We start from the raw sequence: 72,089 nt of genomic DNA, 5'->3' as shown, positions 1-72,089 counted from the left end.
CATTGATCCGTCAGCTTGACCACCTCCGTTGTTGGGAGCGGTCTCTTGTTGTTGAGTATGTCCTTGAGATAACGGGCGTATGTTGGCACTTGCATAGCGTCCAACAATGGCACGTTGATGTGGATCTTCTGGATTACTTCAACAAAACGAGCGAATTGCTCGTCCACTAACGGTTTCCTACTCCGTTGGGGAAACGGCAGCAACCGTGTGTTGCAGTACTCCTACGGCATTGTCTTTTCTAGCTGAACATCCTTGTCAGCCGAGTCACTAGATGGTGCTTCCTTGGTTATCCCATTGGTTCCTGTAGGGTTAGGATACGGCGGATCACGAGTGGACTTACCTCCCCTCGTCGTGATTGCCATGACATTTTCAATGGAGGAGTCGGGTTGCCCCGGAATCCTCCCAGTTTCATTTGCAGGGACTAAGGATGCCAACTGAGCTAGCTGTGATTCTATCATTTTATTAAAGCTCAGCTGATTTTGAAAAGCAGAAGCAAAGCCATCTAACTTGACATTAATGTTCTCTAGGATATTGTCATTGGCAGCAAGCTTTTTGCTTAGCGCATCAGTGGTTTTAGCTTGCGCAAAAACGAGATCCTTCAAGGAGGACTGGTTAGAAAAGTTACCGTTGTTGTTACCTCCTTGATAATATGGGCGTGGTTGGTTCCACCCCTTACCTCCTTGTGGACGGTACCCATTGTTGCCCATGTACATCGCCTCCTCACGGGTTTTTCGGCAGTCATTCCCAGAATGACCCGTGCCGCCGCAGACCTCACACGTGACGTGTGAGTCCAAGGCCTTGACGGTGCATTTTGGCCGTTTCTCATGGTCGTCCAATCGCTTCATGAGATGGTCCAGCTTGGCAGCAAGTAACTCCGTCTCCTTGACGGTGTGCATGCCTCGCTGACGGGTCTGGAGTCGTTCCTCGCTCTAACCCATATTGGAGACCATCTTTTCTATTAGATCAACGGCTCCTTGAACCGTTTTAGAGAAGAAAGCTCCTCTAGCTGCCGCGTCCAGGTGATCACGGGACATCGGGGTGAGTCCATTATAAAAGTTCTGCAGGATCAGCCAGTCTTTCATCCCATGGTGAGGACAGGCGGCTACGTACTCCTGCAGTCGTTCCCATGCTTCTGGAATATACTCGTCCCTTGTCTGCTGGAAACTAGAAATCCTTCCACGAAGGGCATTGGTTTTGCCCATCGGGAAGAATTTCGAGAGGAATGCCGTAGAGCATTTATCCTAGGTATTGACAACATTACGGTTGGCATAGAACCACTGCTTTGCTCTCCCGAGGAGGGAGAACAGAAACAGTCGCAGCCTGACAGCGTTGGGACTGACGCCCTGGATGGTGTATGTGCTACAGATCTCCAGGAACTGTTGCAGATGAGCATTGGCATCCTCATTAGGCTTGCCACAGAACGGGCTAGCCCTACGCCATCGTGATGAGGCTAGACTTCAAGTCGAAATCCACGTCTCCCATGTTGATATGTGGCCCAATGGCCACATTGTCAGTAGAGGGAGCAGCAAACTCGCGGAGAGACTTGTTAGCCATAGTCTTGAAGGTCGGTGGCGCTGGTATAGCTGGTTTCTCAGTCCGTAGAGTTATCTGCGGAGCAGCGACTCGCGGCCTGACGCTCCGGAAGAAAGCTTCTGGATTTTCTTTGAAGTTTTCCGGCAAGTTGAAACCAGTCATGCACTACCCTGTTTTCACAACAAAAAAAAGTGAAAACAACCAAGGTTAGCCTGCAGAGGAAAATGATTATACAGAGGTAATAGTTCAGGTAATCTCTATTATGAATCATCCCTGGCAACGGCGCCAAAAATGCTTGTTGGTATTTCTTAACGAGATTACTAGAAATATAAATCCCAGCAATGGTGCCAGAAATACTTCTGGTATATTATGGTTACAGAGTTCATCCGCAAGCGCACAGATATACCATTGTAGCATTTCACCCGAGAGTATTTCATGGGTATCGTATTTATTTTATCCCGTGGGAAGATCATGTAGAGTGAACTTGACTAATAATTTATATAGTACTTGTGATAATCATAGTCTAAGCAGGGGTTAAGATAACCTAAGGGTAGAGTGACACACAAGTATTAACTACTCATTCTCATTATATATTATCTAAGTTAAGTGGACAGAAAAGAGAAAGAAAATCTATTCCTATACTTCTAATATACATAGTATACATACATTCTAGTTAACCGATATACTAGCTAATACTCTCTATCCGATGCCCTCCAGGTACTTCGAGAAGCCACCCCTGACTGCCGAGTTCCTTACGACAGCCCGTCATGACCATACAACCGGGGCTAAATACGGAGGAATACCCTCCCCAGGGAATTAACTTAGGATTATATACTAGCGCGGAGGAATACTCGTACTGAGCTGTCACCATCAGCGGCCCACCTTTCCTCCGCAATATATAACCCCAAATAATGATATCCCGTAATCTAGACACCACGTCTAAACTACCAGATACTACTCTAATATCATCGTCATGACATAGAGTAATTTCATATGCAAACATTATACCCACACCAAAGCATCTGCCAGATAAGCTAGCCGTATATTCAGTATAACATGAACATAATGTAAAGTAGGTACTCATATACTTGGAAAGTATTTTAATACCATAAATGTATTTAGAAGAGTATTCTAATAAAATTACAAAGCTTACAAAAGAGAAGAGAAAAGCTACTAGAGCCATACCCGAACTCTTCCGAAAGCTTCCGGACTCCTGATTTCTACTCTATTCCTATTCCACCAGCTAGATACTACTAAACTAAATTTGAGAGAAATGAGAGAGCTATTGCTTGAGGTGTGTGTGTGAAGTGAGAAGGTGAAGCCCTTTTATAGGCAGGTATGACCATTGTAACCGCTGCGAAATGTCTGAAGTACCCCGCAACCGCCATCAGGAGAAGATCTGGAGCGTCCTGCCAAACCCCACATCCAACGGTGGAGAAGGAGGTTCGGCTGAACCAGGGGCCAACCCAACCTAGCCCAAAATCAGCAGGTGGCCTCCTCCGTTGCTTCACTTCGTAGACTTGTGAATTTTGGCCCAATTAATGCATGTCTAATTCTCGATATTGTCCAATTGATTTATCGTCTGTGTTGATGTCGATTCTCCTCCACTTTAGTGTCATTCTCTGCAGAAGGTTAGTATACCTAATACTAGTGGAATATGATTATTCTAATAGATATATGCATTGCAAGCATCACTAGTTCTCCTCTATTTTAGTAATATTAACGGTCGAAACTAATCGATAACGACCGTCAACAAAGAGCAAGGAGAAGGGGGCACAGTGCTACAAGTGTCATGAGTTTTGACATATAAGGAGGAATTGCTCATTATTGAAGAAGAGGAAAACTGCGATTGCAAGTTTAGCAGCTCATGGTGATGATTCAGAGAGCACCAGTCATGAGATTCTCACAGTGTCTAACGAGAAGTCTGGAGAAGCGTGGATGTTGGACTCAGCTAGTTCCTATCATGTGGCATTGAAGCGGGAGTGGTTATCTTCATATAAATCTGGTGATTTTGGTGTTGTTTACTTGGGCGATGACATGAGTTATCGTGTTGTTGGAGTGGGCGATGTCAAGTTCAAGATGTATGATGGAAACGAGGTGCTACTTTCGGATGTGAGACACGTGCTGGGACTAAGGAAGAGTATGATTTCGCTTGAGAGCCTACATGAGACAGGTTGGTTCTATCAGGTGGATTTTGATAGGAGGACCATGAATATCATGAAGGAAGGCAAGATTGTTATGACTGGTGAGAGGACAAGCTCATGTTTGTACAAGTTACAAGGGAGTGCGCAGGTGGAGTCATGGAAGATGGGTATGCTAGTGTTGTTGTGCACAATCCTGAAGGCGGCGAGCCTGGTGGAGGCTCGTCGGGCGGCTCGGCGTGAGCGGCGGAAGAACCAACTCAATTCTTGGTACACGGAGATTCGAGCAAGTAACAGATTCAGGTTGGTGTGGCATATTCGCCAAGGTGGAGTTTGTTAGAGTTTGTGTCGAATATATGTACATAGTAGGTTACAGTTTAGGACTTGAGTTGTAATAGCGAGAGGGAGCGGCTACCGGCGGCGACCGGCCGTGAGTCATTGTAACTCTAATACGATGTATATGCTAGATCGGGGAGGAGCGCCCGTAATCAGTGTCCCGGAGATGTAGACCTCGGCTGAACTCCGTTATCAAATATCGTGCCTCGGTGTTGTCATCGTGTTTGGTTCTCCAATGGCGTTTCTTCCCCGTTTGGTTACCGATGTGATTTCTAGGCCTGTTTTCTAAAATTATCTTCCCGACGGTGTTTATCCCGTTATTGATGTGCACTAGGGTTCCCAATCTTCCGAAAGGTTCTGATAAACAACGATTTGGGCGGAGTCGCGACATAAATCGATCCGGCTTCTTGAACGCGCACGCTCTTGAGACCCGCAATCGCAGCACCACGTCTCATCTGGTTATCACCCGTGTCGAAACGCGGATGACCTCGCCGAGAAGGCTAATCCCTGTTTACCAATCGAAGAACACAAACAAGAATGAGATAGAAAACAACCAAAATTGCAAATGAATGATTAAGCTCACGAGTTGGGGTCTTACAAACCAATCTAGCGGCGAAATTGTTCTCTATAGATTAATCTAAGTAAAACCAAAAAAACCTAAAGATGGCGGCGGTATTGATATATAGAGTGTAGGGTCGTGCAACCCCTCTCGACGCAACCCTAATGGGTTCCAACACGATACACGGGCCAAAAGCACAAATATGGTGACGCAGCACCGGAACAGATTCTGGACGTTAAATTATTCGGTCAATTCCCATTGACTTGGAAAGAATATGTATGTGGGACCAAAACCATTGGAAAGATTATCTTCTTAGCTTTCCATCCATATAAAGAACGCCCCAATCCGAGCACGTAGGCGACCTGGGCGCCCGTTTTAGTGCAGACTGGTACTGGACTCCGAATTGCACCCGATGTCGACTTGGTTTGGGCCTCCACCTTGACTTGGACGTCCTCGATGATCCTCCATGGCTCTAAGTCCTTCTCCAAGTGTCTACTTGTCCCCTCCATTGTTCCTAATCACAATATGATCGTTAGGTAGCAATCTATTCTCGAATTCATACAAAGAAGAACATAGGAACGAGCTCACCTCTAAATTTAATTGTCGCGCACGACCTCTTGTTATCGGTCCTTGAATGACCGTTGGAGGATTGTTGTGTGTATCCGAGGTAGTGATGTCCGCATCAGTATGGCCTCGGGTCATGACAATACACCATCAAAAAGGGATGTTTAACAGGAATTGAATTCGATCTTTACTAACCGAAAAGAATAGGAAGATAGGACATCTTTTGTTCTTCACCAGCGGAGGAACAGCCTGAGGCCATGGAATACCGCGATTAATCAAGCAATCTATCCTGCAACCAAATTTGCAAACATCAAAACATATAGAGACTACAGAAGAACCTGTGTTTAGAAATTACCTGACGACTTAAGTATCCCCATCCCTGTTAGGAATAAGTCTAGCTGCTCATTGTAGTTAGTTGTTTGCTTTCCTATTTTCATATTAAGTCTAGCGCATGATCTGGTCTTCCGGGTTGTGCGGATTGTGGGCTTGACGCACGCTGCGTTCGTGCGGAGTCTGTTGGAGTCGTGCGCGGTATGCTCCAGTTCGTGGGATGGCGCGAAGTGGCAAGGGGTGTGACGCGTGCATTTAGGAGGCCACTATGGCCACATTTTCGTTCTTTCTTGTAATCTGCTATTTAAGCTTGAGTCTTAATCCAGAAAAGCTGCCAGTTAACGCAGCGCCAAAATACTCTGTGTTTGCTCTGCTTCCGCTTTGCCAGACTAGCTACAGTTTTCGTTTTGCCACTAACAATTGGTATCAGAGCCTGCAGCGATCGCCGGGGTTCCTGATGTCACTACCAACGCCGCGCGTCTCCCACTCACTGCCTTGTCATCGCTGGCGTTTGCCGTCTCCACGCCGTGGCCGTCATGGCGGCCGCGGTCAAGTCGTGGTGGATCGCGTCGTCCGCGAGGTGACCACGAGCAGTGTCGTCTACCCGACACTCACCCGCACAAATTACCATGACTGGGTGCTGGTAATGCGGGTGAACATGCAGGCCCAAGGTCTGTGGGGCGCGGTGGAGCCGGAGGGTGATGATCTTGTTGACTACCGGCAGGACCGGCAGGACCGGCAGGGGCTCACCGCGATACTTCGCGTCGTGCCCGCTGAGATTCTCGCCACGCTCGCTGTCAAGGAGACGATGCAGGAGGAGTGGGAAGCGATCAAGACTCGCCGTATCGGTGTGCAGCACGTGCGTGAGGCGAATGCACAGCAGCTGCGCCGAGAATTCGGTGATATCCTCTTCAAGGACGGTGAAACCGTCGACGACTTCTCGATGCGGATCGGCGTCCTCGCCAACAACCTTCGCACCTTAGGTGATAATATCACTGAAGCTGAGGTCGTTCAGAAATTGTTGCAGGTTGTCCCAGAACATCTCCAGCAAATAGCCATCTCGATTGAGACCTTGCTCGACGTCAATGAGCTATCTCTCGAGGAAGTTACTAGGCGTCTGCGCTCCGTCGAGCAACGCAAGCAGCGCAAGGCTGTGGCTGCATCGAGTCGGGTCGATGCATACGGCCGTCTCCTCTTCACCGAGGAAGAACGGCTGGCAAAATTCCGTAAGGCAGCCTCTCTCCAAGACACCGCTCACTCCTCCTTCGGCGGCAACAGCGACCGCCAGGGTCAAGGGCGTGGGAATTAGGACGATGGAGCCTCGAAGGAGACCCAGCCCAAGCCAGCCAACCCAGGAGGCCGTAACCTGGGAAATTGCAAGAATTGTGGCAAGAGGGGACATTGGGCTAAAGACTGTCGTAGCAAGCCCAAGGCTCAGCAGGCTTACGTGGCCCAGGAGGAGGACGACGAGCCTGCTCTGCTCCTGGCCAAGGTGGAGCTGGATCCACCGCGTCCTCGTGTCGTCGCACCGGCGAACCCCGTCTCGCCACCGAGCGCGCCAAGAACGTCGTCGCCGATAAGCGAGCTCGCTGTGGTCGAGGCAAAAGTCTTAACGCAGCTCGACGATGGTGGCGAGCACAATCCGGCGACGTGGATCCTGGATACCGGCGTAACTAACTATATGACCGGGTCCCGCTCCGCTTTCGCCGAGCTCGACATGGCGGTCACCGGCACAGTCAAGTTTGGCGACGGCTTGGTGGTTCACATCGAGGGTCACGGCACCGTCCTGTTCTCCTGCAGGTCCAGGGAACACTGCGGCATCACCGGGATCTACTACATCCCGTGGCTCACGGCGAACATTGTCAGCCTTGGACAGCTGGATCATTCCGGCAGCAAGGTACTGATTCACCACGACGTCCTACGCGTGTGGGATCCCTGAGGGCACCTGCTCGTCCGGGTCGGACGCTCCGACGACTGCCTCTACACCATCAAGCTGGACATCGACCGTCCGGTCTGTCTCGCGGCAAGGAGCGCCGAGCCGGCGTGGCGGTGGCACGCTAGGTACGGCCACCTCAACTTTCCTGCTCTCCGCAAGCTCGTGCAACAGGAAATGGTTCGTGGGCTGCCGCTGCTGCAACAAGTAACTCAAGTTTGCGACGACTGTCTGCTCGGGAAGCAGCGGCGAGCGGCGTTCCCGGCGCAGTCCAAGTACTGCGCCAACGAACACCTCGTGCTCGTCCACGGCGATCTCTGTAAGCTGATCGAACCTGCAACGCCGGCTGGTAATCGCTATTTTTTGTTGCTTGTTGATGACATGAGCCGCTATATGTGGCTAACCTTGATCAGGAGCAAGGATGAGGCCGCGAACGCAATCAAGCACTTTCAGGCCCGTGCAGAGGTGGAGACCGGGCGTAAACTCCATGCGCTGCGCATGGATCGTGGCGGCGAATTTACCTCAATCAAATTCGGGGAATACTACGCCAATCTTTGAGTTGGCCGGAAGTTGACGGCACCCTACTCTCCGCAGCAGAACGGAGTAGTGGAGTGTCGAAACCAAACCATCGTCGCCACTGCCCGCAGCATGATGAAGGCGAAGGGTGTTCCTGGGCGGTTCTAGGGTGAGGCCATGTCCACAACGGTCTTTCTCTTGAATCGTTCGCCAAAGAAAAGCTTGGACAACCAGATGACCTATGAGGCATGGTATGGCCAATGGCCTGCTGTGCATTTCCTGCGCACTTTCGGGTGCATGGGGCATGTCAAGATCACCAAGCCTGGGCTAAAGAAACTCGACGACCGGAGTGTGCCAATGGTGCTCCTCGGCTACGAGGAAGGCTCGAAGGCCTACCGGCTCTATGATCCGGTGAGCGAGCGCGTCCATGTGTCCAGGGACGTGGTGTTTGATGAAGACGCCGCCTAGGACTGGGGATCAGCAACGCCCGACGGTGCTTCCCAGCTCGAGCCATTCACTGTCGAACAGGTGGTGATGACCACCATTGGGATGGCACTCGCTTCGTTGCCGACTCTGCCCTCGCCACCATCGCCGGCCCCGCCAGACCCCACAACGCTAGCACCTCTGTCGCCTCCGTCGCCACCGCCGGAGGCGGTTGAGTTTGTCACGCCGCCTACCTAGGATTCCATCCTAGACGCCGACACAGATGACGACGTCGTGCCTCGCTACTGCCTGGTGGATAACCTGCTAGGGGATGCCTCGCTGCCCGGACACACTCCGCGGGTGCTGGAACAGCTCGAGCTCTATGCTGTGAGCGCCGACGAACCTGCCTCGCTGGCTGAGGCAGAGGCAGATCCAAACTGGCGTGGCGCCATGCAAGACGAGCTTGACGCAATCGTCGACAATGACACTTGGTCGCTGACTGACCTACCCCATGGCCACCGTGCAATCGGGCTAAAATGGGTCTACAAGCTGAAACGCGACGAACAGGGGGCGATCGTGCGCTACAAGGCGCGCCTCACCGCTAAGGGGTACGTCCAGCGACAAGAGGGTGGACTTCGACGAGGTCTTCACACCTGTCGCCCGGCTGGAATCGGTGCGCCTCCTTCTCGCCGTCGCCGCACACCAAGGGTGGCAAGTCGACCACATGGACGTCAAGTCAGCATTCCTCAACGGCAAGCTGCTCGAGGAAGTTTATGTCTCGCAGCCGCCGGGTTTCGTCGACGACAACCACAAGAACAAGGTGTATCGTCTGCACAAAGCTCTTTACGGCTTGCGCCAGGCGCCTCGCGCGTGGAATGCCAAACTTGATAGCTCCTTGCTGTCACTCGGCTTTCACTGCAGCAGCTCCGAGCATGGTGTGTACACACGCACCAGGGGAGGAAGACGACTGACCGTGGGCGTCTACGTCAACGACCTCATCATCACCGGCGATCACGACGACGAGATTCGTAGCTTCAAGGGAGAGATGATGAAACTCTTCAAGATGAGTGATTTGGGGGCACTCAGATACTACCTCGGCATCGGGGTTACCCAGGACAGTGATGGGATCACGCTGGGGCAAGCTGCATATGCCAGCAAGATTCTTGAGAGGGCAGGACTCAAGGACTACAATCCCTGTCAGACTCCCATGGAGGTACGTTTGAAATTGGGAAAGAATTCAGATTTTCCTCTCGTGGATGCTACACTCTATCGCAGCTTGGTTGGAAGTCTGTGGTATCTCGTCAACACACGGCCCGATATGGCATTCTCTATGGGGTATGTCAGTCGCTTCATGGAGTCACCCAGGGCGGATCATCTCGCTGCTGTTCGGCGCATACTGCGCTATGTGGCAGGCACTCGCTGCTGGGGGATTCGTTTTGGCCCAGGTGCACAGGGCACTTCACCAAAGCTGTTGTCTATTCTGACAGTGATTTGGCTGGTGATCTAGATGAGCGAAAGAGTACATCAAGCCAGATTTTCTTCGTCAATGGCGGGTCGGTCACTTGGCAATCTTCCAAGCAGAAGGTGGTGGCATTGTCCTCTTGCGAGGCAGAGTACATCACCGCAGCCGCCGCGACATGTCAAAGCGTATGGCTCGCGCGGCTGTTAGCGGAGGTGATGGGCGACGAGGTCGCCGCACCGCTGCTGAAGGTGGACAATCAGTCCACAATCTCATTGATCAAAAACCCAGTGCATCACGACCGGAGTAAGCATATCGATGTCAAATACCATTATATCCGGGAGTGTGCAGAAAAGAAGTTGATTGAGGTGATGTCCGTGGGAACTGCGGAGCAGCTTGGGGATATATTCACCAAATCTCTGGGCAGAACCAGGTTTCAGGAGCTTCGCTCGAAGATCGGTATGTGTTCTCTTGAATCGGGCAGTCAGACTTAAGGGGGTGATTTGTTAGGAATAAGTCTAGCTGCTCATTGTAGTTAGTTGTTTGCTTTCCTATTTTCATATTCAGTCTAGCGCATGATCTGGTCTTCCGGGTTGTACGGATTGTGGGCTTGACGCACGCCGCGTTCGTGCGGAGTCTGTTGGAGTCGTGCGTTGTATGCTCCAGTTCGTGGGATGGCACGAAGTGGCAAGGGGTGTGACGTGTGCATTTAGGAGGCCACTATGGCCATGTTTTCGTTCTTTCTTGTAATCTGCTATTTAAGCTTGAGTCTTAATCCAGAAAAGCTGCCAGTTAACACAGCGCCAAAATACTCCGTGTTTGCTCCGCTTCCGCTTTGCCGGATTAGCTACAATTTTCGTTTTGCCGCTAACAATCCCCAAGTGGCTTTGCTCTTCGCCAGCCTTGCCACAGAAACCCTGATTGCTTCTATCCTTCCATGATACATCTTCCTACCATCCATTATGCTTATGACAAGGACTGTGCAAGGAAGGAGGTGGAGAGGAGAGCGGAGAGCACTCGTGTCTGTTGCAACCAGTGTCCACATCCACCGGGATGGACGCGCCGCGATGGTGCACCAGCTGCGGGTACAAGTCACCGTACCTGACGAGGTAGCTCATCTTTATCACGTTGATGCCCAGCACATAATCAGCCTAGCAAAAACAAAACTCTGATCAGTGATCACATCTAATATTTACACATAAGATAAGGCATTAGAGTTGAGCGCATGACAGAAGCCTGAAGCCTCTACCCCGCAATAATCAATCCTTAAGATCTGCAAATTGGATGAGCTGAACAGTCAATCTGCTTGAGCATAATACAGGCATACAGCTCCAAGGTCGGACATGCATGAATTGGACTGGTTATACAGGAAAGCTCAGTTCATCAAAAATATGAAATCCACCAGAAGAATGTAATATATCACTAAACAGAATAACAACAGATAAATGTCTTAGATGGTTCGTTGGTTTAATTGGAAAGTCTTAAATCTGACACATATATGTTGAACCTGAATCGAACGACAAGAAAACAGAACATATATTCTAGAGCACCGTTTAACTAGTCAAAACACTGGGCAACTGTATTTCTGAAAATTTCTGTCACAAACTGACCATCATTTTCTGTCACAACCCGACCATATGCAAATACCATTAATATAATTATCATTAAGGTACACCACTTTCTTTTATACTCCCTCTGTCCCCTAATATAAGGGATTTTAATATTTTGCTTGCACTGTTTCATCACTCGTCTTATTAAAAAAATCGTGCAAATATAAAAAACGATAAGTTGTGCTTAAAGTACTTTGGATAATAAAGTAAGTCACAAATAAAATAAATAATAATTTCAAATTTTTTTCAATAAGACGAATGGTCAAAGAGTGCAAGCAAAATGTCAAAATCCCTTATATTAGAGGACGGAGGAATTACATAATTAACCAATCAACTCTAGACGGGGGCGGATCCAGAACAAGATTTAAAGGCGGAATCATCTCCTTCTTCCTTCTTCAGTCCCCCTACTCTTCATTTTCTCTGATGAAGACATAACTAGCTCGGATATAACCATGACTACCTTATATATTAATCAACCAAAGGTGCATATGTTCTATATTAGATTTACTTGTTATATATTTCAAAAAACGTTGCTACACAATGAGTTTTATGTGATTTCATTTGCAGAGGTACTTGATTGGGCGAAAGAAAAGAGGCCGAGCGTAAGGAATGCACGCATGATTAAATAAGTTGATTAGGGACCAAACCAAGACCTTCTCCAAGTCTACTTCTACCTCACCACGTCACTTTTGGTCCATAGAAGACAAATGATCAAGTTTCACACGTTTTGGATTCGGATTCGGGCCTCCTGATAGCATCAACTTCAAACAGACCTAGCCGCTGATCTAGAAGGAATTTCGGGGCCCATAAATACTTGTTGGAAAGGTTATGGAGTCTAATTTCAGATGGTTTTGGTCCCACATCAAAATTCCTACCGAGCTGCCGGGAATCTGCAAAACAAGCCACGTATCTTATCCAGTCCGAATCTGGTTTGGGTTTTGAGCCTTGTAATTGTATCGTGGGCTTAGCCTAAAAGGGTGTGCGCCCAAGGGCAACCTAGGATGTCCCTAATCATATTTATTCAGTAGCCGTCATCGTTTAGAGTCGGGTTTTGCTTAGATTAATCTGTCAAGAACAGTTTCGCCGCTAGATCGGTTTGTAGATCCCCAAATTTGAGTGCTTAATCATTCATATGCAATTGTATCGCAATCTATCTTGTTCTTGCTTGTGTTCTTCAATTCACATGTAGGGATTAGCCTTCTCGATGAGGTCAACCAGGTTTCGGCATGGTTGATAACCAGAGGAGACGTGGTGCTGCGATTGCGGGGCTCAGTAGCGTGTTCGTTCAAAATAGATCGAGTTGTGTCGCGACTCCGTCCAAATCGACTGTTTATCAAAACCTATCGGAAGATCGGGACCTAACATTCCTTATTATTCTCCCTATACATTCTTCCCTTTCATCTCCCCTTCTATCAATGAGGATCTAGCGGAGTAGGGGGGACTCGAGTCCCCCCAGCACCCACACTGGATCGTTACAATACAATACTGGGCGCATATGATACTTACAAGTAAGGAGATTACCTTGACCATGCTAATTAAAGAAATAAATACCTTCGGTTAATCCCAGGACAATCATTGTATGCCCATCCCATGAATCAGGTGACGGTGCTCGGGATCGGTGGCTTCGTGATGATGATGGGGATTGGGTGAAGGAGTGAGGGCGATGTAGATCTTCATGGCGTCGACCCTCGGGATTGGAGGCACTGGGGACCGGGAAGACATAGAGTTGGGCGGCGCGACGGGCGGAGGGTACCACAAGGAGGCATGATGGTTGGCTCGAGCAGCGCGACGGCGACGTGGCGGTGGTGAATCGGCGACGGCGTTCGGGATCGGCAGGGCCATGAGGATGCCTTCCCGAGCAGTGCTTGACGGAGTCCTTCATGACGGAGGAACAACGGCGACTCTTGAGACGGCTGGGTGGCGGCCCTTGTGGCGGTAGTGATTAGGGTTTGCCCGGGGGAGTGAGCGGCGCTTGTGGTGGCAGGGGATGGAGGAAGAGGTGACAGCGGCGATTCGGGTTTGCTTGGGGAGTGCGTACGACGGCGCCCTAAAGGTTGGGCGAATGAGGGGGCAAGCAGGCGATGGAAGGGATAGCGGCACCGCGGGCTGGAGCCTTGGGGGTGGGGCCAAGGAGGGGTCCAATTAAAATATTTGCTACTTTTACTGTAAGATACCGAAATTTTAGGATTAAGGAATTTCCATCAAAACTAGTTAAAAGGAAAGTTCTTCAATTTTGTGAACCATAAAATTTCATTTTTAACCTAGGTGTGGTCAAACTAACTTGAACTAAAATAAAATTTGAGAAAAAATTAAAACCTTTACATTTCTAACCTAGGATAAAAATGCAAACCCGATTGAAAGAATGCATACTCACTAGGGACATTGTATAACTTGAGTCATTTTTGTGCATTTTATTTTTTGTTGGCATTGCATAATAGGTCTCATGAACATGAATAAAAGCTAACTTCTCTAAGCAAAACCTAAATGAAAATAAATACACTTGGTTGTATGTGCATTTTAGTATCTTAGGTTTGTTTTTGGATATTTTTGGTGCATCTCATGATAGGTTTCATATTCATGTCATGCCTAAAGAAAATTCCTAAAAAGCAATTAAGAAACAATAAAATTCACCGAAATTCTCATAAATACTACACAACATCCTAAGTTCATAGTAATTTTAGCTTGAATTTATCACATCAAATGGTGGCTCAAATAATTCCTTCAACTCAGCTAGAAATCTGGAAAACAGCATATCACTTAGACTACTTTGCGCCTTCACCAAAATTTAATCATAACTCATCTAGCTAAACCACTTGGTCAGAATGTTAAACCTGTTGTACTCTACCATCAGTTGCAATGGCATAATTTAATTCGAAGAGAAACCACATGGAATATGTACTACAAGATGTATAAACAGTATTCCTGACTGCAGTCAATAGTGTAATTAGTCAACTTTACTAAATTACCATGGTAAATCAAAAAGTAATAAAACTTTAGAACTTGGAACATTGAACTATCAAATCCTTGTACACCTTGCAGCAATCTTATCTCTCCAAAATTCTAAAATTAAATGGATTAGAGAAAGAGAGTTAGTATAGTGTAATAGTGCCAACACTATCTTACTTGTGGGACCAAGTCCTTGTGGAGCCCACTCATCAAACAACCACAGCCACACATCATCTACACCTCTCTTATTTAATTTTTTTTTCATTTTTCTAAAGGTGAGAGAGATGGAGATAAAATACAAATCACACCTAAGCTACTACTCTACCTCTCTCATTCACCTAGAATGTATCTACATGGACCCAGTTGACATTCACTCATCAGCCATACACCCTTGGCGAATCACCTCTTTGATCCTAAATTCTACTTAACAAAAAAAAAGAAAGAGAGAGAGAGAGTTATGTCCAAATTACACCCAAAACTTCACCATACCTCTTCAATCTTCTGGAAACATCTACATGGGGCCACTAGGCAGCCTCTCTTGCTAAACATGGATGGAGTACAAGTTAGGACATAGCCTCATTAGTTTCTAACTCATAAAAATCGTGTCCATGCCATATCATGCCACCTATCTCTCCCTTGCCAGCACAACAATCACTATTTGGTCAACCATTTCACCAGCAAACTCAACTCTTCTTCCTCATCATGTTTCACTAAGAATTAGACCAAGAACTTCACTGTAGAGCCAAGAACATCCTCCTCAATCCTTTCAACCGAAGATGTTTAATCCATTGCTTGATTTCTCTGGTGAGCTTCGCTGCATTTCAACCATGGCAACGTAATCTACACACCATACCTAATATTTTCGTATTCAATATTCTGCATTTTCCATGGATCGAACACCTGCGTCGAGCTCGTCGTCGCTCCCGGTGTCCAGTGCGCAGCCGCGGGTTCGCGTCGCCGTTCCCGTCGACCCAGGCCATCTCAGACCAAGCCACTGCGCCATGATTGTCACCAAGACCCTAGGAGCAAGACCACCGAAGGAAACGAGCTGAGGCACCGTCGTTAAAGAGATCGAGCCTTTCTTCTTCAACTCCGGCCGCCGGCGTCAATCTTCAATTCCCGCTGCTCTGGTGAGCCTCGTGTCGATTTCTCACATATACACCATCCTTGAGACCTCTCTAACCACCTGTACACCTTCTCTTAGCTCTCCATCTACCGGACCGTGCTGTCACCGTGAAGCCGACATCATCCTCCGCCTTCAAGCCGTTCCGCGAGCTGCTGCTGCCGTCCAAGCCTCGCCAACACCGTGCTTCTGACCGGTGAGCACCCTAAACCCCCCAAAGATCGAATGCATGCATTCCTTTAGCCCAAAATCAAGTTCCACCGCAACATGCAAAGCCATCTGAAAACCTTCTCCACTATTCTGCAACATACGGGCGCTATGGTTGACCATTTACAGCATATTCACCTTCTCTAGGATTGCATTGACGTGGGACACACTTTTTATTTTTATTCCGACACCATCCGAGCCTCCGTTTGCCGCCGGCGAGCTTGAAATCGAGCTCGGCCATAGCTTGTCCTGCTTCAGCTCGAACCAGGGACCTCCTCACAAGAATTTAATTTAATGTAGGGTCCTTTCTTCAAAAGCACAGGACACACAGCACTGTTGCAGGACCTACTCATATTTATTGAAAACAGGAAGGACTCTTAATGAAAACAGCTATTCAACATGTGCTGAATTGTTCAAATCTACTTTAAACTTCAAAAATGCATACTCCTAACTAATTCATCTAAACTCTTTTTAGGTGAAACCAATTTCTATAGATTCACAAAATTTAGCACTATAATGTTATAAAATAAGAAGTGCCACATAAAGTACAAAAATCTATCTCTAAAATTCATCTAAGAAAAATCAAACATAAAATATGCACAGGATTATAAAATGCATAGAAAACTCATTACAACTCATTTTAGAGCAAACTTAGCTTCAACAGATCCACCAACATGTTCTCTAAAATCAAAGTAAAATAAAACATATACACAATTTACATCAAATGCCTCTAAAACTATTACTTCCAAGTTAAGCTGAAATTTAGAAATTGATATAAAATTCATCTTAGATCCTTTTTGAGTAAACACAAGTTCTGTAGAATCACCAAAACATATAATTCCAAGTTATAAAATAAAATTATATACTTACTATATAATAAAAGCCTATAAAAATTTATGTAAGTAATAACCAACATAGAGCAGCCTTTAAATTGTAAAATTTGTAGAAATTCATTTTTATTTCAAATGGAATGAACCAAGTTTCTATAGAACCAGAACAGTGAGCTTCATCGTAGTAAAATAAAATATGACACCTTCTATACAGATTATAGCTCTAATCTTTAAAAAGATAACCTAGGAGTTAATCACCTAGTAATGATTAAGCAAAATATATGTGTAAAGGTATTTAAAATGCACTCTAGCTATGAATAAACCAAAATAAAACTTGTTAGACCAGAGAGGTCATAGTTCCAGCCTTAATTCCCAAAGACTTAGCAAACTTAACTCATATAACAATTTCTAGGTTGGTATGTTAAGTAACTAACATAGACCATCCCTATTTATAAAATGTGTAGTAAAATAATATAAACTCTAAAATTATGAACTAAGATTAGATTAGTTAACTAAAATACTCATTTTATACATCACTAGCTAGATGAGGCAAGTTCTAGACCTAAACCTCTAAAGCCATGAACCTATATAACACTATACACCTATAACATGTTATAACTTGTAAAATACATAAAGAATTCATATTAACTCTAAAAATTATGAAACCAAATATGTTAGTCCTAGAAAACACATATCTTCACCCCAGCAAATATGAACTTAATAAGAATCACCTTACAATAGCATTTCACAATAGTACCTAAGTAAATCCTATATTATACCAAGCAAACTTCTAAAATTCATAACTCCCAAATAAAAAGAGATAAAATAGATATTCTTTCACCTAAATTCATCTTAGACCAATACCTATCCACTGTGCACAAATCATGCATTTTAGAGCATTTTGGATTTTTCGCATATTTCGGTGTCTGATTGCTTAGACGGTGAAGAAGTGATTTAGGTGCTAACATTTTCCAGTTGCAAGGCAAGTCCCACCTCCCTCTCTTTAATCACTTTGAACTTATGTTTTGGAGGTTATTGAAAATGTTTGCAAATCTTGCATGTCGATTGTACAGTAATAAATTAAAACACCTTAACCCCACATATATCCATATCCATCATTCCAATACTTAGGAACAATATGACTATACTGTCGACGTTTGATGTCGCGATTCCGGTATTTGCATAGTATAGGGATCATTGGTACTAGGATATATGCGAAATTGTAATAAAAGAAATGGGGATGAGGATTTTTATACAGGTTCAGGCCCCTGAATTGTTAGGTAATAACCCTACTCCTGTCGGTCGAAGCCGGTCGTTGCTCTTATTCACCATGATCACACCAGTACAATATTTGGGGTAGCCTATCTAACTGGTGCCGACTTGACAGCCATAAAACCATCACGTAGTCGACAACAGAGTATTCTTCCTCCTCGAATCCGTGCCCGGCGAGATCAAAGACAGTCTCTCCTGACAGCATCCGTAGACACCGTAGGGGACTAGCCATGCTTATCTCTAAAGTCGATATCCGGCGGCTTGTCTTGGCGTATGTTGGCTTGTATGTTGATCTATTGCTCCGTGTCCTCTCTCTCCTCCTAGGGGCCTTGTATTTATACCCATAGGTGTCTCCTTGTCCAAGTAGAACTAGGGAAACTAATATGGATACAATCCGAGTAGTCCTTGTCGTTTCCATGTAGAACTCTATTCATCCTTCCTTACGCGGAACTCTTCCTATATCCGAAGGTTGTTTCCATATAAGACATGGTATGTGGTGGGTCCTACCGAGATTTAGTCAACTACTATTAGGTATGTAGTATCTATAACCCTGACATATACCACTTTATATATACGAGTTTTGATGTCACTAGGTTACAATAATGCTTAGCCATGCTTAGAATGGTGTTCCTTGTCATTATGGGCTCATTACAAACATGAAAATTGTTTCTGAAATAATCTAGACAGAACTTGAATACTTATGATTTTGATAAATAAAATGGAGCAAAATATGGATTTTAGGTTTGGGCCTCAAGTGGTGCACATATGGTGATTTGTTGTGTACTGATAGGGGCAGAGTGCGCCCAAACCGACCTAAGGACTTCACTCAATGTCAGTTCATTTCGTATACAGTGCAACCACATCCACATGTGCTAGTACGGGATAGCCCAAGCTTAGAAAATTATTTATGATTTAGCCTTACATTTTGGTAGGCCGGTGTATATGAGTTCATATAATTCAGAAGAGCTTCCTATTTACCCCGACGTGATAGTTTAGGTAACTAAGCGTGTCCAATACAACGGTATTGTGCCTCGTGGTGGGTTGCCGTTGTGTCCGCCACCACGGCGTTAAGTTTAAGGCGTGGGCCCGATGCGGGTAATCGACTGCTTCTTCTAGGACTTCAACTTAATGGGGTAAACCCCTAGTCGGTGTGCTTGAGGATTGGGTAGTCAAGCTTCCACTATTCTATATATTTATTTGGCCGGTCGGCCTATGTAACTATGAAGTAGTTGTAATTTAGAATCACTTTCGTCTTAAGTGTATTTTTCTATGTATTTCCATGCTTGAGATGAAAGTGTGAATCTAGTGCACATCCTGGGAACTAGATTCACATGAGTATGGGTTAAGAATATTTGAGATGTTGTAGATCTTTAGCCATTTTTGTCAAGTCTCCTGAATGTGTAACACAACTGGTCGCCGCCTTCGAGTGATTTGACGGGCACATCTCAGGCTAAAGTTGACTGGCAGGCTAAAGGCCCAGCAATATCTCCAATATTCCTCTCTCGAGGCATCGGATATTTCATTATGCTTGTTGTTGACTTGAATTATTCATTTCATCTCTCAATTATAATAGAAGGTCCAGAGAGCCTACGACATTTACGTTTGGCAATTATCCGAATGCCCTTCTTAGGTTCGGAGTTAATTTTTTGCTCTTCTAAAGAGGTAGGCATGGACTCCCCAGCGACCCCCACGAACTTCTCGCTGCTTCTCAGTCTGGCACCCCGTAATGAATCATGCTATACAAAAGGTAAAGCCATTGCCCACGCTGGCTTGTGGTTGGTACGGTTAATGTTTCACAACAGTAGCTCACGAACCGGTCCTTTAATTGCCATGAGCACGACCATCAAAATCACATGCTCACAACCCACCATTAATCAGGTTTTATTTATCAATTAATTATCATAACACGATGGCATCGTGAGCTACCATTAACCATAAGTAATAATGTAATATGATTCATCCCATTAATAAGCTAATGTTTCTAAGCATGGCTAAGCAATTATATATATAGCATTTAGGTGAACCAAACCAATATATAAGGTTCAAGCTAATCAATTTATTACCCATAGGAAAATAAAGTCATTGTTGGCCATAATTAAATGGGAAAGGCTCACCACCCGATAACATTCGAAAATAATGCATAAGTTAAAATAAAACATTAGCTTTAAACGGGTTCAACATGCTCAAAAGAGTTGTTTGGGATCTGTGTGACTTGCCTTGAGCTTCCTCAAACGCTTCTGAACCTTCCTCAACGTAAACGCTCTCCTCCGGAACGTTAGAAACTAAAGCAAATAAACACAATCAATAAAACAGTACAAAAACAAGCATAAACAGTACATGTGGATATTTTTAACATGTAGATCTCGATTTTAGATGAATTTAGAAACTTGAACCACTTGAATCCGAGTTACGATATTTTAGTTATGAATTTCCGAAGTTTTAATCAGATTTCATCTAATACAGGAAAACTAATAAAAGGATTTATGACGTCATCGATGACATCATCGCCGGCCATGGCTCTGAACCATGAGGTCGCCGGAGCTAGAGGACATGGCCGGGTCTTCCGAGGATACCCATGCGAAGAGGACGACGACGCGAACTCACCGGTGCGAAAAACAATGACGGACAACGATGAACGAAGGCCAGCGACAAACTCCAACGGCGGCTCGGCTCGGGTCAACCTCGGCGACGGCGCTCCGATGGTCTTCGGCGGCTGAAAAGGGGCGGCCGAGGTGCTCCTCCACCGCGCGAACCCGACGGCGACGACGGTAAGCGGCGACGGCGACCACAACCCCGGCGCGACGCGGCTGGAACGACGACAACGACGGCGGCGGCTAGGGCTACGCGGTGGCAACGCTACGGGCAACGGTAGAGCTCGGAACTTGAGGCAAACGGAAGAGGACGACTTAGGGATGCTTTATATAGGCACGGGTGAGAGAGATCGAACTCAAAACGAGAGGATTTTAACCGGAAAATCCGAGGGTTAGTTTGGAGAGGTAAACTCAAAAACGAGTTTGACTCGGATAAAATACAAGGAATTAGGTTCCGATTCTTAGGAAAAACGAGAGAGGAAGATAAAGGAAACATTTCCCCTCAACTAATTTTCGGAATGCACGAGAGATAAGGCCGGATTTGGATGGGAAAAACCTAGCCCACTCGGTCTCAGTTCGGCTGTCTAGAGGTTGAAGATGAACAGTGCAAAGGGACGAAAATTAGACTTTTCGGCTGGGCTTCTACTTCTTGGCCCGATTGAAAGAGGGACACAAAGCAGACTTCGACAGAGGGAGGGAGAGGGCTGCAGGCTGAGAGGAGATTGGGCCAAGAAAGAGAGAGGACTTTTCCTGTTTCGGCCCGAAAAGGAAAAGAGGAATTTTAATTACTTTTCCGATTAAATTAATCACTGAAATGTACTTTGAATTGTTAAAAATACTTCCAATGCTCAAATAATTTCAAGAAAAATCCTGAAAATACTTGGACACTCAAAGTACTTAACAAGATTATAATTAGACCATTTAATGATTAATTTAATATGTGGATAATTACTGAAATGTTGTTTGTATTATTAAAATTAGAAATTGAGCTCCAAAAAATCTGAGAAAATTCCAGAGAGTATAATTAACCATGGAGAATTTAATAAAAATAAATCCAGCCATGCTTTATATTTAGGAAATTTTATTTCCCACATTTAGCTTCACTTGTAAATTAATGAACATTTAATATAAATAGTAATAATAATTTATTAAATAATTTATAAATCCTAAAACGAAAATTAGGATGTGACAGTGGACTCTTAATTATTAGCCACTTTTGCTTATGTAGCATGCCAAAGTGGCAACCCAGGGTGAAAAATTGCGTAGGGACCACACGTCAGTCTCTCCCTCCCCTTCATTTCTCCAGCCCCGTCGACGCCGGCAACGCCCCCTGCTACACCGCACGCATCCGTCGACGCCGGCACTGTTACGCTGCTCCATCGCGCGCATCTCCTGCACCACGTCGATGTCGGCGCTCGTGCTCCTCGTCGCCACCCACAGTGCCGTCGCGGTGTACAACCTGGTGCAACGAGCTCGGTACGCAGCGGCAGTGTTCATGCCAGCGGCGTTGCGGAGGGGCAGCGGCACGGCAGTGCTCCTCCAGCTCATCTTTCTCGTCGTCCTCCACTCCCGCTCTCCTACTCACATGCGGCGGCGTTGAGGAGGGGCGGCGGTGCTCCTCCGGCTCTTCTTCCTCGCCAACCTCCACTTCCGCCGGCGGTGGCGGCGCCGAGCTAGCTGTGGCATGCTGTACACCGCGGCGGCGCTGTGGGTGGCGATGAGGAGCACGAGAGCCGATGTCGATGGGGTGCAGGAGATGCGTCGACGGGGCTGGAGAGATGAAGAGGAGGGAGAGACTGACGAGTGGTCCCCACGCCATTTTTCACCTTGGGTTGCCACTTTGGCATATGACACTTAGGCAAAAGTGGCAAATAGTTAAGAGACCACCTCTATAAAAGGGCAAAAAAATTAACTCCAAACCTAAGAAGGGTATTTGGATAATTGCCGAATCTAAAAGTGGCAAATAGTTAAATTCCCCGGCAAAGGAGAGTGCGTTGGGGAGGAGGAGCGATATGAGCCGTTGGGTTCGATGATTTTGGGTCGTTGGATTGGTGAATTAAGATGATCCAATATATATACAATTCAAATCAGGCTTTTCAAACACCATTTTAGGGTGTTGGACACGGAATAAGACGAATATTCAAAAGTTGGACACGGAAACCCACAACTACACTTAAAATGGGACGGAGGGAGTATATAGTTTTTTTTCCATCTGATTTAGCAAGTCAAACTCATAGCTAACTCCAGCAACCTCTCAATCTACCCTCTTTATTCTGAGTATACGACACTAAGATCCGTATGTCAATCTCTACCATCCTCCTAACTACGCTACCTTTGATCGCAACAACAGTGACAAGAAGGGGAGAAGTCGGCAATGGTGGCATGCGGTAAGAGGGATGGATAGCCGACGGCAGCGGCTGGTGGCAAGAGGACAAGAAGATGGCGGCAACAACAACACTAGTTGTGATGGCGGTGGATTCACGTGATGGGGGAGGTGGATCTGCATCAGCCAACGGTGGAAGGAGCAATGACCTCAGCCGCGGCAGAGGTACGCTCGCACGACGGGGAGGCGGAGGCACGATGGCCGTTGATGTCGGAGCTACGGAGGGCGCCACTAAGCTATCTTGCAAGTGGCACCCTCCCTCCCTCGCCATGTCTCACCCTCGCTTGCCCTTTTTGTCGCCGGTGTTCTCGATCCTCCCTCACTGCACCGCCATCTCACCCTCTCGCCCTCACCCCATCCCCTCCGACCGCGGGCAGAGGCCAACGTAGTGGAGGCCTAGCGCAATGGAGCCCCGTCGGTGACCGCCTATCACCTCGTCTGGAGAGGGAGGGGGGGGAGGATAGAGTTGTGGGACCCACGATTGGGAAGTGATGTTGGGTGGCTAAATTTGGCCAGGAGTGAAGAGATTTGGGCAGCCAGATGACTTGGCCATCCTGTTAGAAAGACTATTAGAGCACTTTTTTTTTAATAGAGTAGCCAAATTTTAGTTTGGAGAGGATGTCGCAGTTGCTCTTTAGGATGCATGAAATAAGGGATGGGTAAAGGCATGGGAGCGCCTCTGTTTCTTTCGGCAGACGAGGACGAAGTGTACTATGAATATACCTTGATGGCAGCATGGTTACATCATGGTAACCAGGGAAAATTGCCAATATCTAAATATGTACGTATGTATTGGAAATCTAGACATTCAATCTAGACAAATCTCGCTATCAAGACTAAAAATTTCTCCCGGATTCAACCATGAGTAAAAATTTTACTCACATGAAAAATTTTATTTCGGTGACGTGGATTAATCACAAGCCTCCATTTTTTTATACAACAGTAGTTTTCAGATTTTTCACTGCATATCTAGTTTACAGTACATATTTTCTCTTGTAACCACGATAAATTCACATCCTAAATTTTGTCCAAATTTTTGAACTCCGCACGGTAAACGATGGTATTAACGGTGTGCTGAAGATAAAAAGAAAAAAATACAAAGAATAGCAATAATTCTAAAAAATCCAAAAAAAATGTGAAAGTCTCAGGACTACATACTACTTTTTTTTGCAGAACATTTCTTATGTCTTACTACTCCATCCAAAAAAGAGAGAAACCCTAGCTACGAACCTGGACACACATATATCCAGCTTCGTAGCTAGGATTGGTTTTTTTAAGAACAGAGAGGGTATACAATTAAACAAAGTAGCAATCAAATTCCAACCTATCTCTCGTTTTGTAACATCTTTTCAATTTCTATGGAGCTACAGAATATAAAGTAAACTCTACCATTTTCACAAACTTTGTTCATACTTGTAGATATATTTTTATTTTTTTCCAAAATTGAATTCAAACAAAATTCATTGAACCCTACCGACGGTTTCACCTACCATGTCCCCACAATAAACTCAATTACCACGCAGTAACCGCCGGTAGGCGACACCCTTATCACAACCAGAAACGGGTGCATATACAAATGGTACAAGGGTATAGGGCATTTCCGAATAAGGATAATGTACATGATCTCTTAGCTTATTCTCAATATACCTATCATTTAAGGTACAAATAAGCCCGATTACGATTCCCATTACACTGATAACCGATCAAGCGTGATCAAAAAGTGCTGAAATGTCTACAGGGAAGACTGCAAACTATCATAATGTAACTAAACGATGTTCATCAACGTACATGGGACTTGCATAATTCACTTATTAGTACCTACTGACCAACACAAAATCATCGTCGTCAAGAACCCGTGCCTCGTTCTCACCCACAAAGTTTTCCCGTCCAATAGATTCAACGATTCGGACAAACTCTACCCTCTTTTCAAGAGGAAGAGGTACATATGGTAATCTGAAAACAGGCCTTACCACTCCAAGCTGAGCCAGGGCAGTGTTGAGAGCAATCGGATTTGGCTGGCAAAACAACCATTTCATCAGGGGAAAGAGCTTCTCATTTAGCGTCTTATTCTCCCCTTCATACATGAGATCGTGCATGAGACCAGGAATAAGGTTGCTAGCCACAGAAATAACTCCAGTGGCACCATATTTCCACCTAGAATCATGGCATTCATCATCATTACCACTCCATATGGTTATACCTTTGTCAGTGTAGCACTTAACCCTCTCATGTCCAACACATTCTTTCACACCTGCCAAGTTTGTGAAACTTGAAACAGCCTCAATAACTGCAGGAGGAATATCCTGGCCAGTCCTAGATGGAACATTGTAAATAATGGTTGGACCCATTGGGAGGACAGCCTCAAAATGAGATATCAACCCTTCGATAGAGGTCTTCCCATAGTAAGGATTGATATGGAGAGCCGCATGCATACCTACAGCAAATCCCTGCTCTGTTGCATGAATAGCCTCTCTTGTTGAGTTACTACCTGTGTTGCCTACCACTTTAACTTTAGCACCAAAGCAGTTAACAGTATGTCCAATAAGCATGATGTGTTCATCCCAGCTCATAAGGTGGCCCTCTCCTGTTGTTCCTCCAACTATTACACCTTCAGCACCACCATCTATCTGCATATTTATCAGTGAATCATATGCTTCAAGATCAAATCTTCCATCAGGCAGATATGGGGTTTTGACCGCTGTAATTACTCTGAGACTAGTGATATCAGCTGTTGATGTCCTGCGGATCAGAAAAAGGAAGATCAGATCTCAGCAGCAGATAGGTATCAAGCACTGAAATACCCATGTGCAAAAAAGGGATCACATGATTATTAAGTTACAAATTTACCAAGCACAAAATTGGGTTACCATTTACCAAAAGATTATACAGGATTATTTCATTTCACAAAATTGGAAATAGCAAGAACATCTTATTTCTCTTTAACGCGTGAATGATTATTCCTGATAAGACCTGAACTTGATACACATGAAGCATGTCCTCAGTAAGTCAGCATCCAACTTATACCGTTACACATCACCCGAGTGAACAGCACACAAGCAAACGTATGGCTCTAAGTAGCAATTTCGGATTTTGGTACAAGGTATGAAGAGATTTGGTGCTGGCATGGTACACATTGAATTCAGCAGGGGAATAAATGATTTCGGAACATGATAAAGTAAAATTGGTTACAAAAATTCAATTAGAACGGGATGTGGACATGTGAAGTTCTGACTGAAAAGTGGCAATTGAAAGTAGTTTACGGGACATCTTAATGTTCAGCTAAGCTTATGGAAACATAAATAAAACAAGGAACCAATTCTTTCCTTCCAAACTGAGAAGATTACCGATTTTTCACTTCAGTACTTCGCATTGGAAGATAATCATCAAGGGTGATGGCCTGCAATGCAAACTTTCCTCTGCTAATCCTGTATGAAAGTACTTCTTGTGTTAGGGTGTTGCATATGAAAGTAGAAAATGAATATGGGGGAGTTGATGAGCTAAATATCCTTCATCACTCCTTAAAATGACAGAAAAGAAGTTGCACAAATCGTCAGAAGTACAAAATCCTAAATAATTGAGATGGTAGCATATATATTTGGTTGGATAATTCACGCATTACAAAGCATAAGGCATCATGAATAAATGAAACTAATTTGGTGTTTTAGATGCCGCTAAATTTTTCTGTAAGCTTTGTCAAATAAGTTTCACTTGGAAAAATGTCAAAGCGACCTATAGTATGAAACAGAGGGATTACTTGGCAATTGCAAACCTGTTTTTATGAGGTATAACCTGTGTGCATTTCTTGTTAGTCCAAGAAGGCTACATTAGTCTTGGTAATATATTTTGATGGTGTGTTTGTTTTGTATTGAAAATGCAGCTATATTTTTCTATAAACTTAGTCAAACTTGAACATATTTGACTAGGGAAAAAGTCAAAAATGACTTATAATATGAAATGGAGGTAGTAGATGCTAATCCAAATTATACTCCCTACCATTTGAAAAACTCTGTGCGGTAAGATTGCAAGACATATTTCAAGCCAACTAGTACTTGCTAGTCTAAAATGTAATTCCTTTAGTGTTTGCTCCCAAATTAAAATAATACCTCTAAAATTGCTACAGAATGCACAATCATATAAAAATCCCCTATTTTCAGTATTGCACAATAACTCTTGAATCTATACTACTCAGCGGTCCAGGTTTAGAATTAGCCCTATGTAGTTGATATTTAACTCATGGATAATCTCTGGGAAACTTAGTCGCAATCCGCGCATCAACGAAAATAACTGCACATTCCGTAAGAACCATACAGACTCTCAAGCTCCAACATCTGTATTGCGCAGCTGAAGCAATCTATATCAAATCAACCAAAAATGGTATTCCATAAGTCCCCAATCAACACTACCAAGCACATCCCATCCGCTGGCATCCCCAGCAGTTTGCCGTGATGGCTTTCAAATAGAAGCCGGGTCTCCGGACCTTCCCTCAAAAAAAAAAAAAAAAGCACATCCCATCCATCCAGGTCTCACCCGGTCGATCATTCCGCGCAGCAGTGAGGAATGGATAAAAATCAAAAGGGAAGGGGCAGCAGTAGCCAAGAGAGATGAAAACGACCTGAGCAGCGGCGCCGGTGCAGCCACGGCGGCGGGCCAAGGTCGCGCCAGCCGCGGAGCGGGTCCCAGGGCGGCGGCGTCCTTCCACGCGAGGCGGTGGGCGCCCCCCGTGCTGGCGATCAGCAGCGACGCCATCCTCGCCTCCTCCGTGGAGAAAGAACGGACTAGGGTTTTGGCGTCTCGCTGTGGGGAGAGGGGAGAGTGCAGAGGGGATGGGGGATGGGGGATGCGCCGCGGCGGCAATAAGCGGTGCGCAAGATTTGTTTAGCAGTTTAGGTCGGACTTGTGATCGTACTGGACTACTGGTGGTGGTAAGGTGGAACTGGAATTTGCAAACCGCGGTCGTCGGTCGGTTCCGGTGGGTCTCGGACTCTCGGTAGGGAAATTCCACGGGAAGCGAGCGGTGCAGAAGCGAGTTTCTATTTTTTTTTCTTTAACCTTTTTAATTTTTAAATTTAGAAATAAATCCCTGCAAAACTTAATGGACGCGACTCCGGCTCGGGCACCCGATGGAAGGAGGCTAAAATCGGACACTGACGTTAGCATGACGTTAGCACCCGATTTACATGCAAAACTATTTTAAAAACTGATTTTTCTCTTAAATTACTTATCCAAGCACCATAAATTCGTTGCAATTAAATCTTCAAAACAAGACAATACATGGATATATTCCGACGAAAAAATTAGCTTATTATTGAATTATTTTTAAATGTTGCACGATGTTCCACCGAGTATATCGGAATTGTTTCACTAAGTAGATCAAAAATATTTTACTCGTTTTAATCAGGTGTTGTTTCACCTTATATAAAAACAATGTTTCAGCAAATAGAAAAAAATGTTTCAGTTCACTGCAACATTTGATCCATACATAGTGAAACATTATAAGTACACTAGGTGAAACATTTTTCGGTGGAACAAAAAATGAAACGAATTCCCTTAATACAGGGGGTTTCCAAAATATGTGGGTTTTTTTGTTACAATGGAATATTTCAGTTCGCTGCAGCATTAGATCTATATATAATGAAACATTATGAGTACACTAGGTGAAACATTTTTCGTGGAACAAAAATAAACCAAATTCCCTTAATAGAGGGTTTCCAAAATATGTGGGGTTTTTATTGCAAAAAATATTTTAATTCACTGCAACATTAGATCTATAAATAGTGAAACATTGTAAATACACTAGATGAAACATTTTTTGTAGAACAAGGGGAGACAACTGGGTGGGTCCAATGGAGGTGCGCACGTGGGGGGGCGGGGAGCGACCGATTTGTTAAGAAACTTTAGGCTTGGCCGATGAAGGCCTGGCCCAAATACACTTATTGGGCCCATCACCGAACTTTCTATATATTGGATTGCACTGTATAAAGAGAGGAGGAGGCAACTCATTGTACAGTTGATTGGAGGATTGAATAGAAAAGAGAATCTCATCCCTAAACTTTGTGTCTCCACTTTTATATGATTACAGGACCCTCTTGGACTACTTCGTGTAGCTGGAGGGTTGTGTAATACGTTATCAGCACGAAGCTCTATCGGAGACCAAGGTTGAAAAAGGGTAAGAACTCAACAATCCACTTTGCATCTCGTAGATTAAATTGCAAAAATGAAATCCTTGCATCTTGCTCGTTCCGTTTTTGTGACTCCCGACGAAAACCGCCATCGCCGACATGGTGTACAATAAAGTGGGCCCCACTTTATTGTACACCATGTTTTGGCTCAGAATGATTGCTCATTTCTGAGTTCTTGGCCCATCCATCCATAAGTCTCATTCTCACAGTGTCTATTTGATTGATCGATTGTTGTGCTGTCGATTCTCCTCCATTTTGATAGCTTCTCCTGCATGATTAGTTTTCCAAGCACATAGTGGAATAGAATGTTTTATTTGTGAAATAATGCATTGCAAACACAGCTAGTCTTCATATATTGGGTAGTATTCATGGTTGAAACTGGTCGATAACGACCGTCAACAAAACCCCCTAAGCTTGAACCTTTACTCGTCCTGAGTAAAGGACAAAAGGAATAAAGACTTGATTGTTGATAGGAGTTGTTGCAATGCTGTATATCTCAAAGATACAGATGCAAGGTATGTGTACTCTCTCTAAAATCAAATAAGTTTGACACGGTGGCTTACCCTTACCCCTGATTCCCACGAGACACTGCCTCTCCTTGTCTTGAGCGGTTGTGAGACAGAACATCAATTAGAGCACTAAGCACCCAATCTTTATTCAACTATCATTCCGGAAGTTTTCAAATGATTTTGCAAAAGAAAGCCAAGTTCCTCAAATGATTCTCTCGATCACTCAAAGTGTATGAATATGGATTCCTCGCCAAATTTGCCTTTTTGATTCCTACTCTAAGGTTGATATATGGAGCTCGGTAGGGATCAAACATGGCATACTTGTATTCACATTTATTACTAAGTCAAAAACTTTGACTAAAATAGATGATAAATCATGCTCGAGATCAAGATCATGCAAAGTGTGTGTGAATAATATGGTGGAAAACTATGATGGAAAATAAAATGTGGATAAAAAATGCTTCTCCTTTCTCCTTTGTGCTTATGCTTTTCCTCCAAAATATGAATTTATTATTTTTCTCATAGCCATACATTTCCCTCTTTTTTTTTCTTTTTTTTTGCAAAGGATTTTTGTTTGGAAAGGAAACATGGATGGAGAGCTTATTCGTGGATAATGATAACATGGATATGGTGGATGATATGGATGCTATCTTCTAGTGTAGAAGCTTAGCATATGTGGGTGTATGATCTTGATCACAGAGCATGAAAAGTATCAACACAAGTCACAAGGATTTGACAAAGTTTAATGGAATTACAAGAAACTAGAATGTATATGGTTTAATCAATATGAATATTTTTGGCTTTGGTAGGAATTTATATCAAATGAGGAACTTTCAAATTTATCATTTTGGAAAATAAAACATACGGAACTCAAGTCAAACTTAGAACATGATCATAGCAACTCTTATTTTACTATCTCATATCTCGCAACAACCTAGACTCAGATCAGCAAAGTGCAGCTCACTTACCTTAGGTTCCCGGATAATATTTGGCTTCTCTTATTCAAATTTTGAGACAGTACTTAACCATGAATCCATATATGAGAGATATCAAACAGAGCAACTATTCATCATTTCAATATGAAGAACTAAGCATGTCTTACCTAGCATATTAAATCTAACCTATCTTTTTGGTATTTTTGGTTTTGCAAATTTTTATGTTGTTTTTAGGTTTATAAATGCAATGCAAAAATTTAAACATGCAGTTTGAAAAGGAAATATGCAATGTGATACAAGTTAACTTAGACATCTCCCCCCAAGCTTGCTTCTTGCTATAGCTCATGGCGGGGATCAAATCCCTGGTAGCGGTGAAACGCTTGCCAGTCAGCTTGCTGTTGTTGCACTATTGTGTTGAAGTTTGCGAGCTGTGTATCAACAGACTGCTACCGTTCCAATGATTGTACCACATAATCCTCCAAGGTGTGTTGGACATTTCCCGCTTGCAGTTCAAGTGTATCCATCCTCCGGGTAAGTTCTCCCAGATCCCCTTAAGAGGAGACTAAGCAATGCCTCCAAGATGATGGAGGTAGACCACTTGAACTGAAGGAGCGCGAGTATTCCCAGTGCAGCTTCTGCGGCTCATGCCACCGGTTGTTGCTAGCATTCTGTCAGAACGATCCTCCGGCATCATGTTTTGGGATTTGGATCCAACCGAGGCATCCATGGTCGGGTCCCAACTGTCCCTGTACATCTGCTGCTGGTGAAGAGGAAGACGCCTCCTGAGGTGCTTCTCTCGCCATCCGTCATGTTACCCTGCGTGAGACATCACGAGGCAACTCCGCTTGGAGTGGAATGGTTAGTTCTCGGCAATTATACAAATGAAACTCCGGGTTAGGTAACAGAATCTCATTTGTATAGCCGGGAAACAAAAATATAAGATAATCATTTGGACCATGTTTGAGTATGTGGCATTGAACCAAATAGGTCTCATCAACATAAGAGCGGGTAATAGGAATACTTGCATATAAAGCAGAGTCCCAACTCTTCATGCTAAACGAGTCACCAAAGAAATACACTAAACAGGACCAGACAACTTCACATTTTCTGACCATTGCTTGATCATGGGTTGAACGGGTGAAACTTTGTTTTTTTTTTAACCATGGCATACAAGAGGACTAGTTCGCACTATCGGGATAACAGCTCTAGGAAACAACGTGAAACCAAGCAACTTATGCAACAGCCTTAAGGTAGGATTATGGATGTCATTAGTTCTAGCCTTTCTATAGGATGAGAGACCCGAAATACTTTGCCAAAACATGCGCTTATTAAAATCAAGAAATGTGTCCCTGAAATTAACTTTGCATGTTTTGTCAAAGCCTAGATGCAAGCTAAGGTCTTTCCAAGAAAGGTGATATTCCTTGCAGAATAACTGGAAAGTAACACCATCGCCTACCTCTAGCAAGGCACATAAAAACTGCATGGTAAGCAAACGGGAACCCGGCTCATCTACACATGCAAATTTATCCCATCCTAAAGCACGCCAAATAGTATGAAACTCAGCATCCATCCCTATCCTTTTCAGAAGGTCGAGTCGTATGGTCAGGTCTGAGCACACGTTCGGTCTTTCAGCATATGATAAGCTTGCATTTCCCGGTCGCCCACGAGGTCGAGATCGAAGTTGTCGTACTGCCTTGGTGGAATGTATGCCTCCTCCATGGATGCATCCGCGGAAGAAGGTGCACTCGGCTTATTGTGTCGGCTTGTCCGTAAGCTTGACCGTCTCTTGAATATGCCCGAAAGTCGTTTCTTCATAGCTACAACAAAGAGCAAGAATACAAGACTACTCGGACGAGGGTTAAGCAAGTACCCGCCGATTAACCTTGCACCGAACTAAAGCAAACTTGTATATGCAAAGTGTCTAAACTAAATGCAGCGAATTGTGTGAATTTGAGGTAAACCTGCAAAACTTTGAATGAATTTTGGAGCAAGGTTTTTGAGAGGGAGTGAAAACGAGTTAAAATGGTGTGATTTCCCTCTCTTAGCCGAGCTGCATATATAGTGCATGGATAACTGCTAGTAATGGCATGTGGACCCCACTAGCCGCTACCCTGCAGAAATTTGCAGCCAGCCGGTGCCAGGCCGGTTGGTTCGGCCGAACCCCCGGTGGACCCAATCGTCCCCATATTTTGCTGTTGGATTCCAACGACTAGTGTGGTGGTGGCCATGCAAACTTTTGCCAAAAATTTTATTTTATTTTGCTCACAAAAATTCATTTGAAGAATTTGCCTCAAATTCGAACCTCAATGCGTGCTTTGAGAATTCAAACATTCTTTGATGCAATGGGAAATAAATATGAGATAGCTACCAATTTACCTGTTGGCAAGGGCGACGTCGTTTCAGGTCTGATGAGCACGACCGTACCTCCGATGCATTTAGCTCGATGAGGCACCCTGTTCCGGAAGTACAGGAACAGGTGTCTTCTCCTTAATCCGCCACACCTTCTTTGCCTTAGGTGCAGGCAGCGGCCTCTTCATAACTGGGAACACAGGTTGACCGACATGTATTCCCGGCTTCTAGGATGCCGGTTTAAGGTACTGACTATTCCTCGTTTTCTTCCCGCTCCAGGAAGTTCATCATGAAAGTGTTGAGGCTATCCGTCCTTTGGTGTTTTACTTTGACCTCCTTGTGGGTTCGGTCCATTCCTGATCTACCCCATGAAGCAATACTCCATCCTTGGTCTCCTTGTGGACGATACCCGTAGTTGTTGGTCGTGAGCTTTGACATTCTCACAGGTTTTTGGACAATCCATCCCAGAGTGGCCGTCATTGCCACAGACCTCACATGCCATGTGAGAGCCCAGGGCCTTAACGGTACCCTGCTTGGCGTCCTTCTCATTGTTGTCCAGTCTCTTCATAAGGAGATCCAACTGGGCGGCAAGCATTTCCGTCTCATTGACGGTGTGCATACCGCATTGACGGGTTTATGTTGTTTCTCGCTCCAACCCATATTTGAGAGCCTCTTCTCAATCAGATCAGTGGTATCTCTGACCATTTTTAAGAAGGGTGCTCCTCCAGCAGCAGTGTCCAGTTGATCCCAGGACGAGAGTGTTAATCCGTTGAAGAAATTCTACAGGATGAGCCACTCGTCCATCCCATTATGAGGACGGGCGGTGACGCATTCCTGCAGCCTTTCCCAAGCTTCAAGAATGGTTTCATTCCTCGTCCGCTGCAAAACAAATATTCTTCCATGAAGAGCGTTCGTCTTGCCCATCGGGAAGAATCAAGAGAGGAATGCCGTTGAGCGCTTATTCCGGGTTTTCACCGTTGCACGGTTGATGTAGAACCACTATTTTGCTCTCCCGAGGAGGGAGAACGACAACAGTTAGAGTCTGAGTCCTTTGACGGTATACGTGCTACAGCTTTCCAGGAATTGCTGCAAATGAGCATTTGCATCCTCCTTAGGCTTGCCACAGAACGGGCAAGCCTGCGCCATCGTTAATTTAGTTGGTCTTCAAATTAAAGTCACCATCTCCCCTGCTGACTTGGGTTCCAACTGGCATGTTACCAGCAGAGGGAGCAGCGAACTTGCAAAGGGTCTTCTCAGCCATATCGTGCAATTTTGGTGGCGCGAAATTGGCTGGTCTAGTTGCCGATAGAGTAATCTTGAGGATGAATGATAGGGGTCAGCTTCACTTCACCAGTGACTCCAGATATGAAATTGGTCGGCAGATCAGAACCAGTCCTGTACTACCCTGTTTTCACATAAAAGAGAAAACAAACAAGGTTTGCCTACAAAGGACAATGACTTATACAGAGGTAAATATAAAATTATTAGAAAGTAGTAAACTCTTAATCATTTATCTTCCCCAGGCAACGGCGCCAGAAATGCTTGTTGGTATTTCTTAGCGACACTACTGGAAATATAATTCCCAGCAGTAGCACTAGAAATAATCCTGGTATATTATGGTTACAGATCCGCAAGCGCACGGATATACCATTGTAGCATTTCAACCGGTGTTGGCGGTTGTTAAATGCCGATTCTATACCGCCAACGGCTACATAAAGATCAGATAATAAAACATCCAACATAGTGATAGGTGTTTAATCTCACGTATTCCACAAGTGTATTTGTATGCAGGTGATAAACCCCGAAGTTGGGAGGAAATCTAGACTAAAGTGAGGAGAATTCTATATCCATACAAGGATAGGTTGTGAACTTCATCGAGGTATCAGTAAATCAGCCCAAAATACCAAGAATTGGATAGAGGAGGACCAGGGGAGGACATAGGCCAAAGGCCAGGCCAGGAGGGCCCAGCCCAGGTTCGCCCGAACCCCCTGGTTCGGTCGAACCCTGGTAAACGCCGTTGGATCCAGGTTTTGGCGTGGACGGTCCTGATCATCTCCTGATGGCGGTTGCGGGGCATTTGCGACAATTCGCATAGTACAACTGTCATACCTACCTCTATATAAAGACCTCACTTCACTCACGTCAATACACACTTCCAAGCTTGAGCTAAATTATAAGAGGCTCTATTGTACTATATTGTATACTAGAATAGGAAGAGAGTAGAGTAGAAGGAGTCGGAAGAATTCCGGAGTTGTCGGTAATCTTCTCCTATTTCTTTTATTTTGTTTATTACTCTGAATTCAATATAACATTCTTCTTGAGTAATTTAGATTTATCTTGTGAGAATTATCTCTTGGTTAGTTCGTAATTAGCATACGGGATTATTGTTCACTATAATCAACCAAAATATAGTGATTGCTTTGGTGAGTTATAAACACTAAAGTAGATATTAATTGCTTAGACGTGGTGTTTAGGTAATTATTATCCAGTAATTGCTGCGTATCCCACAGTACGTTTGAGGTGGGTGTAGAGGTGGTGACAGCCCTCGAGATCACTTAAGTCCTCCCTGTCCGGGTACATAATAGAGAGACATTTGGGAACAACGGGTTGCCAGTGCCTGAAGTATTGCGTTAGGATTAAAATTAAGCTTTCCCTAGACACTATTTCTCACTAGTGAATCCTCTCTATCCTAGTCTATCATTAGCTTCGTGTCCTTGGATGAACCAGAAGAAGATCTGACCACACACGTTCCCTTGGATTCGATACCCTTGGAATACTCCGTAGGGGAAGTACTATATCGGTATATCCGTGCGCTTGCGAATTTTATCTGTAACCGTATCAAATACCAACACCCGGGAGTATTCCAAGGTATCGTATTTATTTTATCCCAAGGGAAGATATAATAAGAGAGTACTATGCTAACAATTCATATATTACTTATATACGTCAAAGGGTAGGTTGACACACAGAAGAAAGAACTAAGAACTACTCTCACTAAAATATAGTCTAAGCTAACTGGAGAAAGAATAAGAAAAGTATCATTCATGTACTTCTAGTATACATACATCTTTAGTCTATACTTGCTATTATACAGTCATGTAACCAATACTCCGTACCCAGTGTCCTCCTAGTGTTTTGAGAAGCCACCCCTTACTGCCGAGTTCCTTACGACAGTATGTCATGACCATACAACCGGGGCTAAATACGGAGGAGTACCCTCCCCAGGAAATTAACTTAGGACTATATACACACGCGGAGGAATACCCGTACTGAGCTGTCACCATCAGCGGCCCAACTCTCATCCGCAGCATATAACCCCAATTAATGGTATATAATAATCTAAGCACCGCGCTTACATTACTAAATACTACTCTACATCCTTTCAACCGACGTACAACAACCGAATAATCGGACACTAAACCCACACCAATACACCTATCTGGAAAGCTAGTTACATGACTATATTAATTCAAGTATAAAGTAAAGTCGGCACTCAAGTAATATGAATGGAATAAATTACCGAACTTGTATAAAGAAGAATATTCTATTAATTCAGTAAGTCTTACAAAAGAAGAAAAGGAAAGCTATTAAAGCCATAACCGAAATCTCCTGAAGACTCGAGGACTTATGAAGACTATTCTATTTCCTACTCCACTAGCACTAGAACTACTAAACAGTACTTGAGAGCTCTTGATCTTCTTCTTGAGGTGTGTGAGGGAATGAATGAGAAGAGGGGTATTTATAGGCCATGAGGTGCCTTGGGAGAGTGGAGATGCTCCAAGCATCCTATGAGCATCTTTGCTCTCATCATGACAAGTGGCATGGTCAAGCATCCTATGGGCATCTTTGCTCTCCTCATGACAAGTGGCATGGTCAAGCATCCAAAGAGCATCTTTCAACCTTCTCTTAACAAGTGTCCACTTTCATGACGGTTTCTACCGGTAGAATTGCTCCCAACTGTCATAGGATACGTGTAGATAACTGCCGGTGGAAAATGGGCTGGATTGGGCCAACTAATGGTTCGGCCGAACCACCAGGGGTTCGACCGAACCCTGGCTGGCTCCCCTGGCCCACAGCCTTCTTTAGGATGCTGACATGTGGGCCCCACTTTATTTTACACCATGTTTTGGCTCAGAATGATTGCTCATTTCTGAGTTCTTGGCCCATCCATTCATAAGTCTCATTCTCGACAGTGTCTATTTGATTGATCGATTGTTGTGCTGTCGATTCTCCTCCGTTTTGTTAGCTTCTCCTACATGATTAGTTTCCAAGCACATAGTGGAATAGAATGTTTTATTTGTGAAATAGTGCATTGCAAGCATAGCTAGTCTTCATATATTGGGTAGTATTGACGGTCGAAACTGGTCGATAACGACCGTCAACAAGCCCATCGCGCCGCACCGCCGCGACCGGCCGAGCCGCCGCGCCACCCGCAGGCCGCCGCGTCCTGCCGAGCCCGCCGTGCCGCGCTGCCCGCAGGCCGCCGCGCCGCCGCGTCCGGCCGACCCGCCACGCCACCCGCAGGCTGCCACGCCGCACGAAGGCCGCCGCGTGCCGCGAGCCCATCGCCGGCAGCCATACGCCATCAACGAAAAAAAAAGGAAAGAGAAGAAAGATGGAAAGAGATTGGCGATTTTGCAAAAGGGCCCCTGGCTTTTCTGAAAATTATGCGCATATCTCTCAGCATGGAGATTCCTTGCGCACAGACCCTTGAATTTCAGAAATTTCCATTTTCATCCCTCCACCGCATGGAAACTTAGTAAAGGGCCCCCTGTATTTGCACATTTCGCATGCATTTCTTATTTAAGCATTATGTTTATGTCTTATAAATTTTGAAATTGAATTTCATGAAACATTAATTAATGTTAATTGATATTTTGAATTTTTGTTTTCAGTATTTATATGAATATATGCAACCTTTGCACCTTTTTTTATGAATATTTGTATGCATTTTAATATGAAATCTAGTATTTCTTTATTGAAAATTGCATTTACTATGAATAACATGCATTTCTTTGAATAATTAGCAATTCCTTTGCATAAGAAATATTGGAAAATCATGAAATAAGTTGCATTCATATTTGCAACCATGTTACTAGTAGTAACTTATGAATATTTTGTTACTTTTGTAACAGAATGTCAGGAATCACGAACAAGGAGTTCGCCGAACTGGCCCAGCATGGCCAGAACCATGGCCAGAACTACCTGACCTAGGCATCTGACGTCCAGATCGTCCTTGGAGCCAAGAAACTCCGCGAGACGATCGGGATGGGCACCCCGCAGGACCGTGCGCCTACCCCTGATGAGAACGATCAGGTGCTGCACTTCCTGCGACACCACCTCTACGCCACGCTCAAGAATGAGTACATGGGATTGCGGAGCCCAATCACTCTCTGGACCGCACTCAAGAAGCGGTTCGAGAAGTTGAAGTACACCATCCTACCCCAAGCAGAGCAGGACTGGGCTCGCCTAAGGTTCGCCGACTTCAAGAGCGTCGCCGAGTACAACTCCGCACTGCATCAGATCTGTACCAACCTCTCCCTCTGTGGCAAGGTTGTCACGGACACGGAGATGATTGAGAAGACGCTCTCCACCTTCCACCCTAGCGCCATGCAAAGCGCTCGTAACTATAGGCAGGCGTCATACAAGGAGTATGACGAGATGATCGATATCATGCAGGTGTCTGAGTCTCATGAAGAGGTTCTCCGCAAGAACTTTGTCTCCCAGCCACCTGGCAAGAGTGTTGGCCTTGAAGTCAATGCTAGTAGTTACAAGGTCCGCAAGCCCGTCCAGAGGAAGAGGGGCAAGTGTGGTGGGAAGAAGGCAGCCGAGAAGTCAGAAGGAAAAGCTCCTGCTACCCAGGGAGCACAAGGAGGCAAGGGCAAGAAGGAAGCCAAGCCACCTCGCAATGACAAGCCATATGGCCAGCAGGACCAGACTTGCTACAAGTGTGGCATTTGGGGCCACTGGAGTTGTATTTGCAAGGAGCCCCCGCACGTCGTCGACGCATACCAGGCCAGCAGGAAGGCCAAGGCATCCACAGAAGCACACATGGTTGAGGCTCACACTACGGCCACTCCCCCCACCACTACTCCACTTGACGCCCCTGCAGCTGCAGCAGGCACAGCAAATGAAAAGGACGTCACACAGGAGCAGATCTTTGCAGAGCTCAATACTCTGGTTGATTCCATTTAAGTATTTGATGCCCCTACTTTATTTCATGAACTAAGTTGCTTTAGGAACAATTTGAATAATGGTTTTGTAAGCTCTATGAGAGCATAACATTTATTTCGTGATTCGCCATGCATGGCTAGACTTTATTTCCAATATTATGTTGCATTTTGCTATATGATAAAGTTTTACTTCTTGCCTTTAAGTAGTGATGTTTTACTTTATTCACATAAACAATATGCATAGCCTAAGGTGAAGAGGAACATTCTGGAACAAAGGCACCACAAAGTGTAATCTTGAGAGACATGAGACAAGTTCAGTCTATGCAAAGACGTGAACTACCTTCACAACCGCACGCAATGATTGTAAAGGATATTGTTTTTCCCGTAGAAAAGCGATTACACCTCAAATCTCTTGAGAATTGCAAACTCTCGCACAAAAGTTCCCTTGTAGGAACTAGAAGATGAGAGAAGCATACTCATCACCTAAGCATGTGAGATCAATGTCCTCACTAAGAAATGTAGGCTAAAGTAGACTACTTCATAGTCAATTTTTCTTAGAATTTAGTATCTTGCAAATGAATATTGCACAAACAGTGTCACATCATCTGTTGTATCGCAACGATGAGACATTTGTCACGCGCACTGCCTGAGCGCCTCGCACCAAACTTGCACTAGACATTGGCGTCCATCCTACAGCATCATGATGCGCACTAAGGCCGCTACTAGCGCCGCGCTCTAAATGCCGTACTATGCACCAACTAGCATCCTCGCTGTACTGGGGGACTGGACAAATCATGCCGCGCTAGCACGCGCCATGCAACTCCTACCATGCGCCACAGTTGCACCGGCTGCATACCCAGTGGTCACTCTGGCCGCACATACCATCGAACATCGGATGCGTGCAAAACGTCGACCACCACATGAATTTCGAGATACCTTGAAAGGTATACCGGAATGAATTCGCACATACCACATGAATTCACATGCATATTTAGCCCTTTAAATGGATCATCCGATACATACTGCGCTTATGAAAAAGTTGCAATTTGTGTCTAATCGACACTACGCTCTTCCCAAACCAACCATGCAAGATCATGCATGTTGGCATCAGCATATTAAGAAAAACACTAAGTACCGGACGTCCACAAGAATAGGACTAAAAATGTCCACTGCATCGTTATTGAAATTCCCGCCACTGGAACAGACTTGTAGATCCAAAGGCAGCGAATTATCAATATTTGGACTATTCGAAATGTGTTGTCCACTTAAAAGAATACTAGTGTTGACTTGACACACGTGCATACTCCACGACCATCAGGGCTCCCTCAGAAAAAATTGGAAATTTTTAACAGAGGTACGAACGTAGCCTAAATTCCTTGACGATAAGAAGCATTATTTTCAGTCATTTAGGGGGAGAAATAACACTTAAAATGATAAATGTCAGGAAAAATGGTCAAATGAAAGGATGGATGCACATTTAATCAAGCATTAACCACACTAACTACAACTCTGAATGGGCAACGGCTTGATCTGTAGTGTAGCATGTCCCAGCAAGAGGTGCCATGGTATGTAGTTGATAGGTGGTAATGTCACTAAATCCATAATGGCTATGTCAATAAGTCCGTATTGGGAGCCAAGGGAACTTGGCTAGAGGTTCGGCCACATCTACTGGGGACTTGGCGGGTGACCATTCTGTTGAGCTTGTTATACAAAGCGGTCTTGTCACAATTCCTTTTCGAGGTACTGTGGTGGTATTGAGGCACATAGTGACATGTTGTGGGGTTGTGTCTTGTGGATAAATTTGTACACCTCGGGCTAGAGTAAAACTATTCGAATAATCGTGCCCACGGTTATGAACGGGCCTACATATTTTTTTCCGTGATTAGTCCCACACTATTCATTAATGATAATAATTGATGGTGATAATTTGTTAGCTCTTATTATGAAGTTTAGATCTGTGAAACTGGGATTGGTTGTTCAGAGATGGTTGGGCCTGTGCAGCATTGATATGCTGTTAAGTGCTGATTAATTACTATACTATTTTACTACTCTCAAATATTTGCTAAATGTTGCTTTTGCATATATTATGACATACTTTATTATCCCTGTCCACTTGCATATTTGTTATGTGGCTTGCTAAGTTTTCCATGTACTCATCTTGTAATAATCATCAACTTCATTTGGAGAAAAAAAGGATCCAGAAGAAGAAGACCTTTGGCCTAGATCCTAGTTAAGCTGCAAGTGGAAGTGGAGTTGAAGTTTCGCTAGATTTTCTTTTCTGCTGCAGTTTTCTTCATTGTGAGGACTAAGTGCCTCTTCAGTAAGTATTTATCATATTAGTTTATTTAGTATTGTATATTCAAATTGTCGATTTGTGTACCTCGGTTGATTTCTGAACGAGGATTTAATGCACAAATTAGTTTGAAAATTACTTGTGAATTTTCGGGTGTGACATTCACGAATCCAAACTCGATGTCACGATGAGGGACATAAAATGAACTTTTTCCTTCCAAAAAATAGGAAAAAGTACACAGAAGGTCCCTCATCTTGTCACCAAATTACAAAATCGCTGCTCAAACGAAAAACCAGATATATAGCATCCTCAACTTACAAAACCGGGTCACTTTAGGTCCTTAGGCGGTTTTGTTCTCGGTGTTGTCCAACGTGGTAGCTGAGCTAGCGTAGAACCCACGTAAGCCTCACATGTCAGCAACAACTTCCCCTCGCTCACCTCATCTCTTCAAGTGCATGATCGGCGTCCTCCCCTTCGAGGAGCACAACCGATGGGGGAGGAGTGTGGGCTAAGGCTGGTGGTGTGGATGAGTGAGAAGGCCCCGTCGTCGCACTGCTGAGGCACCACCTCGCCACCAATGCGAAGGCGAGCTGGATATTGTAACGCCGCGCTTTTTGCGAGACGTTAAAAACTAATTCGGCAAAACCCTATCTGCGAAAATTTCGTTCTTTGAGTGGGAGTCTAAGTCATGCCATGGATATCAATTCAAATTCCATTGTTCCCTCTCCTTGACATAAAAAAACAACCTCATCAAATTCCCTTTCCAAATCAAGCTTCCAAAATCAAACTCCGACGTCCAATCTATCCCTTCGAATCCTCGCTAAACAACTTGTCTCGATTCCACAAAAATATCCAAATTTCCCCCTTTTGATCTCTTCCAAATGCCCAATTCAATTTCAAATTCCAAATTCCAATCCAAATCCTCTCCAAACCAAACCCCTTCGGCAAAAGTCTAAAAATCCTCCCTCTTCCCTGTGGGCCAAATCTCCCACGACCCATTCCTCCCTCTGCCCGTCTCCTTCCCCCACCTCGCGTGCCTCACACTTGCGCTGCTGTGAGCAAGAGAATGAGCGCTCGCACTCTCTCTCTCTCTCTCGATCTCTTCCTCCTCTCTGCTCTCTCGCTTCCCAGGGAAATTTAACTATTTGCCACTCTTATGAGTGCCAACTCTCCATATGCCACTATTAGATTTGGCATAACATATCTGCCACTAGAGAGAGATTACACCCTAATTTTTTGCCACTTTTGTTGAGTTGGAGCACCACATCAGCATGCCAGCATGGACCGGCCTAGTGAAATGACAATTTTACCCCTCCATTCGCAAGTGGTTAATAGCCAACATAATACAATTAAATTAACTACACACATGAATAAATGATAAACATAATAACTTGAGAACAACTTTGTTCTCGACACATAACATACTGCATCATTAACACACATGCACAACAAAAATCAATTTTTATCCTAGAATAACTTCTTCATCGTTAGAAATAGTACTACCAAGTTCATAACCACTATCAAGTTCAGAGTTACTGTGAAGGCCATACATAACAAGTTTCATGCCATTACGCAAGGCCATACATCATTACAAAAGCACAATAATAGAAATAGCAACATCAGGCCATACACTTAAGTTCGTTAGGCCATACACTTAAGATATTCACACCACATAGCAAAATATGCCATAACAAAGTGCACATATCATCGCACATGACTTGCAATTAGTTTTTCCAAAATATCATGCCATAGTAGACCACAAATAACCAATTTCACTAGCAGGTTGACAAATTTCAATCCAAAAGTCTAGGTGGTGTTGCACTTTTCTTCTTGCTTGCGAGCTTCTTTCTGGGTGTAAGCTTCTTGGGTGGCTCCACTATAGCTGGAGCTACTTGAGAGCTTTGGTCAAGCTCCAATGCGAACCTCCTGGTGTTTGTGATGGTGTAAATAATAAAAGAAGTTTAGTTCAGTGCATAATAAGTAATGAAAGCTAGAGAACAATGAAAAGAGCATAATGGTGCTTACCTCCTTGTGACTGGTCCAGGGCTGCTGCTTGTTTGTGATGGCTGCACTTGAGAGCTTTGGTCAAGCTCCAATGCCAACCTCCTGGTGTTTGTGATGGTGTAAATAATAAAAGAAGTTTAGTTCAGTGCATAATAAGTAATGATAAGTAATGAAAGCCGGAGAAAAATGAAAAGAGCATAATGGTGCTTACCTCCTAGTGACTGGTCCAGGGCTGCTTGTTTGTGATGGCTGCACTTGTGTTTCTGCAGCTCCTTCTCTAGCTGCAACTGCTCTTGTTCTTGGTGTAGTTACTTTCTCATCACTAACACCCTTTGATTTCTTCCTTCCCACCTTTGTTGTTGTTTTCTTGTTCCTCTTCCTGCCAAAAGAAAAACAGTTAGCATATAACAGCAAGAAAATGAATAATAATTGAGATGAAAATGCAGCACACCTCTTTTTGGTGCCAGTTAGTTCACATCTAGCACTTCCCTTCCAGTGTCCAAAGACACCACATTCTGGGCACTTAATTTGCCTTGTAGCCTTCCCCTTGCCCTTCTCAAGAGCAGATGGCATCCTATTCTTTCTTTGCCTACCCACTTTTCTTTTCTTGGATGTCACACCCGGAAATTCACTAGTAATTTCCGAACTTATTTGTGCATAAAACCCTCGTCCAGGAATTAGCCGAGGTACACAAACTGATAATTTAATATACAAATCCATCATAATAACATCGTTACATACTTACAAAAGAAAAGAAAACAGCAGCGGAATTAACGGTCTAGCGATGACTTCAGCTCCACTCCCACAGGCAGCTCAACTGGAGTATAAGCCAAACGTCTTATCCTTCTGGATCCTTTTTCTTCAACTGAGGTTGATTGATTATTGCAAGGTGAGCATATGACATACTCAACAAGCCACACATCAAATATGCAAGTGTACAATGATACGAAAGGATGGCATAATATAGGCTCATTTGCAAAAGCAGCATTTAGCAAACATTTAAGAATAGTAAAACAGTATAGTAATTAATCATCAATTTTAATCAACACTGAACAGCACACCCATACTGCTCAAGCCCAACCATTCTGAACAACCATACCCGGCTATACAGATCTAACTCCAAACCAGGAGCTAAGCAAATTATTACCAGTTATAGCATCAATAATTATTGTGAGAGGTGTGAGACTAATCACGAAAAACATTGCTCAACCCGCCCATGACCGCGGGCACGGCTATTCGAATAGTTTTACTCTGGCCAGAGATGTACCACTGTACCCACAAGACACAGCCTCAACATCATGTCTACCATGCGTCGTGATACTAGAAAGTACCCGAATAGAGGCTGTGACAATACCCTCTGCACAACACAACTCACTACAGTGCACCATTTCTGGATCATAATCACCCCCTCTAAAAATATAACCAGAGGCATGGACTCCCCAGCAACCCCCACGAACTTCTCGCCGCTTCTAAGTCTGGTGCCCCGCAATGAATCATGCTATACAAAAGGTAAAGCCGTTGCCCACGCTGGCTTGTGGTTGGTACGGTTAATGTCTCACAACAGTAGCTCGCGAACTGGTCCTTAATTGTCATGAGCACGACCTTCAAAACCATATGCTCACAACCCACCATTGTAAAATTTTAATTATCAATTAATTATCATAACACGATTAACCATCGTGAGCTACCATTAAATATAACCATAAATAACAATGTAGTATAATTCATCCCATTAATGAACTCATGTTTCTAAGCATGGCTAAGCAATTATATATATATATATATAGCTTTTAGCTAAACCAAACCAATATATAAGGTTCAAGCTAATTAATTTATTACCTAAGGTATCAAGGAATAGGGTATTCAATGCAAATTGGCCATAACAAAGGAATAAGTTCACACCACCCGGTGACATTCGAAAATAAATGCACAGTTGAAATAAATAGAGAATTTAAATAAAGGATCAACATGCTCAAAGGATTGTGTTTGGGATCTGCGTGACTTGCCTTACAATAATCGGTCTTTAATTATTCTTCTTGAACACTTCTGACACACTCACGAACCTTCGCAACGACGGAAACGACAAGCTAACACGCAAAACAATGAAAAAAACTAATAAAAACCAAATAAACAGTACATAAAAGTAAACGAACATGTAGATCATGATTTTAGATAAATTTAGAGATTTGAACGGCCTCATTCCGAGTTCATATGAATTAGTTATGAATTTTACAAGATTAAACTGATTTTAGCCTTATACAGAAAAGGATTATCGATGTCATGACGACATCACTGCCGGCGATGGAGAGAGATGGCTAGCGCGGGGAGAGGCGGCTAGGGCACGGGAACTCGAGCTAAGGAATGGAAACGAAAGAGGAGGGCTTGGAGGTTCTATTTATAGGCAAAGCTAGAGGAAGATCGGCTCGGACCCGAGAGGATTTGGCGGCGGATTGGTTAAGGTTCGCCGGTTTGGGATAAAGTTTATCCGGCCGATTTGAACTCGAATCAAAGGGATAAAATCCAATTCCTTAGGAGAAAAGGAAGAGGATGATAGGTGGAATATTTCCCCTCAACTAATTGGACATGGGGTCGCAGGTGCGATGGACTTGGCGGAAAATGGCGACGGATCGGGAAGAACAGGGGCTCTGGACGGCTGGCTGGAGGTTGAAGATGCCACTGTAGCGACAGGGAGGACAAACAGACTTCCGGCTGGGCTTCTTCTTGATGGCCGGATTGAAGGAAGGATAGAAACTGGACTTCGGAAAAGAGAGGGAGATGGGCTGAGGATGACAGATAGACTTTTCCAGTTCAGCCCGAAAAGGAAAAGGGGAATTTTAATTAATTTTCCAATTAAATTAATCACTAAAATGATCTTTGAATTGTTAAAAATACTTCCAATGCTCAAATAATTTCAACAAAAATCATGAAAATACTTGGACACTCAAAGTACTTAACAAGATTATAATCAGACCATTTAATGATTAATTTAATATGTGGATAATTACTGAAAGGTTCTTTGTATTATTAAAATTAGGAATTGAGCTCCGAAAAATCAAAAAAAATTCCAGAGAGTATAATTAACTATGGCGAATTTAATAAAAATTAAATCCAGCCATACTTTATATTTAGGAAATTTTATTTCCCACATTTAACTTTACTTGTAAATTAATGAACATTTAATATAAATTCTAATAATAATTTATTAAATAATTTATAAATCCTAAAACGAAAATCACGATGTGACATTGGACACAGGAGCAAGAAGCTTGAATTCTTTCTCAACTTGAGGCCATTGCTTCTTGTCTGTAATGTTAGGGATGGTTGATGCATATGCTGCCTGAAATCTGAGCACAGAGAAAGCCTTATCAACATATTTCTCCATATTTGGTTGCCTCACGGTTGTGATGACTGCCAATGCATGTTGGCAAGGTTTCCCAGTAATTTGCCATTCCCTGCAGGTGCAAGTGCACTTGTCAAGGTACACCACATGCCTTGTTAGCTCCTCATCATTATGTATCTCTGTAACCTCAGCTTGGTAAGGATCACCCTTAGTGACCTTTAGATGGCCTAACCCCTTTGAGGCTGCATTCAACTGGTGAATCACCACAGGAAGAATCACTCCATTGAGGGCTGTAGAGATCCTACTCTTCTCAAAAAGAATCAAGGTTTTCTCCCTAATTGCATCAGCAAGAGCATCGATTGGCAAGTTCTTCAAACCTTTGATCCAAGCATTCTATGACTCTGCCAAGTTATTGTTGATATATTCACACTTGCTCTGACATGAAAACTTGTTTCTAGCCCACATGGCTTGACATCTGAGCTATATTCAAACACTTCATCCATCCACATTTGATGCTTCTGAGGCATGTATGTCCTAGCTGCAGGCCACATCTTTTTCCCATACTAGTAGCATCTTCCGTGCTAACGCTACGGTAATATTTATATTAAGCAACCAAAAGACAATATATAAAATGAGATTAATTTTAAGAAATAAAAAAATGCCAGATCAAGAGAAGTATAACACCAGCGTTCAAATCCAAGTTCTCTTTGCTACTCTTATATACATAATGAAAATTTTCATCTCGCAGCGGTCATGGTTCCTTGGCGACGCGGATTGACTAAATAATAAGAAAATGGATGCACAAAGACTAAATGAATCCTTTCCAAGATCAGGTGTTGGCTTATCTGAAACTGAAATCATGTAACCAAGAGATGTGAACTGGAATTATGTCTTCTGTATGCCATTATTAAAAAAAGAAAAGAAAATTGTTGATGTCCAGCTAAACACATATATTGCCAACAACTGCTGAACATCCATGAAAGCTTTTTCCTCAGACTTTGAGTAATATCAGTATCACAAAGAAAAAGATGCATGGGGTTGTAGTGTTATACAGCAGTCAAAATCATATATGCAGTTTATATAGGACACATACACAGCTTAACACAGTTCTCTTTTGCCTAAAAGTCCAAAGTAGAAAGAAAGTACACAAACTAAATCAACTTAACTCTCACATCAGAAAAGTTCTATCTATTACTTAACAGAGTGATAGGTGCACCAAAATTCCATCTATTACTATAATGCTTATGCGCATTTTCACAAGCACGTACAGTGCAAAGGGCTAATACAGTAACCTATTCAGGAGGATATATAGCAGAGCAATGTCTGCTCTGGGTCTCTGTGTTGCTACATTCGACCGCAGCATGTCCACATGGACAATGTCGACGAGTAAATCATTCGTTACCTGGCAATATAGATGACAGTTGTTTGGGCAGCACCGCAGCAGCAGATCCATATTCAAGGTGTGAAGTCATCCGTACACGGTGGCCGGACGTGGTCGTCAGTAATTCTAGGTGTGAAGTCATTCGTACAAGCATGCAGGATCACCGCCGCCAATGTCCCCTCAGAGGATATCCTCTCCCTACATCGCCGGACGCGCGGACCGCAGAGTATCAGCCGCCGGGGCGTGAGGAGCCGAGGAGGATCTCCGTTGCCTAGATCATAGGCGGTCACGCGGAGTCGCGGATGATTGATGGCGTGGCTCGAGGTGGCGGCGGCGTGGATCGAGGAGGCGGCTGCGGTTGAGGGGAGCGATCGAGAGGAGGGTGAGAGAGAGAGAGAGAGAGAGAGGGGAGAGGGGTGCGTACGGAGGGGAGACGTGGGACGATCTCGAATCCATCTCGAGCCGTTGGATTCGATGATTCTGGATCGTCGGATTTGATGAATGAGGAGTGTAGGAGTGTAGTTGGTGAATTATAGGGTAGATATGTTCCCATGAAACAATTTATTCATATTCTCCATCAAGTGCCTAAAGCACTCTCTTTGTTCAGCCCATGGGAAAACTTTTTTTACAGCAGTTTCTAGGCCTTTGCAAGCATCAGTATGCACAACTAAATTCTCTACTGGCCCTATTGCATTACCTAATTGCTCCATGAACCAAACCCAATTATCTTTGGTCTCTGAATCAAAAAGACCAAAAGCCAATGGAAACATCCAATTATGCCCATCTATTGCATTGGCTGCAGGCATGTGTCCATTCCACATTCCATTGAGAGCAGTAGAATCTATACTAATGTATGGCCTACAGCCCTCTAAGAATCCATCTATGCAAGCTTTGAAAGCACAAAAGAATCTGTTAAAGTGAACCTTATCTCCAACTCTAACTATGTCAATCTCAACTACACTACCAGGGGATCTCATTTCTATCTCAGCCTTGAACCTATACAACCAATCAAATGAATCATCAAACTTTCCAAATAACTTATCTTTAGCCCTCTGCAAACCATACCACGTTGTCTGATAGCCTATGGTGGTCTTGTATGTCTCCTGTAGCTTACCTTGAAGTTCCTTTGCACCCATGTCTTTCTTCTTCTTCAAAAATGGAATAGCCCTTTCAGCCACCCAAGCTTGAGATGCCATCTTCCCAAGAACTCTACTTCTTGAAGCACAATGATGATCCTCCTCATTTATTTGGATCTGCACAAGCAAACCATATTAGCAACTTATTAGGTAAACAAAATCAATGCACCCAGCATAATGTACAATTTAACAACAATTAAATAGTTAGTATAATACCCTGACACTTTTATCAGCCTGTGTCTTTGCTCTGATTTTCCATGGGCAACCATTTGCAGAACACTTTCCTCGAAATCTATCTGGATCAGATTTTTCAGTCTCAAGCTCAAACTCACTAACAATTGCATGCTGTTTCACTGCCATTCTGAACTCATTCATTGATGGATACTTTGTCCCTACTTCCATTGGTGGATCATCCCTATCCCAAACAAGTTCTGGGTCAGCAGGTACCTCATCACTAACTACAATGGCTGCATCTATCATATCTTGTTGAATCTCAATTGGAATAACAGGGAGTGCAGCTTCTTCTTGTATTGCTGTTGCTGCTGCTCTCTCATCTGTATTTTTGAAACCCATTGCATCAAATAGTTCATCCTCATCCAACAATGCATGAGCATCACCATCTAAGCCATCCAAAATGATTGCCAACTTACTCCAGTCTACAAGAGCAGCTGAGTCTTCTACATTTGGTGCATGGTTACAAGTGTCACCAGTATCTTCTTCATTGGTCATTTGAACTGGAGAGCAAATATCAATTGAATCTGAATTTATCACACCACATCTAGCAATTGACTGACCAGTTGGTTTTGCACTTATCACACCACCTTCAGCAATTGATGGAACATCAAGATCTACACTTAAAACACTAGTGACAACTTGAGTTGTTGACTCAACTCGATCTACATAGCTTTCAGCAGTTTTGTATCCCTTTTTAGTAACCACTTCTACCCCAAGATATACCACTTTCTCTTTCCACCCAGACTGAAACCACCTCTCAAACTGTTCATTGTTGGTTACCTTCCATTCAGTCCCACTATCAAAGTCTAATCCCCACACTACAATTTCCTGGCTAGGGCCCCATGTTACCTTGCTAGTCATATCATCACAGAATTTATCTAAACTATAACCTTTGCATTTATCAACCCACCAATCATGCTCTTGCTCTGACATTGATAGCAGTCCATACTCTAAGTTTGCTACATATGAAGCACATTTAACAACAACTCTAACAGCATTGCCAGGATCAATCCTGACAAAAAAAAAATGGAGCCAGGATCAATTCTAACAGCATGCTGCACACCTCACACAAAGTCAAGAGAAGGGGAATAAAGAGAAGGGGAATGAATTTACCAAGGAGGACACTCCGAGGGCTTCATCACGACCAGATCCACTTCACCGCCACCAGCTATACGTCCCTGATGACCGGCCGATGCGTTGGCGTCGCGTGCAGGCGCGGGGGAGGGGAGGAGCTAGCGGGGGGACTCGCCCTGCCGCTGCCGGCTAGGGCTGGCGCGAGACGACATCGTGAGAGCCGGCCGCGACGCAGTGGCGTCAGGGCCGGCAGCGGGGCGGCCGCGTGAGGCTCCAGCCGGCCGCGACGGGACTCGCTCTGCGTCGCGCAGTAGCGGCCTCACCGGCCGGCCGGCGCGTGTGGGGTTCCAGGCGGTGGCGGCGGTAGGGTTCCAGGTGGCGGCACCGGTAGGGATCCAGGCGGCGGCGGAGGCGGCGGGGGTTTCAGGCGCGGCGGCAGCGGCGGTAGGGTTTCAGGGCGGGGGCGGTAGGGTTTCAGGAGCTATGGTCGAGAGAGAGAGATGGATGCCAATGCGTTTCTGTTTCCCTCTGTTTTCTCGTTTCTGCACAAGGGCACAAAGGTAATTTCGCCAGGCCAGTCCACGTTGGCATGCTAATGTGGCGCTCCAACTCAGCGAAAGTGGCAAAAAATTAGGATGTAATCTCTCTCTAGTGGCAAATATGTTAGGCCAAATCTAATAGTGGCATATGGAGAGTTGGCACTCATGAGAGTGGCAAATAGTTAAATTTCCCCGCTTCCCAGCGCCAAATGTAATACCCTGTATATTAAAATATATTTAGGTTTTTTTAGTTTGGGTTGACTCGTTAAAATAAAGATGTTAATATAAATAAATAAAAAAAACTTTAGAAGTGGGCCAACATGAGAAGGCCCATAAACCCAGCCCATTAGTTCTCCCCTAAAACCTAGAGAGAGGGGAACCGAATCCCACTTCCCCTCATAGTGCCGCCACCCCTCTCCCTAGCCGGCGTCTTCTTCCTCCCCTCCTCCTATGCTCGCATCTCTCCCCTCTACAGCAAATTGCTCTACCTAGATCTCTACCTTCATAGCTTGGATCAAGAAGCGTAGCAAAAAAAAAGGGAATGAGGAGGAGGAGAGGAGTAAAAGGAGGGGTTAGATCAGAGTCTCCCTTATTCTCTCCTCACAAGTTCTCTAAAGAAACCCTAGGTGAAGCTTAGTATTAGTTGTTCTAGCATGGCTTTAGTGCTTTAATTCGTGGTTAGGGAAGGCTAGAGAAGGAGTTTGGGTAGTTGCGGTTTGGTTTGTTGCAGTTCTGCATGTGGGCAGATTTATAGTGCTTCAGTGTTTCAATGTTTCGGGGCTCTAAATGTTATTTTCTGCAAAATTGTATAAATAGGAAGTTGTAGATAATGTTTGGATATATCTTCTGACCAAAGGGCGTGATTTTAACTCAAGTGGTTTAGGAGATATAATGTTTTTTATTATGAGTGTTGTTTTTTGTCATAATCTGGATAGTAGTAGATTGAACCGTTTCTGGAGGGGTTAAACAGTGGAATCAGCCACGCTGCCTATAGACAAAGTTGTAGAGGTTTTTCTTAGCTTTCCATACTGGTAAAGTACACCCTGATTGGGCGAGTAAAACTCTAGTTATGGTTGTTTTAGTGTGGTGAAATTCTGGACTGATTCTGAAGCCTGATTTTAAGCGCAAATTAGACCATTTAAATGGCAGAATAAAAATATGCATTCTACATCTAACTTGTAGGTATTGTTCTGTAGATTTTCAAAATGTATACATTTTCAGTCATAGTCTTTTCATATTTCAAGATATAAAGGTTTAAAGCAGCAGTCTGTGTATAGTCCAAGTGGCGTTCCTTGTTATTGAGTTTTGATGGGATGGAGCAGTAGGTTCACCTTTTTCATTTTTTTATATGCATGTTTGAATGTATTTTCTGAGGTTTTATTTGTGATTAGGTGGTGGTCCATAAGATCGTGCATAATACCAATCCTTCGTTGAAGGCAAGTGCATGACGAACTAATTGTGTGATTCATGGATTATTTACTCTATCTGTTTATTTCCGAAATATTTCTATGTGATAAATAATTCACATATTTCTATGTGATAAATATTTCTATGTGATAAATATTTACTCTATCTGTTTATGTTCAGATTATTGTTCACGATATTTACATTTTGAGTTCATATTATGTTTACGATGTTATTCTTGTTTCAATATTCCGTATTCTGGATCTGGTTAAATAATTCAAGTTCCATGCTTGACATGGATGTGTAATATGGTTTTAATTTGGTTCTTTGTTTCTTGTTTCAATTATTCAGGTGCCATGCGAGTCATGGATGTGCTATCTGGTTTTCTATTCATGATCCTGTGGGTAAGCGCTGATCGCGCTTACCCGGCTTTACCAGCAAATGCTAGGATATATTCACTATTGTCCGGGATGGAAACTACTATTTCAATTCATGTCTGCCCGGGAGGGGAACTACTTCCTCCGTTTCATAATGTAAGTCATTCTAGCCTTACCCATATGCATATATATGTTAATGAATCTAGATATAGACATATGTTTAGATTCATTACCATCTATATGAATATGGGCAATGCTAGAATGACTTACATTATGAAACGGAGGCAGTACTATCCTATTTGACTTGGTGTTTGAAAATGTGTTTCCTATCAAAGAAAGAAAGCCTTATGTTCATGCTTTATTGCCAATGATGTGTATAAGTGTTTTTTAGTTCCATATTTACTTGCTGAGTATTTTTATATTTACTTGCTGAGTATTTTTATACTCACCCTTGTGTTTTATTTGGTTTTAGGTACGCATTGAGACCGACATGCATGGGCGGGAAGTAGCACCCTTATATACACATCTATTTGCACACTATCAAACTATATTTGCTTAGGTCCATAATGACACTTAAATTATATCCTGGTTTGGTCTCGTAATAATCTTTTAGATTTCTAATAGTTTCTTCCCCATGGATTATAAGGATGGATCGTATTGTGGGAATGATATTGTTATTACTTTAATCTTATAACTTGTAACGTCCCGCCTCTCCCAGGCCAAGCCCGCTTACATCTGGTAGCTTCCATAGGTCATAGACTGCCCTCACACACAGACCAACACAAGTCTTTTCTGCACACTTTGTCCTCGCAGTCAAGCACGCTTAACCCTGGAGTTCTTTCGAGATCGGCTTCGGGAAAAAAAGTTGCAACTTGTTGATATGAGTATTCTAGTAATCCTATTAAGCCCTGGACCGGGATGTCACAATCCTCACCCCCCTAAGACACCGACATCCTCGTCGGTCAACCCCAGGCCAGGAATGTCCCCTCTTGGCCACGTCCGTGCGTCCAATGCCAGCGGCGCATGTGCCATGCTGTGTGACCACTCCGGGTCCACACCATCCATGCACATCATGCCTGTGCAACTGCAATACACGCGCCCGTGAAACCGCGAGAGTCGGCTCTAATACCATTTTGTAACGTCCCGCCTCCCTCATAGACCAACACAAGTCTTTTCTGCACACTCTGTCCTCACTTGTGCGCACCCGGGAAGAATTTTCCAGTCAGTCACCCATCCCAAATTGCTCCAGGCCAAGCACGCTTAACCCTGGAGTCCTTTCGAGATCGGCTTCCGAAAAAGAAGATGCAAATTGTTGATATGAGTATTCTAGTAATTCTATTAAGCCCTGGGCCGGGATGTCACATAACTGCCCGTCGTGGATATTCGTATTTATTGGGGAGAATCTGCTGAAATTTATAGTAATTTCGAGAGTTAGTGGTTTCGAGTGTTTTTTAGTGTGGCACTCTAGGTATGTAGTAACCTAGGGTTTTACACCAAAATTCCACCGCCGCCTCTTGAAACCGTGTTGCCTTCGTCGTTTGAACCCGCGCGTCCGTCGCTTCCCGCGCATGGCCAACCGCTTGGACGTCGCCGTCGTCACCCTCGGTCACTGTTAGCCCTGGCCCCGCCTGTGCTCGCGCTGCCGCCCGCCCCCGCCTCTGCGCGTGCGTTCAAGAGACGGACGTAGAGCCTAGGCTCCTCCTTCTCACGCGCTCTCCCTCCTCCCTCTGCTCGCCCAAAATCGGCAAGGAGCCGAGCTCCTTTCCCCTCCCCTTTTCTGCCATTTTTCCCCTCAGTCGGCGTCAGCTCCTCTGCTGCTCGTGACCACCATGCCGCCTCGTCCCTTGAACGCGCCCATGCTCCTTTCCTTATCCTCGAAGCCTCGCCTGGCGCCTATAAATACCGCCTTCCCTCTCGTTTTCACCCACTACGCCATTGCCGCCTCTGCCGCCTAGCTGCTCGCCGCCATCGCCGCTCTTTCTGCCGACAAGCGCGAGGAGCCATGGAACTCCATGCCGACTGCCTCGTCCACGCACTCCCTCTCCTCTTCCCGGCCGCTCTGCCGACGCGCACTCTCGGTCCCTGGAGCGCCGCCTCCATTAAAGTTGGTCGCGCTCCGCCGCTGGCTCTCCTTTCTCTCCACCACCGCTTGCATTGTTTCCTCTCACCGGTGAGCTCCCCGCTGTACCCATCCCTCCTGCCGCATGCTGCGTCGCACCCTGCCGCCGCTCGCCTAGGCTCGTCAGCCATCTTGCTCTGTCCCAGAGGCCGTCTCTCGTCGCCAGCCATTCTCGGTGCTGCTCCGCCCAATCCGACGCCGGAAACGGATTCCTTGAACCCCGGAGATGCTCCCACCCCTTTGAATCGGACCCTCGTCGTCTCTTCATGTTTTCCCCTTTTTCTCGCCGCCGGTGGCCACCGTCGAAATCCGCCGCCGTTGGGCTCCTTCCGGTGAATCCGAGCCGTCGGCTCGCTCCCTCTCGTCCCTACCATCGATCTAGTGTGCTCCTCTTTGGCTGTAGTCGCCGCGTCATGCCCCCGTGAAGCCGCCGCCGCCCGCCGTTCGTTCTCCTGCCAGCCTCCTTCATTCTCCTCTTGCCAGCCCACTTGGCTGCCACAAAGGCGCCACGTCGGCGCGACCAGGTCAAAATAGCCAGTCGGCCCCTTCTCGGTGCACCTCACGCCGAACCGCATCCGCCAAACCCTAGCGTCGCATCTCACATGCGCCCTCTCCTCCGTGAGCCTCGCCACTGACCAGTGGGCGCCATCCCGGGATCCTGAGCGGTGGACCGCGGTCCACCGGCTCCCTCTCGCGCACCACGCCCGGCCTTGGGCCGTCTCGCTCGCGCGCCGGCCCGCTTGCCTCGCCCGCGCCGCGCAAATCAAGTGGGCCGCGCCAAGCCGCCCGAATGGAAGTTTGAATGACATCCCTCCTTCCTATTCTTTACCAAAGGAATTAATAAATCCTTTTTCCCTTTTCCATAAATCAATTCCTTATTTCAAAATTCCATGAATTATTTCCCTTGGTCCCGCACGTCAGTGACTGTAAATAATATTCTTGGGAATATTATTTCTATAAATTCCATAAACCATTTCTCGTATTCCAGATATATCCGATAAATCATTTCCTTGTCCAAAAAATTCAAATAAACTTCCAAAATTCATATCTATCGATCCGTAGCTCCGATTGACCTCGTTCCACTTCCAGTAATTCCGCAAAATTGAGATCTATCAAATGGCACTATTAATTAGCCTAATTCCGGCTACCGGATTTTTCGTCAATCAAGAATTTCTCGAAGATTCGTGAAGCTTTGTGAAGACCTTGAGCAAGGCAAGTCACCCTTTGACCAATTGCTCCAATAATTGGAAAATCATTATTATTTTGTCTGCAACTTGCATTATTAGAATCACACACATAACTTGCTTGGCCTCGGTTTGCGTGCCAAACCGACGGACCTACCCAGTAGTCGCACTATTCATGTAGGCCGACATAACCTGATTCCTTGTCGCTCCACCCTTGTGGTACCTAGGTATTCGTGCTCTCTGAGCGCGTATACCCAATATCCCACATACACCGTTGGTTGTTGAAAACTTGGGAAATGGGTTTGAGAAGCCTTGAAAAACCCGACACGTGGTGTCGGCGTGTTTGAAAATAAAATAGTTTGTGAAAACTCGCGATGCAGGTGCTGTGCCTACGTGGCGCCTACACACATTCGCATGTAAGGACCGATTCATATGGAAAATTCATCGAGCATAACAAAGTGCAACCACAAGGTGGAATGGGACACCCTAGCTAGGTAACTAGTCGGTTTAGGGAAACCTCGCATGCCATTGGTTGGGGAACGTCGGGGCGGGGTCGGTTGGAACCAAACCGGGTTCCTAGTAAAGCAAGGACGAGAAGCTTGCTAAATTACCGATCGAGGTGGTTGGAGTTGATTTGTGAAAGCCTAAAATGGCCTATAATTATGTGAGGATTTGATCCTTCTATGTGGCATGAGGTAACCCTGGGTTAGCTTGGGAAAGGCTTTGTTGCAAACCTCCGATACCGACGGGTGTTTGGAATAAGTTCGTATCTTGTGGGTAAAGTGTACCCCTCTGCAAATGTTAACTAACTGTTCGAACAGTCGTGCCCATGGACATGGGCGAACGTGAGGTGTTTCCCGTTGCATAGATTTGTTTGCCTGTGCTTTGTGAAAAGTTGTTGTGGATTGGGAATCGTAACCAGAAACAACCTATGTGGTAGATGGACGACCTGAGTGGTCAGAAACGGATCTGTGTGATTCGGGATGTCTGCAGGCATCATAGATTAGGCTTCCCGAGTGGAAGCAGATTGTTGTGCGGCTGGGCAGCTGGACTCTAGGAGTCCGAGAAAATGAACAAAGCTCTAATCAAGTGAAATGGCTCTGGGAGCCGAGAAGTAATGATCTGACCTGGGAGGTCGGTACATTACCATTTGAGTTGTTGAAAAGCATCTCTTAAAATCGAATCGAGACACAAGTCCCTTTTCGACCTAAACCTGAAAAGAAATAAATCACTTAGAGCAAGTTTAATAGTATAGCCCACTACTAGCTCCAATTTATCTATAGCCAATCTAATAGGCAATTCATACAATAGTTGTTTACTATACTATTAATATATGGTCCCACCTGTCATACACACACTGCGTCTTCAAGTCCGTGCTGCAGCTGGCTACAGATCTGTAGCCCGCTCCTCTTCTCTCTCATCTTTTATCTCATTAAAATATGTTTACAGCTAACTAATAGCCTGTTATTGTACCTGCTCTTAGTGATTCCAAAATGATTTCAAACAAAGGATTTGCAAAACAACCTTGCCTCTCTTCCAAGCTTGCATTAAACACCTAAATTCCCGTGACTTGCTGAGTACAAAAGTACTCACCCTTACTCTATATAAATATATATAGTTCCTCCCCCCTGAAGTTGAAGATGAAGTGAAGTAAAGATTAGGGTTTCGTCCTGGTTCCCAGCTGTCGCCTGTGGTGTTGGGTGTTAGTCCGTTGGTTCCGCTCCTACTGCTACTGTTGGTGTTTGCCTCATCCGTGTCGTCGGTTGCATTCTCGGGCTGTTCTGAGCTGCAACCTAAGTTAAGGTAAATAAGTCCTCTATTTATTTTAAGGATTGCGATGATTCATGTTTGTCACCGTGGGTACCAGCGCTATGTCCTGGGACTGCTACTGAGATCGCGATTTCGTAGGAAGCGGTTCGCGCCCTTTTTCCTATGACACGCTCCTGTCAGGTGCCGTTGTACGGCGGTACCAGATTGGGGTGTAACATATACCTCTAGGTGTCGCCGAGGCATGGCGCGCCATGTAGGCCTCCGGTTTTGTACACCAAAAACCTCATGTGATTACAATACCATTCCCTGTATCAGTAGATGGCATACACATGGCCACGTTGTATATCACAAAGCTGACATCATTATACAGGCTTTACAATACATCAATAGTACAAGGGTCACCCGAGTGGCACCCAAATAGACCAAGCATGGTCATCTACAAGACCACAAATCCTAAGAAGTAGACACAGTAGTCGAATCGAAGCAGCGACGGTCCATCTTATTCCACAGGCAGCGACTGGTGAACCTAGGTCCCTACTCCACCGTCTTCGACATCTCTTCACCAGCATGGCACACATACAGATCGGCTCCGACTTCTCCTTCTAAATAAGCAAGGGTGAGTACCAATCGTACTCAGCAAGCCACCACTGCACAATGTATATAGTGCTCACAGGGATTCAAGGATGGCTTGGTTCTTTTGAATAAAGCTAGATTTCACAAATCATTTCACAAACCTATGACTTAGCAGCTTTAACTGAAAACAACATTATTGTTGAAGTTGTCATTAATCTGCGAGGGTTCATCCACCTTCCCCAAGCCCCGCTTGGTCCGGTTTACCCTCGCAACCAGTTTTCCCACATTTTCCTTCACTACGACCTTCCCACTCATTGGGCAAGGTCACACCTCATTTCCTAATCTAAGCAAGATTAAAATCTATGAGGCTAGCCAAGAGTAGTACAAGTCCCGGCGCTCATTAATCGCGAGCACGGCTATTCGAATAGATTTGTTTTACTCACACTGCAGTGGCTATACGCTTTTAATCCTGCACTCCGCGACTTGCCCAACACATGAGCCTAGTCCCAACACATGAGACTTGTCGCGGCCCGGTTTTTCAGTCATCCTCGCATTGCGGCACACGCTCCAAGGACTATGAATCCCCATTGCACTCCTAGCACAACACACCACCTCAAGCTGGCAGTGAGGGGAGTCCTGGCGCTCCCGAGATTCTAGGGGCTTATACAATATATGATAATATACTTAGGTGCATTTTAGGTTTTTGCCGCGGCATCCAAACGATCGATCCAATCGATCCATCACACTTCCGACACAATCGTCACCACTTCAGAACCACCACGACTGCGGTGCTGCCCCACAAGGATTTCTTAGTCCGTCGGGTCTATACCTATTCGAGAAATGCAGTCGTACTCGTTTCGTTTACTGCATAGCTTCTTGACTCGGTCCTTAATTGATCGGGGTCGGTGACTTGCCATTTCTAGAACTACCCATATTCTATTCATGCCGCCCCAGTAGAAATCATTTTGTTTTATTAGGTTTTCGGTTTTCACAAAGGTTTTGTTTTACGGGTAGCGCTAATGTCTCCACCCGTCTTCCGACATTCACTCATGAGTGATCACCTCCATCACATCCATATAATAAGCATGTAGTGTATAATCGTCTATACAAGCAATGCTAAGCAATGCCAATAATTTACCACGCATAAATAATAGATTTAGGCAAACTAGTTATTGTCTTGGCACTTGTGGACCGGCTGCGGGGATAATTATGGAGAGAGCGGGTCCACATGTAAGAGCATCTCAAACAGTCTCTCCAAATTTGACTCTCCAAATGTCCATTTGGCCAACTCTCCATTTAATTTAGCGAGTCAAACTGTCTTTTACTCCAACAGCCTCTCCATTCGTCCTCTCTATTCTATGACAATTGGGCCCACATGTCAGCCTCTACACCTCATCCTTCTCCCTCATCTTTCTCCCCTTCTCTCCAAACCCCCCTTCCCTCTCCCATCCACCACCGCTGCCCTATCCCCATCCCCACCGCCGCTCGGGTTGCGTCCCCATCCACCGCCGCTGCCGCAGCTCAGGCTCCGCCCGCCGGTGCCGCTCTCTTCGCCGGCGGTGGTGCGGCGACGCGAGGAGGTGGGCGGCCGCGCGCGGTGGTGCAGCAACGCGGGGAGGCGGGGGAGGCGAGACGCCGGCGGCTCGCGACGACGACCTCGACGCCGCTCGGGGTGGAGCTCGGCGGCGGCGGCTCGCGACGACCTCGACGGCAGATCTAGAGGGGGGCGGTAGCGGAGCTCGGCGGTGGCGGTGGCAGTGGCCGGCCGCGCGAAGACGAGGCGGCGGTGGCCGGCCGCGCGACGACGGGGCGGCGGGGGCTGGCCGCGACGATGACGAGGCAACGGCGCCCTCGTCGCAGGTGCGAGCCGCACTGCCGCGTGGAGAGAGGGGGGAAACAGGCGTGTGTCCCACATATGGCTAGCTGGCTTTGGCTGGCTAACTTTGGCTAGTCTGATGGGGAATTTAGCCAGCCGGATGGCATGGAGAGGCAGGCTAGTCTGTTGGAGTAAATTTTTTGTGCAAGTTAGCCAAATTTTAATTTGGAGACATTTGGCTAGGCGCTGGGCATCTCCAACAGAGGCCCAAACAAGTTTCTAAAAATTAGTTTTTGGGATTTTGATTAAAACTAGGCCTCCAACAGACTGTCAATCACAGTCCTAAAATTTACCCCCTCCTAAAATCGGTGCCAATCTCATCAGAATTTGGGAAGCGGTACGCCTTCCCAATCCCACTAATCGCGCCAATTTTTTTTACGGTCCGCGCCAATTTTTTTTCCGCCTGCTTCCTTTTCCTTCTCGCGCCTCCCTCGCGCATTTTCTTTCTCGCGAGAAACAGTGCCCACGCTGGCAATCCCCCACAGAGCCATCACTTGGTATAGTTCATAGGGATATCTCCCAATTTTTTGATGGAGATGCAAAGCTCCTCCCTTAAATCATCACGCCCGATAAGAAAAAAAATTGTTTCCCAAATCACTGCCACATACCTCAATTGCAGCACTTATCTTCTGAATAATGCGATCGTGTTCGCGAAAAAACTTTGTGTTCATGAACGCGATCAAAAACTATTGTCCTGTCCTCTTCAAATGATTTCTAGTGGATCAGGCAACGGTAGATGAGGTATGCAGCAATAGACCTTCCAATAGAGAAACCCAGATCTTCAGATATGCACTTGATCAACAGCTCCTGGATATTCGGAAAAATACAGAAAAAAAATGTTAAGGCGTGACACCTGAACGAATTGTGATACTACTTGAAAAGAAGTTCAACGAATTGTGATACTGCTTGAAAAGAAGTTCAGAATTACTAAGCATCATAGCTGTTGCTGCTTCTCAGCTTCAGGATCATTCAGGCCAGGCAGTTGAGAATTGTTCTCCTAGATTGAAATTAACTTTTGTCAAATCAGGTACTCATTCTACGAATATACTGATCAAATATAATTTGAGGATTATACTTACATGGATGTCACAAAAGTTACTGGCCTATACCAATTGTTAATTCAACTGCGTTTGCTTGCATTTGTGTTCAGTCAGATGCATTTTTCTTCAGATTGTAGCAGCGCCCTAAATTAACTAAACAATGAGCTTCTATATGTGCAGGGTTTTGTTTGCTTGCAGCAGTATTTGATGAAAATTGTACGGCACCTCGTGCTACAAAGCATGGATGGCCGACGACGGGAGTGGCGAAGTGCATGCATGCAGCAACATGGCGGAGACGACTCGATCAATCACTGACAAATATTATTTTGACATAGTTTTCACATAAGCAGAGCATTAATGAAATATTGTGCAATCTTCAGGATCGTCATCATCCGAATTGAACTGATGATTTGCGGTGGCTTGGTCTTTCATGTCATCGTCAACAATTTTCCCCTAAACCTGTATTGATTGGCTTTGTGCTGCATTTCAAGCTTTTGCAAACTACAAACAACTCTGAACTTGACAGCGTCCAGCGTAATATCTCCTCCGTGCTCGCACATCATAACGCCCCGATTTTCGTTCGGGATTAAAAATCATTAAATAATACATTTTCTAGAAATTAAATAAAAGTTAAATCAATTTAATCAAAGTGAAATAGTGAGGGAATTAAAAATTTCCTTTAAAAATCATTGGCCGAGAATATTTTGTAATGTTCTTTGTGCCCTAAATATTCTCTGGAATTTTCCCGTGAATTTTCGGAGCTCAAGAAGTAATTATAATAATACAAAGTTCATTTAATCAATTTAAATAAAAATAAAATAAAATAATATTCCCCCTTCCTCCCTTTTGGGCTCGGCCCAAATTCCTTCCCCCTTCCCCTCCGGCCCAGCCGCCCTCCTCCCGTCTTTGGGCCGCTCGGCCTGCTCGCTCCCCTCCCCCTCCAAGTCCACTTTGCGTCCCTCCCAGCCTCCCCTCTCCCTCCGGCTGACAGGTGGGACCCATGGGCCCCGCCTGTCATTTCCTACCTCCAGCCACCCCACAGCAACTGCCATGGCCGCCGAAACCATCCCTCTCCGCCGCAAAATCTGCCATCTCCCGTCCCCCGTGCTCGCGTCTAACCGTCGGGACGTGGTCGCCGCCCACTCCTCCACCATTTCCCCCACTTCCCCCAAAAAAATGGCGCCGGTTAACCCCACTTGCTTCCCCACGTCGGCATCCCACTCCGCCGCCGGTTGCCGCCTCTCCCGGGCTGCCCCGTCGCCCCGAGCCCTATAAAAACCATCCCCGTGCCATCCTCTCTTGTTTCCACTCCTCACCCGGGCTCGTCGCGCTTTCTCCCGCTCTCTCCACGCCGCCCCCATCTCCGCGGCTTTCTGGCGAGCTCCGGCCGCCTCTAGCCGCCGCCGCCACACCGCGCCGAGGCCACCTCCGGCTTCGCCACCTCACAATGCACATCGGCCGTCGCTCATTTACCCTAAACAACCACCGTTACACCGCTTCCTCCGCGAGGTCGAGCCACCGCCGCCTGTACCACCTCCAGCAGCCGCTTCTCGCTGCTTTAGCCACCGCAGCACCGTGCCGCCGCAACCGCCAGCATCTCCCAGCCGAGCTCCACCCCGGCCCCTACTCTTTTTCCCCTATCCGCCTAAGAAACGCCACCGCCACGCTCACTACCTCTCTTCATCGCCATTGCCGACTCCAGCCGCGTCGCGCCACCTCTCTGGTCGACGCCGACTTGCGCCGCCACCTCCTTCGGCTTCACAGGGACAAGGGCAAGCCCGGCCACCACTCTTCCTCCACGGATCGCCGTCCGGAACCTGCCCTCTTCGCTCTAGGTGAGCTCCTCCTCATGTGATCGTCGTCGGCCGCCGTTCTCGGTCACCCTGCACCAATTCTCCCATTCCTAACCCTCCTACCATCTCTCCCAGGCCGCGCTGCACCTCGGCTGCTCCTCCGCCTTCGCCGGAAGCCGTCGGGCCGCCATCCGTGCCGCCTCCCCGAGGAGCGCCACCGCTAATCCTCGTCGCCGACCGCCTTCCCGTCCTCGCCTCTTCGTCCCGTCTGCTCGGTGAGCATCCCTCCCTCTCCCTCTATCTCCCCTTCGCCGGCCGTCGGCGACAATCCGGCCGCGCGCCGCCGCCTCTCGGCCGGCTGGCGCTGCTCCGCCGCCCGTGGACCCCCTATGGTCCGGGTCCACGGCGTCGCCTGGGCCGCGGTGGACTTGGTCCACCGTGTGCCAACCCCTTGCAGCCACTGACATCTAGGGCCCACGTGTCGGCGCCGGCCTCCCCTTCGATGACATCAGCGACCACCTTTTCCCTTTGAAAAATAAATAGTAATTGCGTCATAATTCGATAATAATTCTAGAGATCCATTAAAATGGCTCAAAACTTCTAAAATTCATATCTAATTCATTCGAACTCCGAATTGAGCCATTCAACTTGCAAAATTCATCTAAAATTGAGTTATACATGTTTGTATAGTTTTTATGTACTGTTTCCTTGGTTTTTATTAGATTTTTTCTTCTTTTGCGTGCCAGCGTGTAGACTTCGTCGTTTCAGAAGTCTGCGGTCGCGAGAGAAAGAGTTCAGAAGATCAAAATGAAGAAGCAAGGCAAGTCACACATTCCCCTTGAGCATTTTGATCCTAATTTATAAATGTTTTATCGTTTGCAAATAAAATTGCATGTCTTGCTAATTACATGGGATCTAGGCAGTACCTATTTGCATGCTTGTGCCATGTTTACTTGATATCTGTCATTTATCAACATTGGGTAATAAATCGACTAGCTCATGTTACTTATGTGACCTAGCTAGAACTATATGCTTAGCCATGCTTAATTACCACTAACTCAGTTCATGGGATAATTGCAGTATTAGACCTCTTAGTATCATGACATGACGAGCTGCGTGCTCGAGACATCGGGCCATGCTTCATGGTCGTAATTATCCAACTAAAATGCGACTGAATGGTGGGCTGTGGGTGCATGGTTTTGCTAGTCGCACCCATGGCAATTAAGGACCGGTTCACGGGAAACCCTGGAAGAATTCCGCGTACTTACCACAAGCCAGCGTGGGCAACGGCTGGGCTTGTAGTGTAGCTTTTCTCTAGCCGACGCTCCTAGGCAAGGGTGGGCGTGATGGAGCGGGGCGGGCCCTGCGATGGCCTCTGTCGCTTTCGGATTCACCTAGGCACGAGAGGGGACTGCCCGTTGCCCGCTGGGGATGGGGGTGAAACCTGAGGTGTGGTGTGCTTGGCTAGAGGGGGTTATGCGAAGGGTCCTGTCACAGCCACTTTCCGGTATGTCGTGGTGGCATGTCGGCGCACGGAAGCGTGTCGTAGGGCTATGTCTTGTGGGTACAGTTGTACACCTCTGATCAGAGTAAAACTATTCGAATAGCCGTGCCCGCGGTTATGGGCGGTCGACCAGATTCACCGTGATTAGTCTCACACTTAATAAATCGACCCAATGCACTATAGTTCAGGTGGGTTGGTTGGGCCTATTCAAGGTGGTGTAGCATTGATCAGTGAAGATTTAATGTTACCTTAATTACTCAACTATTTTACTGTTTTGCTTAATAAAATGTTTTACAACCGCCTTTATGCAAATAGCCACAAGCCATTCTTGAATCCCCTTGCACGTCTGCATCGTTGGTGTGGCTTGCTGAGTACGGTGGTTGTACTCAGCCTTACTATTATTCCCCCTTTTCAAAAGTGTGGTGCTTCTGAGCTAAAGACGAAGTTAGAAGACCAAGGCTTAGACCCCAGTTGAGTTTTGCCCGTGGAGTGGAGCTGAAGCCCCGCTAGGATCGCCTTTTCCGCTGCTGCTGCTTTCTTTTCGGTGTGAAGACTAAGTGCCTCTTTTGTAAGTATTTTATGCTTTATTTACGTTTGGAGCTGTATATTACTTGTCGTTTTGTGTACCCTGGCTGGTCCTGACAGGGATTTAATACACAAAATAGTCTGGAAATTCGGGCTAAATTTCTGGGCGTGACACACGTGATAATAACGAAACCACACAAAATTAGTTGAGAAGGGTCCACCAGTGATGATGTGGAAAATTTTGAAATTTTGGGAACTAAAATTTTAGGCATCTCTTGGAGAAGGTGGTGTTTTTTAGGCCAAACTAGAAAATTAACGCGCCTTATGGCGCGCTCAGCATCTAACCCGTATATATTTTATAGAACACATTTAAAAATACGACATGTTTCAAATGAAACATGTTAATTTGTTTTACAATATATTTGAATTACTAAGATGGCTTGAAAAAAGTTGTCATTTTCGCTCTGGATGGTATAAATTCCCACATTAGTCACTAAGAAATAAAAAATATTTGGACCATTAGATTCAAACTGTGTACATACAAAATACAACTGTAGCTATAGAAACAAAAGCTAGTAGTTGTATATGAGATCCAATCATATTTTAAAAATCTATTGATTAGAAAATACAATTTTATTTTGAAAATAGAATTTATATTGAATATAGTTCTACTTTTAAAATTTAGCATGATGCAATTTACAGAACAATCCCTTAGTTTTTAATAAAACATGAAGTAAATCATATTATTATGGAATCCTTCAAAAACCACTGTTTTTCATCCAAACTGTTCAAGGCTCCTTTGTTTGTGTAAAATTATAATTGAATTGTCTACTGAACTAAATTATATAATACATGATTTTTTAAACACTTAGAAAAATATATCTCAAATGTAATACAAATCACGAATCTATTGTTATCGCACATATTTCTAACCACATTATTTATATTTTAGACCGGGCCATATATTTTGTTGCCTTTTCCTTTTTATGGCCATACCGGTGAACTCTCTCAACCACATCTGCATCCTGCCAGCCTGCAAGTAGTAATACACACACATATGTTTTATGAAAGTATTATCTCCTGCCAGAGATAAATATAGGCTCATACCAAATATATGGAAACATATCCTAATAGGACTCTTTCTATTATAGGTATATATATTGAGAGAGATGGCTCGAGAGGTTGGTTGATGTATTCATACACATATATGAGAAAGCAATAACACTGTGATGCCTCTCCCTATATCTGTGTTCATTGTTCATCTATTGTGTGCATGAGATCGTCGTCTTCTACTCCGGATTAGCGAATAGGCCACTAGTTATTCAACATGTTATCAGCACGAGTTTGCTCCTTCCGCTGATCTGGATAAGCGTTTTTACTAGATCAATTTATTTATGTACTAATCAGATTGATCTTTTGTGTTTATGCATGTGTCTGCCGTCGGCCGAGATGATCGCCTCCGCATGTAGCCGCGCACCGCGGCAGCCCGGAGCAGCAAACCCGCCGGCGTCCTCACTGGAGCCCCCAAGCCGCTGACACATGCGCATGCACATGCGCAGATTGCAGCTGCAGCAGCCATATGGACCTATCCAATTTCAATTCACTAATGCGTTTGCATATGTACCGATACGTATCTAACCACGATTGATCTATCGTTTTGCATGTACGCCATCGGTCGATTTTCCTCCTGCATCGTGCGAGGCACCGCCACCAGGCGTCCACACGTCTCTCGTGCCGGCAACCGCGCGCCGCACGCCCACGCACGGAGATGTTGTGACCAGGCTGCTCGATCGCAAACTACACGTGCAAGCCGCACGAGGCCGACCAGCGTGTACGTACTGATCTCCATCAAATCAGACTAGCACACATGTATATGTGTGCGATCTGATCTGCATACACGCATATGGAGATCTTCCACGAGCCCGTCATCCTGCCAGTGCTGGTATACGCTATGCAGATGCATATGCGGACCGCTAACTTTACCCGGGTTAAACAAGATAAGTTATTGTTTTTATCTATTCTAATACTTTGCAGTAGCAAGAGTAATATGCTAGATCATACCTCTAGTCGTTTTATTTTCTCGCGTGAATAGATGTATTTGTTCGGCCTTTGCGCCGACTCTTCACTTGTTATATCGCCGACCACGAAGTTCGGTACCACGCGCCCGAATGCGCGTACCGTGCACACAAGAAAGTGCACATACATAATCCGTTAAATTGAACGCCGGAGTGTTGTCCCGAACGACGACACCTCACACTCGGTAACACACGACACCACCTAGAAGTTGTCGTCTATCTGGCTAACATAGTCGCTGATCTATAAATATATTAACACACTCGTCATCGCTGATCTTATGGATCAGTGTGCTTGGGACACTGTTGGTTGTGACTTGTATGTTAATAATCCGTCATATTGCTATCTGTATGAAGTAGATGGTAACAAATCCGAGTCATCGGCAGCTGCATGCGCCGCCGCCTGCGCCGCCGCCGCCTGCACGTAGCGACATCCTGACGCCACCGCATGACGTCTTCCCATTTGTCAATGGTTGCCGAATCAATCCAGAGACTTTCCCTCGTTCATCCGCCATCTGAAACGCCGACTCGACGGTCTTTCGAGGCCATCCGCAACACAATTGACGGCCGCCGCTCGTAGCGATGTCGAGGAGCTTACGCCCGCTTCCCGTCGCCGCCGGTACGCACGGCATGCCTCCCGCTCTACCGCACGCGGCCGGGACGAGGGTCGAAGCCGCCGTGAGCTCCCGCCGTCGATAGCCGTCCGCCATGCCGGCCTGTATGCCGAGCCGAGTTTCGTCAACACGTAACATGGAGCTATGATTGTTGGATGCCGGTCACGGCCTGATGCCAATGAATGCCGGTGTCGGTGTTACTAGATGTTGCACAGCCGCTCCGCCTCTGACTATGGCAACTTGCCATAGTCGTCCATCTCTACCGTGGGCTCACTAGCACGTTTGCTATTGGTTCCATCCGTCATCTCCATTGAAGAATGGCAATTGGATCATACCTCACCCACTTCTTGTGGGAGAAGGTCGTAATAGCCCATTGGGCAACATATGAGATGGGCTGGCCAGGTTTTCAAGCTAGCCAGTATAAGGAGGTGGGCCAAGTAGAAATTGGCCTATTAAAAGGAGTCGGGCACGAACCGTGATTTTGGTCCGAAAACGGCATTTTATTTCAAAAGTCCTTGGTTTCCAAGGCATTATGCGGAACTCGGAAATTATGTGGAAAAGTCCTATGGGACATTAGAAACTACGGGGAATATACATTCGCCATTTATATTTTGAACCTTCATGAATTGGGTTTACGCCAAATAGAGAAGAATTAAGGATTTATACCTTAGTCCCGTATTTCTAAGTTTTTGCTTTAACTATTTAGTTAGTTTCTTGAATAACCATAATCAATCCTAGAAACATTATTTTTAGGCACAAGAGCTTCCATGGACTTGTGAAACCTTTGTTTTAGCACCCCTTTTGGAAGCATCATATTTTATGGTTTATTTCCTGGCAATTGTTTGTTTGGGGTAATTGATTGTTCTGCGGGTTAGTAGTTCTGTAAATTACACATACCTTTGAATAGCAGAAAATCATGTTAATTGCTAGGATTGTAATAAAAGGTGTGTATAGAAAACCATTCTTTACTATTTTGTACTCGTTTTGTGCACTTTATTTACTAGAAGTAAACCGGTAGAAAGTTGCATAAAAGGACATCATGTAAGTAGTTGCATGTTGCAAATACATTTATTGGGCAAATGAGTAATAGAATTATTCATATATCTTCTCTTTGTCTAATTGTCGCCACATTTGTAGAAGGCACAATTATATATTCTCCGTATAGAATAAATGTATACACTCATCATGAAGAGACTATATTATTGACTTAGAGATATTTGTTAGTGCATGACTATCATAGAAGATAAGCTACAACTAATTTATATTAATTGTGTCCAAGTAGATACAATGTCATCGAATTTGCGAATATATAGACAAGAAGTCTATATGCCAATATGCCCTGCACCAAAATTATCTATCAAAAAACTATGTACCTATGCAGTGTTTATAGTTAATTTGATTGATAATGTTATGTCCATCTTCCACGTATAAATGAATTTACAAATGAAGTATTGTTTTTATGGATGTATGCAAATTATTTTGAGTAAATTGGTCATTTGCATTTGAAGCAATTTTGGCCTAGATGCAACATGTTTAGTTGTTAGAATTGATACACAAGAAGCTGTATTTCTGTCAACATGTGCATTTGCACGCACATATATGACTTATACTATTAGTATGTTCATGAAGAACATGCATACTCAAAATTTGTGGAAGGAAAGGAATTTGGTGTATTTGAATTTGATGTTCAACTCAGGGAGAGATGAAAAGTAATGACAGTAATCTTGCATTCGTTCTTTTGAGATAGTATTTTACAATACACGAGTTACATTATAGTTTAGGTTAAGTTCAATATGAAGAACATGGTTAAGCTCATGTAGAGCATATTTATCTTTTGCTTTAGGCATAGAAGCTTCTGCATTAGATTACTGAATATTTTTTTTATACAGGTCAACTCACCTTACCTATATTGCTTTTTTTTTACCTGTAGTAATTCTTTAACCTTTTGTGGAATAAAATTGTGAATTGTATGTCTAACATTGAATGTAAATATTTGTCTTGCCTGTTATTTGAAGTATTTTTGGTGAATGTATTCTTATTATCCACTAAGCCTCAATTAACCATGTAGGTTGGTAGTTCTAAGTGCATTGACGCCATATTGGCATACATGTAAAGTTGTTTACTTATGCACATGAACAATTAGAATATTTATGTTTAAGCATTGAAGCTTAAATATATCCACCTGCAACCACATTATTTCTTTTAGAAAAGTTGTACCATGAAGTTACAACAAATATGTGGGTTTCACGACAACTGTTTTGTAAGTTTTCTTATGATTGGCGTGAAAACGGGGAGGAATATGTGTATTTTGCAAATTAATTCCAGAATATTTGCAATAAAGAAGCATAAGAAATTGTGGATATGTGGCAGACAAATTGGTGTGTTATAGGTCAAATGCTAGAAGCAAAAATAGCCCAAACTATTAGCGAATCTTATTTGGGATAATTATGAATTATTGTCATACAACGAAGTGTGTTATTTATTGGCCATTGAAAATTGCATATTTATCAAGGAAGTATGAAATTGCATATAGCTATTTGAAAGCTATAGGTTTACTTGTAGTAAATAATATCCTAAATAATTAATGACCTTTTGGATTCGAATGATTCTGAATGATCAAATGACACCATATTTACTTTGGCGTAATGTAATGAATAAAAGTTAGACATGTCACCCAATTAATTTATTGGCATATTCAAGAAGAATAAATATTCTCGTAGAATAATGTTTGGGTGATTTGAAAAGTTCCATGATGGTTAAACTATGTTCATAGATTAATGTTTTAGTGTTATAGTTATGTTCTTGAAGACATCATGAAGTTATATAATACTAACACATCCATCTTATGATCATATCTATGTTGCATAAATATAAACATGAAGTTTATTGATCCAACTTAATTCAAGAATTGAATATAGTATGAGTAATTGGATCAAGTCTTGGGCAAATAAAAAAAGCTAGAAAATAGAGTAATTTTGTCGACTAGTGGATTTTTGTTTGGGCTTCATTGTCGCAGAATAATAACTCTCTATGAATTAGGATAACCTACAGTATTAGGGATGTGCAATTTTTCATGCCATTGCATTAATTTTTATGTTAGCTCACTGCATATAATATCTTTACCCCCTCTATTTTGTATAAGTGCGTGTTCAATGAATGAACATTTCCCTCATATATCACCACCATAGCATACATATATAGGCCTCCACATGAAGTTGGGGATATAAATGGACCGAATTCCATTAATCCAGTGCCTATGATAGGGGATTTTTGTGATATGCTATTAGATAAAGATCGAATATCGGCATCATGGGGAGAAAAGCCCATGTGTTAAAGATGCCTTATATTTTCAAGAAGAAAAATATCTTTATAAGTAAGAATAACGCACAAGCCAAACTAGACTAGAAGGTTTAGTTTATTCTCCTGTAAGCCAGAAGCGGGAGCTTGCCAGATAATTATGAATTAAAGGAGTAATCAGAAGTTATGTTTACTTGTAGTAAATTTTCTGCTCACAGTGGTATACCCCAGGTTTTGAATAGTATATCCACAAATGCAGAGTGACATGTTAGTCAATGTTCTAAAATCTACGGGGACGCCTGCGGATTCTAAGATCTAACGACTATTGTCAATGTACCCATTAATAACTCCTTACAACTCATGTATAGTAATCACCATGAAGGTGAATTGCCTCATGAAGAGGTTCATCATGAAGATGAAAACCCAGAATTAAAGTGTGCACATCTATCTAATTCTGGGATGCGGAACAACCATACATCTTATGTTTGGGAAATGACTAAGATATGGTTTATAATGAATTAACCTCACGGAATGAGTATGTGGAGAAAAGAATAGTTGAGACAACATCGCCTCTATGATTGCTAATATTTCTCTAATGAGAATCCGGATCCGGAACCAAATTCTATGGCAGAGTTGCATAGTAGCACTCATATCGGGTCTATTGAAGAAAGCAATGAGGTTGAACCATAGTCGCTAAATAAGTTTATGTGAACATGGAAGTTCAGACTTAATAGGAAATGAAGTGGCGAAAAGCGACGGTTCATTTGGTCTTGGAAAAGACCGATATTCTCCTACTATGAATATATTAAATTCCGCTATATATATATATATATATATATATATATATATATATATATATATATATATATATATCACTGGCAAAAGGCATGAATGAATAAATGATATGCAATTTATGGGTTATGAAAATCCATATGAAGTTTTCACTAGAAAGAAAACAATTTCGCAACATATATGTAAATCTCATACTAATTAGTGTCATGAAGCACACTATATTCTCATGAAGAGAATTGCAAGACTC

General features: G+C 44.5%; 3 protein-coding genes, 1 long non-coding RNA gene and 1 other non-coding gene across 8 annotated transcripts; 3 read left to right on the top strand and 2 right to left on the bottom strand.

Annotated features, from left to right (window-relative positions):
* The first annotated feature begins 1,080 nt into the window (after nt 1-1,080).
* LOC127772401 (small nucleolar RNA R71) lies at nt 1,081-1,187 on the top strand. Its single transcript, XR_008017390.1, has one exon. It is a non-coding gene; the product is annotated as a small nucleolar RNA R71 (small nucleolar RNA).
* A 13,592-nt stretch (nt 1,188-14,779) lies between these two features.
* On the top strand, nt 14,780-21,258 carry LOC127770004 (uncharacterized). The gene is made up of 3 exons (XR_008016869.1): nt 14,780-15,480; nt 15,555-15,669; nt 20,246-21,258. It is a non-coding gene; the product is annotated as an uncharacterized LOC127770004 (long non-coding RNA).
* Nucleotides 21,259-24,346: 3,088 nt separating this feature from the next.
* LOC127770003 (4-hydroxy-tetrahydrodipicolinate synthase 1, chloroplastic-like) lies at nt 24,347-27,700 on the bottom strand. The gene is made up of 3 exons (XM_052295673.1): nt 27,369-27,700; nt 26,101-26,181; nt 24,347-25,495 (listed from the first exon to the last, which is right to left on the bottom strand). Exons 1-3 carry the CDS (start codon nt 27,500-27,502, stop codon nt 24,568-24,570), a joined length of 1,143 nt encoding a protein of 380 aa, XP_052151633.1. The 5' UTR covers nt 27,503-27,700; the 3' UTR covers nt 24,347-24,567.
* Nucleotides 27,701-37,996: 10,296 nt separating this feature from the next.
* Nucleotides 37,997-38,923, top strand: LOC127770738 (uncharacterized). Its single transcript, XM_052296551.1, has one exon. It carries the CDS (start codon nt 37,997-37,999, stop codon nt 38,921-38,923), a length of 927 nt encoding a protein of 308 aa, XP_052152511.1.
* A 3,392-nt stretch (nt 38,924-42,315) lies between these two features.
* On the bottom strand, nt 42,316-50,878 carry LOC127770002 (uncharacterized). Of its 4 annotated transcripts, XR_008016867.1 has the most exons (7): nt 50,403-50,878; nt 49,272-50,301; nt 49,034-49,172; nt 43,650-44,063; nt 43,410-43,577; nt 43,220-43,300; nt 42,326-43,120 (listed from the first exon to the last, which is right to left on the bottom strand). XR_008016867.1 is itself a non-coding variant. In XM_052295672.1 (4 exons), the coding sequence occupies exons 1-4, from the start codon at nt 50,426-50,428 to the stop codon at nt 45,254-45,256; spliced, it is 1,227 nt and encodes a 408-aa protein (XP_052151632.1). In that variant the 5' UTR covers nt 50,429-50,878; the 3' UTR covers nt 44,070-45,253. The 4 variants fall into 4 exon arrangements, 2 of the variants coding, with proteins under 2 accessions (XP_052151632.1, XP_052151630.1); XR_008016868.1 differs by lacking the exon at nt 49,272-50,301 and having other exon boundaries at nt 42,316-43,120; XM_052295672.1 differs by lacking the exons at nt 42,326-43,120; nt 43,220-43,300; nt 43,410-43,577; nt 43,650-44,063 and adding an exon at nt 44,070-45,285.
* Nucleotides 50,879-72,089: the final 21,211 nt, after the last annotated feature.

Source organism: Oryza glaberrima, chromosome 4, assembly GCF_000147395.1.
Source record: "Oryza glaberrima chromosome 4, OglaRS2, whole genome shotgun sequence".
Lineage (NCBI taxonomy): Eukaryota > Viridiplantae > Streptophyta > Magnoliopsida > Poales > Poaceae > Oryza > Oryza glaberrima.
Note: the sequence above shows the minus strand (reverse complement) of the source record. Positions and strands in the feature narration are given on the sequence as shown.

Bases quoted from the DNA above. Each gene is read 5' to 3' on its own strand.
- LOC127770002 (XM_052295670.1), bottom strand. From the start codon at position 50,428: ATGAAGCCCTCGGAGTGTCCTCCTTG. The intron at 50,302-50,402 runs GTAAATTCATTC...TTTTTTTGTCAG, and splicing joins CCCTCGGAGTGTCCTCCTTG to GATTGATCCTGGCAATGCTG. The intron at 49,173-49,271 runs GTATTATACTAA...TTGCTTGTGCAG, and splicing joins AGGCTGATAAAAGTGTCAGG to ATCCAAATAAATGAGGAGGA.
- LOC127770003 (XM_052295673.1), bottom strand. From the start codon at position 27,502: ATGGCGTCGCTGCTGATCGCCAGCACGGGGGGCGCCCACCGCCTCGCG. The intron at 26,182-27,368 runs GTCGTTTTCATC...ACTTTCATACAG, and splicing joins GCACCGGCGCCGCTGCTCAG to GATTAGCAGAGGAAAGTTTG. The intron at 25,496-26,100 runs GTAATCTTCTCA...TCTGATCCGCAG, and splicing joins AGTACTGAAGTGAAAAATCG to GACATCAACAGCTGATATCA.
- LOC127770738 (XM_052296551.1), top strand. From the start codon at position 37,997: ATGGGCACCCCGCAGGACCGTGCGCCTACCCCTGATGAGAACGATCAG.